Here is a 72,089-nt window from a genome sequence, read left to right on the forward strand (position 1 = left end):
ACGCCTGCAGTGTGTACTGCATCCACCTTTTCTTAGTGGAGACTAGCACGTCCTGGATCCTATGACCACTATAGAAGACAGGCTGCACCCCAACACATGAACAGGGAGGATGGACTCAGGCTTGTCCCACGTTGGCTGCCAGCAATCAGAGCCTAACAGAGCGCACTGTCAACGCGAGGCACGAGCACTAGCGGCGAGTAACTGCCGCCGCGCGGCCGACGTCCAGCAGTTGGTAAACAGCAGCAAACTTCTCATTCTACGGTGACCACCAGCCATGGTACATAACACAAGAGCCAATAGACAACAGAGGTGACGTTCTCCCTCCACCGCAATAACCTATTAAAATAAAGTTCCCTCTCCTTCTTCCTTAAGTGACCAATGAAACTAACTACCTTTCTAAAATTATGCCGGCCGGAGTGGCCGAGCGGTTAAAGGCGCTACAGTCTGAAACCGCACGACCGCTACGGTCGGCGGTTCGTATCCTGCCTCGGGCATGGATGTGTGTGATGTCCTTAGGTTAGTTAGGTTTAAGTAGTTCTAAGTTCTAGGGGACTTATGACCACAGCAGTTGAGTCCCATAGTGCTCAGAGCCATTTGAACCATTTTTTAAAATTATGACGTAATGGCATGCGCAATGAACAGCAACAACAAAATATAAAGGATACTGCGTAGCTATAAGGCACCATTAGACCCAGAAGATGGCCGCTGCAACAGTGGCCGAAACGTTGGTTTTTCTCCAGAAGCAGTAGTTTCTTACATTATGACGCGGTACCATACCCAGAAAACTTTTATGTCGAAGTCATTGGAAGTCTCTTGCAGAAATATTGAGCCATGCTGCCTCTATAACTGCCAAGGCTTGCGGGTGTAGGATTTTGTGCACGAACTAATCTCTCGATTATGTCCCATAAATGTCGGGTGACCTGGGTGGCCAAACAAATGGCTGCAATTGTCCAAAATTTTCTTCAAACCAGTCGCGAAAACTTGTGAACCAGTGACATAGCTCATTGTCTCATCCACAAAAAAATTCCACCGTTGTTTCGGAATGTGAAGTCCATAAATGGCTGCGAAAGGTCTCCAAGTAGCTGAACATAATCATCACCAGTCAAAGTCCCAGGCCATTCCACGTAAAACAGCCCACACCATTTTGGAGTCACCACCAGCTTGAACAGTACCTTATTGACAACCCTGATCCGTGGCTTCGTGGCGCGTGCGCCACTCTCTGACACTACAGTCACCTCTTACGAACTGAAATCGGGACTCATCTGACCAAGCCACGGTTTTCCGGTCGTCCAGAGTCCAACCAGTATCGTCACGAGGCCCGGAGAGGCGCTGGAGGCGATGTCATGCTGTCGGCAAAGACGCTCTCGTCGGTCTTCCGCTGCCACAGCCCATTAACGCCGCAGTGTCCTAACGGAAACGTTCGTCGTACGTCTCACATTAAATTCTGCGGTTATTTCACACAGTTTTGCTTGTCTGTTAGCACTGACAATTCTACGTAAGCGCAGGTGCGCTCGGGCGTTAACTGATGGCCGTCGGCCACTGCGTTGGCCCTGGTGAGAGATACTGCTTAAAATTTGGAATTGAAACTTCCTGGCAGTTTAGAACTGTGTGCCGGACCGAGACTCGAGCTCTGGACCTTTACCTTTCGCGAGGAAAACGTCCCGAGTTCGAGTCTCGGTCGTGCACAAAGTTTTAATCTGCCAGGAAGTTTCATACCGGCACACACTCCGCTACAGAGTGATAATCTCATTCTGGAAATTTGGAATTCTCGGCACACTCTTGACAATGTGGATCTCGGAATACTGAATTCCATAACTATTTCCGAAATGGAATGCCCCATGCGTTCAGAGTTCCAGTTGTTCCACCCGGTACTCCATTTCTAGCTTCCACAGCTCAAAATGACAATATGTAAACCCAAATACCGACAGTGAACTACAAATAAAAAATAATAATCGATAAGCAAGCCCATAGCAACCGGAATAGCAACATGCAAGACAAAAACGCTACTAACTTTGCACCAACCTGATAAGTCAACAGCACATCGTGTAGCCGGCGTGCTGCAAAATGTGCGTCATTTACCGCATAAAACGTTGCGTTGTTTAACGTGTAGTATAGCAAGATGTCTGCGGAATTTCCGTGAGATTATTGCGTTAAAAAACAACCGTGTAGATTTAGCCTAAGATTGGTTAATAGAGTGTCTAGACAGCGAGTGTAGACGCTAAGGCCGCGAGGATGTACGAGCGGGCGTGCCACAACAGCAGCGTCGCAGGGGATGGCTCGGCGCGGCAGACAGATAACCGCAGCCGATGCCGCTGCCGCCCCCGCCTGCAGCCGCACGGCCCGCCAAGCTGGAGGCCGCTGCCACCCGCCCCCGCCGCCTCCGCCCGCCCCCGCTTGCACCACTGTCGTGAGTGACGTTCGCTTCCGCCGGAGCCGAGGCCGGGCTGTCAGCGCGAGGATCAGCCGGCTTCCAGCTTCCAGCTTCCAGCCTCCAGCCTCCAGCTTGCAGTCCCCAGACACCGCTTGCTCCCCCTAAGCTCCCGGGGGCGACGTTCGCCGGTAAACCCAAGCACCGGAAGCGACCGAGTAATTGAGCGTTTTGTCTCTGTGCGTACCCTCGTTAGCAGACGCCGACTTTAAGCAGCGAGTCCTCGGCGTAAACACCGCTGTTTTCGCTAAGGTTTCAACATCCGCTCCGTGGAAGAAAACATCAGAGGTGGTGCAGCAGGGCAGAGGCCAGATAGAAATCCACCAAGAAAACTGACAACACAGCGCGGTGCACAGCACCACTATGATCTTCCCGTCTTTCCCATTTTGTGAAAAATGTGCGGAAAATATAAGAGATGTATTTTCTCCCAGATGAATTAACTGATAAAACAATGACTAGCAAGTTATCGAGAATTCTTAAACCAGAGAGATAAAAATAACTTTTGTTTTAAAATACAACGATGTGGTTTCTTAGCGATCAAAGAGCAGATCCTGAACATAAAACGTCAACAAAGCTTCTGTAGCTCATCCTGTGTGGCGGAATTTCCTCAGAAGAAAGGTAACGTCGCAACTTCTCACGCAAACATGTGGGTTGGCTCATGCTGTCATTATATAATGCGGATTACACAGTCGTTACTTCTGGGAAAATAGAAAACCTTTCTTTACGTATCACGAATCAGCGGAACTTAGTGGCATTATCATAACATATTTTTATTTGTTTAGTACTATAATTTGGCTACTTTTCCCACCCACTGACAATACATATCTCTGTTTTACTCTTTCCGACTTTCTTTAAAACAAAATAAAAGAAAAAAAGCCCTCTCATTAAAGCCCGGCATCTATGCTTCGAATTGACCCTGTATTCTGTTCGAAATTATTTGACTATTAATAACTGCGAAGAAAGTAGTGAGGCGTACAAATAAGGCACGACACGCATTCAGCTTTTGCCACGAGATCTGTAGCTGCAGATACGTACCTCCGGCAGTTGCCACACCTGCACTCCGACCACTTAAACACTTGCTGCTAGACTTGAGAAGACATATGCTAGTGCTGAATAGGTTGCTAGAATGACCTGCTCACTTCTCATACAAAATTGGTTTTATTGTTTAAACAAGTGACCACTTCATTCTAGCCACCCATTCAGCATTGGCATAAGCCTCCGTACGTCATTTTCAAAGGCCTCTTGCCCGAGCTTATGTCGCACCTTAAGCTACTTGTCGCCACTTCTATGCTTCAGGCAGTTTGCTGTACTGTAGGATAGTTGGTTGTAGTCGCAGTTAGGGGTGTCATTTGACGCGGTCGACCTCCAGCTGATGTTTGCCTAGTAGTTGTTTAGGCATGTGCAAGACATCCTACTACTGCTAGATTTCAGATATACCTGATGATGGGGCTAAGGCCCCGAAACCGGGGCAGTGTACAGCGACTTCTGTCGTGCTAGACTTCGCTCAATAAATGTATTTTACGATTGTGGCGGATTTGTTTACCATTAACATGTTCCAGAACAGTTGTGGATGTCCCACAAATAAAACTTTATGTTCTTGCTGAGGCATCAAATCAAATAAAACGCATCCTGCGTGGCTGCTATCAATAGTAACCCGGGATGGTTATTTTTTTTACGCCATTATGTTGCCTTACTCACTGTTGCCAACAATTTTGTGATAATCAATTGAACTAAAATCGTAGTTAATTAAAGTATATTTAGCAGTAACTCTTGGCTTTTCCACATGTTTTTGAGACTTGAGGCACCACCTGTACAGAATATATTGTGACTGTTACCTTGTAATCAAACAGTAATGAGTCTTTGTGCGTAATTATTTGCAATACATTTATTTGTTTATTCTTTAGGTCATCTGCCACTCTCTGAACAGACCATCATTCTTCTTTAGCCATGTATGCATGATGTTGTCGTATTCAGTTCGAAGGCTGGTTTCAAGTTAGTCTACCCTGCAGAAGTCTCTTCACATCTGCCTAACTACCGCAGCTTACATTCGTCTGAACGTGTCTGTTGTATTGAAACCTTTGCCTCCCTCTATAATGTTTATCCTCCACACTTCCATCCATTATAAAACTGACGACTCCTTGATGGCTCAGGATATGTCCTCTGAACCTGAGGGTAGGCAATATACACCGTCCGTACTGCTTCCTTGTCACACGCAATCGGCCATGACCACAGAGTACGTTTTCGCACGCTGAAAGTAACATGTTTGCACGTGAATCAGCCGGTTCCTTAATACGTGTGCATGCACTGGACAGTGATCGCAAATTACATGCATGGTTGACTGCCCAATTGTTGTGATTCTTTGTGAAAGTAACTTCTGTTATACAAAAATTAATCGAAGAACACACATTTTATGACCTTATTTGATAACTAGCTTGCCGATATGTTTACATGTTTCGTGTAGAGGTCAGCGAGGAAGGCAAACAAACACCTGATCCTTAAGTAATGAAGTAAATAATATTTTGACGAAAATACTTAAAATTTATCCAAGTTTCAATTTTAGGGAGGAAGGTTCAAATGGTTCAAATGGCTCTGAGCACTATGGGACTTAACATCTGTGGTCATCAGTCCCCTCGAACTTAGAACTACTTAAACCTAACTAACCTAAGGACATCACACATATCCATGCCCGTGGCAGGATTCGAACCTGCGACCGTAGCAGTCGCGCGGTTCCGGACTGCGCGCCTAGAACCGCTAGACCACCGCGGCCGGCTAGGAAGGAAGGAAGGAAGATTACGTTTAACGCCTCGTCGACATAGAGGTCATCAGAGACGAAGCACAAGCTCGGATGCTGTCAGGGATGGGGAAGGAAATCGGCCGTGCCCTTTCAAAGGAACCATCCCGGCATTTGCCTGGAGCGTTTTAGAAAAATCGCGGAAGACCTAAATTTGGATTGCCGGAAGCGGGATGGTTTCAGTTTTAGACTGCTACTAATATTTCATTTACTGGGCAACGCTATTTCCATTTGTTTTGTTGCTTGAGTGAATGAGAGGATATTGCAGCAAGTATGTGATGTATGGAATCATTGAAATTGTAGATAACTGAGTGTGAGTGAACATGGGAATTAGACTGTGCAGCCTTGATGTGAGTGTGAGGTGAGTCACACACATGGAGAGAAATGGTGATTTTAAAGAAACAAATTTTCGGTATTTTAGTATGTGAAACATATTTCAATGCTTCAGACGATTAAAGATGGTGTTAATTTGTTTTAATTTGCTTCTTGGGATCGTTATTTTGTAACTTCCTGTAAATTGATTTCGGAACGGGATTGGTCCAAAGAGGGAGAGTAACAATCTGAATGAATTGAAACATGAGGCTGATTATCTGCTGTATTATTTGGCCAATCAGAGAAAAGATATTTCGCGTGCTTTGGTACTGGGAGGAATTTTGCGCGCCTCGGGAGGGGTCCTTGCTCAGTCCCGTTTTCGAGGCTTATCCGTTAAGAATGAGTTATAGTGTCTCTTGGAGAATTATTGATAATAGTTTATAATCATTCTTGGATGACGTCTATGACAATTTCGGATTCCCTAGTATGAACTGCAGCTTTCTTTCACTGGTCACTAATTCCGCGTGGAGTGCCGGGCAATCATAACATCAAAGTTTCAATGTCCAGAAGAGATAACCTGCATAGCATTTAGGCGATCATTCGGAATCATTAAGGTCCGTGTGCCATTACAAATCATTTATTAACTGATGAAAAGTGCAGTTCCTTCGGTATTAGATCTGAGTTAAAACTTTAACGTGGCTTGTGTCTGCTGTAGATGTGAAATGATCAGCAAAATCTGTAGGTGTTTTCGTTCATTCATTTCTGAGATCGTATTCTAGGACGCACTTCATAGCAAATTTGTGCATAAAATGTGAAAATACAGATGTTTTAATGCACGGATTAGTCTTCGTTTAGTAGTTACAGCCAGACCTGGTAAAATTAACTAACAGTATAATACAGTTGAATTCACCTGTGCATCCTCTTGACATGTGTAGTGCTGCTAATCTTTCACAGTTTTTCTCGGCTTACGAAGATTGTATGTTAAGGCCTCCACACACGCTACTGCATGCTTGACAATCAAGCTTGCGCAGGCGTGCACAAGTTCCTCGCGTCATCACACGACTCAGGCATGCACGTACAAGCATCAGTTTGTTTACATTGGAAAATGTCGAGCACAGACGACGATGCTCTTACTGTTGCAGCCTTTTTGCTTGTTTTACGGAAAAAACAAAAGAAGAAACGCGATATGTGGAGTAAAGAGTGGCTTAAAAAAAGAAAATCGCATTCTCATACAAATTTACTGAGTGAATTGAAGATATATCCTCGTGATTGGCATAGTTACCTCAGGTTGAAGGAGGAAACGTATTTGAGTCTTTTGTCCCTCGTGACGCCTTTGATTAAGAAGCAGGATACAGTCATGAGCGAAGCTATAGCACCACACGAAAGGCTAACGATTTATCGCGACAGGAAGGAGTTATGAAGACCTCAAATACACGTCTGTAATTTCACCACAGGCACTAAGTGTCATAGTGCCTGAAACCTGCCACGCTATCTATGAGGTGCTCAAAAGTAATTTCTTAAAAGTAAGTGAAACACTGTTTTCTCATTATGAAGTTTTTCTCTAGCCGCTGAATGTATTTTTGGTTTATGTACTTTAACTTCTTGGAGGTAGTACCTTATTGAGCCCATAGCATTTACAGTCCCTAATCTATAAGTATTGTAATACTTATTCACCCCAAATTACTGCACATTTCTTGGACTTGAAATGAAAACATTTCATATGCTGGCAAACTATTTTTTATCAGTACATTCATGGCAACATTTTATCAGTCAGCTATCTTTGTACCTCTTGCTTTTGTTTCAAGTGCTTTTTGCCGGACCATACAGCATAGTTTTATTTAATGGGAATTCGATGACAGCTGTCTCTGTACCTCTTGCTTTAGATTGAAATGGTTGTTGTAGTATCCAACAGCATTACTTTATTTGGTAGGCCTTTGATGACAGTGAATTCAAATGGAAAGTTGCAGGTCATTCACTGCAAATACCTCGACATTTCAAAGCGAATCTTGAATACTGAAATAATACTGTATGTCATTACTTATTATTAACACTCGTTTTTCTTTTGGCACTGCCTGCAGTCACCCAAATCATTACATATAGGAAAAATAATGTTTTAAGACTGAAGAACAATGCAACTTTCTAAAATTGTTAAAATTTAAATTTGACTCTAAAAGCTCGAATGAACTTTTATTCAATGAAAAATAGCATTTTATTTTAATTTTTTTATTACAAAATGAATAACTTCACATATTAATTGTCACTGGTATTACTGATAAATGATGCAAGTGACTCTGAACTGCTTCTCTCCACTGTTGCACAATAATTGCTGTACAGCAGAAAGTGGAGTCTGCACTCAAATCGCAAATTGTGTCGGTGGGCCCCAATTGGCCCATTTCAGCCATGAATATCGTATCATTTATAATTTTTTCTGCCACCAGTCTTTTTTATGGTCCAGTATGTTTCTCATTTTAGTAGCAACCGATTTCCCAAAAACTTCATGGTGGTCCTCATCTTTCTTTTCTTTTTGTCTTTGGAAATGTTCGATAATAACACCCAGAACAGAGTCCATTTCAGTACCCTTTCTTTTACTATTTGATCTACTTTGTTTACTTTTTGAAAGAAAAACTTCTGATGACCCTCCATCGCTAGTAGATGAGACAGTGGAAATTTCATATTGCTGTGAATGAGGCAGAGGCTCTACTTCCTCCTCCAACTCTTCCTCCATATGCTGTGATATGGGCAGCGCTACTGTGGTAATTTCATTCTACAAATAATATTGACCACTAATGAAAATTGTACATTGAAAATGCAAAGAAGTAGTTATATTACACAAAATAATCCTTTTTATAAAGCAGTAAAGAACAGTGCATGCAGTGTTGGAAAACAAACGAGATTACAATTATAATGCAAATATAGTAATAGAGGCAAATATTGCCTTCATATAGATAAACATGTTTCATGCGGGGGAGGGTGGGGGTGGAGGGAGAGGTCACATAAATGTGTTTAAGGTCCCAAAAAAATTTAATAGATTTAAGAATACTATACAGTACTTTTGATAATAATGTAATTTTAGGCTAACATGTTTAAAACTGGGGTTTTTCATTTTTCAGGTTAATGAAACAGTGAATGACTAGGCCAGCATTGCAAAGTATTTTGAAAGGAGGTGGAATTTTCCACACTGTCTGGGAAGTATAGATGGAAAGCATGTAGAGATTGTACATCCAGCTCGAAGAGGATCATTTCATTTAAGTTATAAATATATACACAGTATGGTCCTACTTGCAACAGCTGTTGCAAATTACAGACTTAATCTGTTCGATTTTGGCTCAAATGGCAGAATATCTTAAGGAGGTGTTCTTTGGAATACTGAATTTTTTAGGAGACTACAAAGTAACAACCTCAACATCCCAAAAGAGAAAAAAAGTAGCAAACAGTTCACGGAAACTACCATATGTATTTATAGGGGATGATGGATTTCGTTTGAGGACTGATATGCTGAAACCATTCCGTCAGTGACTTGCACTACTGGGAAAAGAAAGTTTACAACTACGCATTATGCAGAGCTCGGCGCATTGTAGAGAATTTTTTTTTGGAATTTGGCAGCAGGCTTTAGGATTTTCCACACAGCTATTAATTTAGAAGTCGGTCGTATCGATAAGGTGGTAAGAGCAACAGTTGCTTTACATAATTATTTAATAACTACTGTGAATCAAACTTATGCCCCACGTGATTCTCTTGATTTGGAGGACATAGACCATGGCTTGTTCCATAATGGCTTAACAACAAAGGATTCTAATATGCTACCATTGCAAAGGTCTACCGCAGGAAACATTTCACTTGATGCCAAACATGTGAGAGAGGAATTTATGAACCACTTTCTGAATGAAGGACACAAGTTCCATGGCAACATAATTTTGTATATTAGCAGTAAAGAAAAATGTAAAAGAAAGCAGTGTGTATTGCAGTATAGTATAAACAAATAAAAGCATAGGCATATATCTCAACTGTAACAGAGCTACTCTAACTAAATACCACTACCAACCTATCTCACTTACCTGTATTCCTTATAAATTACTCGAAGAGCATCTTGGTGTCTCCTGTTCGTTTAAAAAGCTGAAAAGATCAAAGTACCATAGAACAGGTCTGTAAACTTGGTCTGCTGCAGCCCCTGATTTGTAAGTGCTGCCACGTTTCCTTTTCTCTCGTCTGTAATGCGTTCGTAATGTTTTAATTATTTAGTAACAGTATCTTCAGTTGCTGATGGCTCTATTTCTTTGTACTTAGTGAGAAGCACCTCACAAGCCGCGTCTCTTTTCAATTTGTCGTGGTATTCTTTACTTTTAATATTCCATAAACATGGATGTCTTTCGTAGCACCTAATAAATTCCTCCAACACTTCCCGATCCGACATCAGAATGAAGAAGGAAACGACACAAAATCTAAATAAACGCGCCCTGTCCACAGTCTGTGTCAGAATGACAGATGTGCGCTTGTTCGAGCCTCCCTCCTCTAGGCACACACGAGCAAGCATGGACACGCTCGGAGGCTTGCACAAGCACGCATAATCGAAATTCGGTCAAGCGTCAAGCTGCTTGTGCAAGTCTGATGCTTGCGCTAATTTACCCCGCACACGCCCAAGCAAGCTTGCACAAGCACTCTTGCGCAAGCGCGACTGTCAAGCATGCAGTAACGTGTGTGGGGGCCTTTACTAGAGGGCAGGCCGTTTCTCAAATCACTAAGGTAAGTACAGGGCTATTACAAATGATTGAAGCGATTTCATAAATTCACTGTAGCTCCATTCATTGACATATGGTCATGACACACTACAGATACGTAGAAAAACTCATAAAGTTTTGTTCGGCTGAAGCCGCACTTCAGGTTTCTGCCGCCAGAGCGCTCGAGAGCGCAGTGAGACAAAATGGCGACAGGAGCCGAGAAAGCGTATGTCGTGCTTGAAATGCACTCACATCAGTCAGTCATAACAGTGCAACGACACTTCAGGACGAAGTTCAACAAAGATCCACCAACTGCTAACTCCATTCGGCGATGGTATGCGCAGTTTAAAGCTTCTGGATGCCTCTGTAAGGGGAAATCAACGGGTCGGCTTGCAGTGAGCGAAGAAACGGTTGAACGCGTGCGGGCAAGTTTCACGCGTAGCCCGCGGAAGTCGACGAATAAAGCAAGCAGGGAGCTAATTTCATCTTTCAACAGGATGGTGCTCCACCGCACTTCCATCATGATGTTCGGTATTTCTTAAACAGGAGATTGGAAAACCGATGGATCGGTCGTGGTGGAGATCATGATCAGCAATTCATGTCATGGCCTCCACGCTCTCCCGACTTAACCCCATGCGATTTCTTTCTGTGGGGCTATGTGAAAGATTCAGTGTTTAAACCTCCTCTACCAAGAAACGTGCCAGAACTGCGAGCTCGCATCAATGATGCTATCGAACTCATTGATGGGGACATGCTGCGCCGAGTGTGGGAGGAACTTGATTATCGGCTTGATGTCTGCCGAATCACTAAAGGGGCACATATCGAACATTTGTGAATGCCTAAAAAAACTTTTTGAGTTTTTGTATGTGTGTGCAAAGCATTGTGAAAATATCTCAAATAATAAAGTTATTGTAGAGCTGTGAAATCGCTTCAATCATTTGTAATAATCCTGTACTTTCTATATTAATTGGAAGGAATAAGAAAACCGCGCCGCTGCGAACTGATCGCTACTTTTAGTCAATTACCATAAATTTCTTTTTTCCCACATTCGAGTCAGTGCTTCCACATTAGCTATTCGGTCAACCCATCTTCTATGGCATCGCATTTCAAAAGGTAGCATTCTTTTCATGTGTGAACTGTCTCGCAGTCTACGTCACACCTCCCTATAAGGCTACACTCCACAAAAATACCTTCGTAGAGATGATTTAGCTCTTAAATTGATACGGAATTGATTCGCAGATTGCGAAATCAGCTCGGTGTCAACTGTACAATTTATTAGCCACAAATGAAAATTTCTGTTGGATTGGAACTCAACCCCGACTAATGGCGAGCGGCCGCCTCAATCACCCCGCCTCACCATGGACCCCTTCCAGACCCATCGAAACATCCCCATGCCGCACTGCCCGTATCTACTAATGCTCGCACATTATGTGGCTGCTGCAACAGGAATGTTATCATAATCGTTGTGGCACGTCTAGGCATGTAATACAGCTTGTACCGTTACAGCGAGGAAGCACTGTGAGAAATATATCTGAAAAGGCCGCACACACAGTCGCGGTTCGGGGGTCTTGGTTCTCGGTTCCCATTTGAGCTGGGAAAATGAGGTAAAAAGTTATTGGTTTTGCTCGGACCAGCGGCCATTTGCATAAAAATTTGAAGATCTGTCTTGCCATAGCCACGTTACAGTATTTCAAGCAAGGTTTGAACGACGAACCGGAGCTGTTGCCCAGGCAAATTCTGGAAATCGATTAATTCATTTTACAAAATTTTTTAATTGGGCTGAAATTAACGCTCAGCTTATGGTACCATTTTTATGAACCCAGAGGTAAAATCTGTCACATCCATGAGTGATGGTGCAGCCAATCAATTTAAGCAGCGTTTCCTGTTTGCCAACTTGACATATTTCAGAGAACGCTATGGAATAAATATTTCATGGGACTTCTTAGTCACATCACACAGCAAATGTTTCACGGATAGGATTGGTGGAACTGTAAAGCGTGTAGTCTGCAATATCTGCAAAGCTGGAAAAGAAATACTATCTGGTTCTGAGGACTTTGTAAAAATTGCATGTGAAAGATGTTGTGGCATAAACATTTTATATATCTCTGCCTTGCAAACGGAAGAGAATAAGGATGAATTAGATCAAATGTGGATGGGAATAGTTCCAACAGACCAGAACAAAACCATCAATGCTGTTACACCTATCGCTCCAAATGTTATTGAGTACAAGCATTACTCACTATGCCCCCAGAGGCTTGTGCACAATTTCAAAAGCGATCTTCAGCCAAAGAAAATTCACAGGAAATCACATCATACAGCCTTGCATCAAGGGGATTTTGCTCTGGTTTCGTATGCTGGAAGAAACAGATCAAGATTTTTTGTAGGGCAGATGATTTATGTGTCAACGGCCTTGCCGCAGTGGTAACACCGGTTCCCGTCAGATTACCGTAGTTAAGCGCTGTCGGGCTTGGATGGGTGACCATCCGGTCTGCCGAGCGCCGTTGGCAAGCGGGGTGCACTCAGCCCTAGTGAGGCAAACTGAGGAGCTACTTGATCGAGAAGCAGCGGCTCCGGTCTCTGACATACGGCCGGGAGAGCGGTGTGCTGACCACATGCCGCTCCATACCGATCCAGTGACGCTTATGGGCTGAGGATGACACGGCGGCCTGTCGGTACCGTTGGGCTTTCATGGGAAGAGCTTGGTCTAGTTTAGATGATTTATGTTGAACATGGTAAGAAAATTTCATTTCTTAGAAAGAATGATGGAAATGGAAAGATATTTACTTTTCCCTCAAAGGAAGATAAATGTTGGGTAAAAAAGTACTAAATTGTAGAGGAACCAGCTGCACCTACTAAAGATCAGAGGAATAAGTACATTTGCCCTATCCAATCAGCAGTGCAGAGTAAAACGCAATTTTCAAGTGAAACTGTCATTCCGTTACTATTAAGTGTCATTCCATTACCAGAACCTTTTTTTAATTTTGTTAGTAAAATATTAGTTTAATGCATGTATCTTGTATGCCATTTTGTTTCCCATTTATTTCTCTTCACAATATAATTTTTTTGTATTTTTGTAGGAAATGGGTGAGCTGAATTATTGTTGCATTATAAATGAGAACAATATGCATGTCTGAACTATGTCATTCCGTTACCAGAAAGTTTTTTTACGTAACTCTCACTATATGAATGAAACTTTAACTATTAAATTAAATAAATTGCGTTTCTTTGCTTATGTAGAAAATACAGTGTTAAATTTTTTGTCTCTTATCATGATTCTTGATCTTTTCTATGCTTAAAGTGCAAAAAACAATCACTTAGAGTCATTCTGTTACTCATGGAACTACCCAGTTACTGACAGGCACGCAGTGAGTCTTATTTACAGAGAAGTCTAACAATGGCGCATTTCAATTTGCCTGGGAAAACACTCTCAGATGAGAGACCATGGTCACCTACTTAACTTCAGATGGGGATGTGAGATTTTTATCTCACCAAATGGCCTCTGTGTTGCTTTTTTGGTGTACTGTTTTGATTCCTCTTCTGAACTATTTACACCAATTTATCATATATTTTTGAAAAGCATTTATCAAAAATATCTGCTATATCTGCTATGTAATGGTAAGACAGAGATTTAGGAACCAGGTTTTAAATTGTAAGACATTTCCAGGGGCAGATGTGGATTCTGACCACAATCTATTGGTTGTGAACTGCAGATTGAAACTGAAGAAACTGCAGAAAGGTGGGAATTTAAGGAGATGGGACCTGGATAAATTGAAAGAACCAGAGGTTGTAGAGAGTTTCAGGGAGAGCATAAGGGAACAATTGACAGGAATGGGGGAAAGAAATACAGTAGAAGAAGAATGGGTAGCTCTGAGGGATGAAGTAGTGAAGGCAGCAGACGATCAAGTAGGTAAAAAGACGAGGGCTAATAGAAATCCTTGGGTAACAGAAGAAATATTGAATTTAATTGATGAAAGGAGAAAATATAAAAATGCAGTAAATGAACCAGGCAAAAAGGAATACAAACGTCTCAAAAATGAAATCGACAGAAAGTGCAAAATGGCTAAGCAGGGATGGCTAGAGGACAAATGTAAGGATGTAGAGACTTGTCTCACTAGGGGTAAGATAGATACTGCCTACAGGAAAATTAAAGAGACCTTTGGAGAGAAGAGAACCACTTGTATGAATATCAAGAACTCAGATGGAAACCCAGTTCTAAGCAAAGAAGGGAAGGCACAAAGGTGGAAGGAGTATATAGAGGGTTTATACAAGGGCGATGTACTTGAGGACAATATTATGGAAATGGAAGAGGATGTAGATGAAGATGAAATGGGAGATAAGATACTGCGTGAAGATTTTGACAGAGCACTGAAACACCTCAGTCGAAACAAGGCCTCGGGAGTAGACAACATTCCATTAGAACTACTCACGGCCTTGGGAGAGCCAGTCCTGACAAAACTCTACCATCTGGTGAGCAAGATGTATAAGACAGGCGAAATACCCACAGACTTCAAGAAGAATATAATAATTCCAATCCCAAAGAAAGCAGGTGTTGACAGATGTGAAAATTACCGAACTATCAGTTTAATAAGTCACAGCTGCAAAATACTAACACGAATTCTTTACAGACGAATGGAAAAACTGGTAGAAGCGGACCTCGGGGAAGATCAGTTTGGATTCCGTAGAAACACTGGAACACGTTAGGCAATACTAACCTTACGACTTATCTTAGAAGAAAGATTAAGAAAAGGCAAACCTACGTTTCTAGCATTTGTAGACTTAGAGAAAGCTTTTGACAACGTTAACTGGAATACTATCTTTCAAATTCTGAAGGTGGCAGGGGTAAAATACAGGGAGCGAAAGGCTATTTACAATTTGTACAGAAACCAGATGGCAGTTATAAGAGTCGAGGGGCATGAAAGGGAAGCAGTGGTTGGGAATGGAGTGAGACAGGGTTGTAGCCTCTCCCCGATGTTATTCAAACTGTATATTGAGCAAGCAGTAAAGGAAACAAATGAAAAATTCGGAGTAGGTATTAAAATTCATGGAGAAGAAGTAAAAACTTTGATGTTCGCCGATGACATTGTAATTCTGTCAGAGACAGCAAAGGACTTGGAAGAGCAGTTGAACGGAATGGACAGTGTCTTGAAAGGAGGATATAAGATGAACATACACGAAAGCAAAACGAGGATAATGGAACGTAGTCAAATTAAATCGGGTGATGCTGAGGGGATTAGATTAGGAAATGAGACACTTAAAGTAGTAAAGGAGTTTTGCTATTTAGGGAGTAAAATAACTGATGATGGTCGAAGTAGAGAGGATATAAAACGTAGACTGGCAATGGCAAGGAAATCGTTTCTGAAGAAGAGAAATTTGTTAACATCGAGTAGAGATTTAAGTGTCAGGAAGTCGTTCCTGAAAGTATTTGTATGGAGTGTAGCCATGTATGGAAGTGAAACATGGACGATAACCAGTTTGGACAAGATGGGAATAGAAGCTTTCGAAATGTGGTGCTACAGAAGAATGCTGAAGATAAGGTGGGTAGATCACGTAACTAATGAGGAGGTATTGAATAGGATTGGAGAGAAGAGATGTTTGTGGCACAACTTGACTAGAAGAAGGGATCGGTTGGTAGGACATGTTTTGAGGCATCAAGGGATCACAAATTTAGCATTGGAGGGCAGCGTGGAGGGTAAAAATCGTAGAGGGAGACCAAGAGATCAATAGACTAAGCAGATTCAGAAGGATGTAGGTTGCAGTAGGTACTGGGAGATGAAGAAGCTTGCACAGGATAGAGTAGCATGGAGAACTGCATCAAACCAGTCTCAGGACTGAAGACCACAACAACAACAACAACATCTGCTATACATGAACTGTCTTTCACAGTGCTCTCACTCCCTTTAACAGAAGAAATGTCATTTTCTATGACTTTTTCCCTGTCCCTCTTTTAACAATATTCCACGCTGATTTGATCTTATTGTCTGAGCTGCCAATTTGAGGCAAGATGTGCATACCCCTGGATGTTTGACTTTTCTTAACTGGTTGCTGTACTGTTTATAATATAAAAGTGCTTCTAGCGGCTATTTGATATATGTCCATTTTTTGTTGTGGAGAGGCTCTGATTCAATGATTTCCATTTATTACACTCAACTATCTTTTTAGGATAACTTCTTTCAAAAATGGATATAAACTCATTAAGAGGTATTTTAATTTTGGAGCTGGCATTAGGCTCACTGTAAACTTCACTCCAGTCAGTATTTTTTAAGCTTTCTGTAAAATATTTAGTTTTGTCGTTAATCAGTCTCGCTAACTTTATTGTGTGTTTCTGTGCACGGGGCTAAGTTATGTAAAGCAGCTAAGTGCATTATTGCCTGACAATTTATTTACCACAGGATAGGCATATGTTTCTTTAATTTCCGCATGTCAATTAATACATTCTCTATCAGGGTACTAATATCTTGAGCAACTTGTGTAGGGAAATTTATGAGACAGTAAATTATAAGTGGCTGATAACATCTAGATCACTCTTTTTGTCACGGATTTTACGTGCAAGAACATTCAAAAGACATGTTTTTCTGGGAGGCTTTTAAAAGACATCACCTCTGTACTTTAAACCTGTACGAATCATTTCAGACATTGCACGAAGATAGATAAATGGATAAAGTCAAAACAATTTTTTTCCAATAATCTTTATCCGTTGTCGCGATATGAGAGTTTAAAGTCGAGCAAAATGCGGCATGTAAAATTGCTTCTCATGTGAAATGAATATGCGGGAAAGGTTTAAAGTGAATCAAATAAATAAAAACGGAATCTTATGATAAAATTGAAAACTCGCTTTGAAAAATTTAGCTTCATTCGGATTTTACGTTAAAAATATGCGATTTCCTGTTTTTAAATGCCATTTCTTCCTCCAAACTTGTGCGAATCGGTTCAGATTTTGTAAGAAGATAGACAAATACATGTAATTAATGGTCGTCCTGTTTTGTGAAAGCTTCATCCGTTGCCATGATATAAGCAATATGGTTCGAATGACAAAAAATTCTATGCCGCATCAGTTGTCGTCCGAGTCAATAAAAATCTACTTTGTTTGCTAAGCTGTGGCGGTCTAACGTCAAAATTATGGTGAACTAAAAGTTGGGAGCCAGAATGAGAAATGCTCCCATCATAGCATAAGAAGGTGAATATGTACTGGGCAGAGTCAGGTATTTAAAAGAAGGGAAATTGCTTCTCGACTATTGTGGCAGCTTTAAAGCCATTTTAATCCAAGTATCTTGACACATTAGCGCCCACAATGCATCATGCAATTTAGAGGCTAAAGTCCCTGATCCTGTGCCCAAAATCCAGAAGATTCATCAACCATGGTGAACATGACATGATCGCATGTGTCATGTTTTACTAGTTGATATCATGTGTCATGTTACTTTACTTGACACGATGAATTATGTTACATGACTTAGGTACTAATACCAACAAGTAGAAAACGTGAGTGTGCCAAGATATTTTGATTTAAATGTCTTTGAAGCTGCCAGATAAGTCGAAAAGCTAGTTCTTTTCTTACACATATTACCATTTTTTGATCTGTGATAGGGGCATTTTTCAATATGGTTTTACAATGTCTGTGTTCCACATTGTCTGTAAGTTATTGCAGGCATGCATATATGCATTTCTGAAAACGCTGTAAAACAGAAACTTAAATTTATATTCGATGTTCTCTTTTGCTGATTTACATGGTGAGTCACTAACTATTGCCACCTAGAATAACTCCGAAAGTATGATAGTAGCTGGAAAGTTTTTGGGACAAACGTAGCATAGGACAACCAGGGCCATAAGATGACGTTGGTTTTTAGTTGCTAGGTGGGGTCGCGTCAGAGATATGAAGGTCAACTTTGTTTTTTTAAATGGGATGCTATAGTTTTCTGATAGCGACTATCGAGTCGAATCCAATGATGTATAACAGTAAGGTCTTTGGAGGTCAACGAAGGTCAATAAGGTGGCATGAAAGTCCACTTACAGAAGGTGTTCGAAGTGGTGACCATTGGTATCAGTGCAGTACTGTTATCTTTTTATCGTGGATTGAGGGGTATGCCTTATCATTTCCGCACTTATCGAAGCCCATGCTCTGACAAATCTCTCTCGTTTATCGTGCAAATAGTAAATATTCGCGGAATACGGCATAGCCATCTAACGTGCCATTGACATGCAAATAGCATTCGAAAGTTTCGCAATACGACACTAATAAGAATATATATATGAAGATGGACATGTCCGAAAGAACAGATACAATCGGTTACCATGCAGCTCGTTAGAATGAAATTACAATGAAATAAATACCCTCAGCTGCATACAGACGTTGATATAAGTCAACGGGGGCAGTTGAAAATGTGTGCCCGACCGGAGCTCGACCCTGGGATCTCCTGCTACGTGGCAGACGCTCTACCCATCTGAGCCATCGAGGACACAGAGGACAGTGCGACTGCAGGAACTTACCTCAGGCACGCCTCCAGTAAGACCCACATTCACAGCTTATTGTCCCGCACTATATTCATAGTGCCCCCGCCCATTATACTCATTACTCACGGCTTCACTGCCGATTCCCGTAAGAGTTCGGACACTGTTTCTGCATCCGCACAGAAGAAGATGGTCAAATGGCCGGTGAGCCTTAGTTATATATACAGGGTATTCCGTTGACAGTGACTGGGCCAAATATATCACAAAATAAGCATCAAACGAAAAAATTACAAAGAACGAAACTCGTCTAGCTTGAAGGGGGAAACCAGATGGCGCTATGGTTGGCCCGCTAGATGGGGCTGACATAGGTCAAACGGATATCAACTGCGTTTTTTTTTAAGTAGAAACCCCCATTTTTATTACATATTCGTATAGTACATAAACAAATATGAATGTTTTAGTTGGACCACTTTTTTCGCTTTGTGACAGGTGGCGCTGTAATAGTCACAAACGTATAAGTACGTGGTATCACGTAACATTCTACAGTCTGGAACCGCGCGATCGATGTTACTACAAGATGTTTCACTGCATGACAGAATGGCGATGTACTTCCAACATGATGGATGTCCGGCACATAGCATCTTCATATACACTCCTGGAAATTGAAATAAGAACACCGTGAATTCATTGTCCCAGGAAGGGGAAACTTTATTGACACATTCCTGGGGTCAGATACATCGCATGATCACACTGACAGAACCACAGGCACATAGACACAGGCAACAGAGCATGCACAATGTCGGCACTAGTACAGTGTATATCCACCTTTCGCAGCAATGCGGGCTGCTATTCTCCCATGGAGACGATCGTAGAGATGCTGGATGTAGTCCTGTGGAACGGCTTGCCATGCCATTTCCACCTGGCGCCTCAGCTGGACCAGCGTTCGTGCTGGACGTGCAGACCGCGTGAGACGACGCTTCATCCAGTCCCAAACATGCTCAATGGGGGACAGATCCGGAGATCTTGCTGGCCACGGTAGTTGACTTACACCTTCTAGAGCACGTTGGGTGGCACGGGATACATGCGGACGTGCATTGTCCTGTTGGAACAGCAAGTTCCCTTGCCGGTCTAGGAATGGTAGAACGATGGGTTCGATGACGGTTTGGATGTACCGTGCACTATTCAGTGTCCCCTCGACGATCACCAGTGGTGTACGGCCAGTGTAGGAGATCGCTCCCCACACCATGATGCCGGGTGTTGGCCCTGTGTGCCTCGGTCGTATGCAGTCCTGATTGTGGCGCTCACCTGCACGGCGCCAAACACGCATACGACCATCATTGGCACCAAGGCAGAAGCGACTCTCATCGCTGTAGACGACACGTCTCCATTCGTCCCTCCATTCACGCCTGTCGCGACACCACTGGAGGCGGGCTGCACGATGTTGGGGCGTGAGCGGAAGACGCCCTAACGGTGTGCGGGACCGTAGCCCAGCTTCATGGAGACGGTTGCGAAAGGTCCTCGCCGATACCCCAGGAGCAACAGTGTCCCTAATTTGCTGGGAAGTGGCGGTGCGGTCCCCTACGGCACTGCGTAGGATCCTACGGTCTTGGCGTGCATCCGTGCGTCGCTGCGGTCCGGTCCCAGGTCGACGGGCACGTGCACCTTCCGCCTACCACTGGTGACAACATCGATGTACTGTGGAGACCTCACGCCCCACGTGTTGAGCAATTCGGCGGTACGTCCACCCGGCCTCCCGCATGCTCACTATACGCCCTCGCTCAAAGTCCGTCAACTGCACATACGGTTCACGTCCACGCTGTCGCGGCATGCTACCAGTGTTAAAGACTGTGATGGAGCTCCGTATGCCACAGCAAACTGGCTGACACTGACGGCGGCGGTGCACAAATGCTGCGCAGCTAGCGCCATTCGACGGCCAACACCGCGGTTCCTGGTGTATCCGCTGTGCCGTGCGTGTGATCATTGCTTGTACAGCCCTCTCGCAGTGTCCGGAGCAAGTATGGTGGGTCTGACACACTGGTGTCAATGTGTTCTTTTTTCCATTTCCAGGAGTGTATAATTAAGCCTCACCGGCCATTTGACCATCTTGTTCTGTGCGGATGTTGTTGTAGAATGTTAATAAGTGGAGGTGTATGAGATAAAGGGCGAGTTGTGGCGCCCTGAAAATATTCTAGATTCGGAGTTGGCATGGCCTCTCGTCAGCGAACGTGTGGTGCCGTACTTTAGCCGGAGCAAGAGGGGCAGCCCCAGTGCGTGGTCCATGCCGACCACGTGGCTGGGAATTCCATGCTAACGCTGTGTCGCGGAATGGGCTTTGTGTGGATGAAGGAGATTTGTATGCCGTGGAGTGCCAAAGATGGCGGACTTCGTGAAACCATGATGGCAGACGTTACACAGCTCATGTAGAAATTAGTAATAGCCAGAGGAATCATGATCCTTAACAAGAAACAAGTACATTACCATTATTTGCACGGTGATTCCGATGGTGTAATCATATTTTCAATACCTTTATTAGTTTAAAGTTTAGTATCTGACTGTAAATTATACAAGTAACACCCAGCAACGAATTTCTAAAAACTAAACGGTTCGTCCGATTTTGTCGATCGACGTGTCTTTAGAAAGCTATTAGTGTAAACCTATATTGGTATAAATTACAGGCATGTAACTAGAATAGTACATGAGTTATTGGAGGTCAAAGTGGCCGATTACTATCGATCGCGTCAGGCCATAAGTACTCAACAGTTACGCGAAAAAACCGGTAGCAGCATGCATATAAATGTATATATTCGACTATGTCTTTGTTTATATCCAATGTATACTACTCATGAAGAAATTGGTTAAATATTTACTGTGTTTTAGAAAGCACTGAGACATTAGTCTACTGGCCTATCTTTTGTGATGACGTATGGCTGCGAGACATGGACACTGAACTCATTTCCAAAAGGGAAACTTAGGACAGCACAGAGAGCCACGGAGAGATCAATGCTGGGCTATACAAGAAAGGATAGGAACAAGGGCAGATGACGTCCGGTCTGTGACGAAGGTTAATGACATCTTAGAGACAGTAGGTTCCTTGAAATGGCAGTGGGCTGGCCACGTCGCAAGAAGAAAAGACAACAGATGGACGAAGCTAGTACTGGAGTGGAGTCCGAGGGAGCACCGGAGGCCTAGAGGAAGACCACCAGAGAGATGGGACAAAGACATCAAGAAGATCGCTGGTAACACCTGGCAGAGAACTGCCCAAGACCGTCCCACTTGGAGAAGCCTCCTGAAAGCCGACCTAAATCCACGACTCGAAGAGGCCACATCATTTAATGATTGAATTGGCTCATGATGATGATGATGATCTTGCGAGCTATGTTGTTGTTCATAACTAATTACGTGAAGTAGGATTCTATTGTTTCCCTGTTATTCAACTTATATTTTATGTAATTGCTGGACCATCGACACCAATAAGTGTTTTGCAGTAATAAACAGCATTGTTAAAGATACTTCTGCTATTGTACTCGTCATTTAAAGTCGTTAAAAATAGTACCTGCAGGTTGTATTTTATTGCACTTTTTCATTAATAAATTTCTATGTCACATTCAAAATTCGCAATTTCCGAGTGATAGGAACCTTCGACCATTCGATTCATGTGTATATTGATATTGTACACTGTAGACTCAGCAGTGTTTGGATTGTAATGCGGCAACTACGTATCCCAGCTCCTAGACAGAGAAACCAGCCGAAACTTTCAATATTTCAACTCTGAGTCAGAGTGTGCGTAGTTGAGGCCACCCACACCACAACACCACATCATTTTATTTGAAAGCCCGCAATAGGCAGACATTGTCCAGACCATCACACGGGAATTCCAAACTGCATCAGGATCCACTGTAAGTACTTTGACAGTTAGGTGGAGGTGAGAAAACTTGGATTTTATGATCGAGTGGCTGCTCAGAAACCACACATCACGCCGGTAAATGGCAAACGACGCCTCGTTTGGTGTAAGGAGTGTAAACACTGGACGATTGAACAGTGGAAAAACGTTGTGTGGAGTAACGGTACACAATGTGGCGATCCGATGGCAGGGTGTGGGTATGGTGAATGCCCGGTGAATGTCATCTTATAGCGAGTGTAATGCCAACAATAAAATTCGGAGGCGGCGGTGTTATGGTGTGGTCGTGTTTTTCATGGAGGGGCTTGTATCCCTTGCTATTTTGCTTGGCAGTATCACAGCACAGGACTACACTGATGTTTTAAGCGCCTTCTTGCTTCCCACTGTTGACGAGCAATTCGGGGATGGCGATTGCACCTTTCAGCACGATCGAGGGCCTCCTCATGATTCAAGGCCTGTAGCGGAGTGGTTAAAGGGAAATAACATCCCTGTAATGGACTGGCCTGCACAGAGTCCTGACCTGAATCCTACAGAACATCTTTGAGATATTTTGGAATGCCGACTTGGTGCCAGCTCTCACCGACCGACATCCATATCTCTCCTCAGTGCAGCACTCAGTGCAGAATGGGCTGCCATTCCCCAAGAAACCTTCCAGAAGCTCATTGAAGGTTTGCTTGCGAGAGTGGAAGCTGTCATCAACGCTAAGAGTGGGCCAATACCACACTGAATTCCAGTATTACCGATGGAGGGCGCTAAGAATTTGTAAGTCATTTTTAGCCAGATGTCCGGATATGTGTCCGGATACTTTTGATCACATAGTGTACATGTTTAAGCGGTTCTAACGCATATGTTCCGTGAATCGTCAAAATGCACCTCAATAAACAAAAAGATTTTTTTAAATCAAAAATCATCAACTAGATGCCACTAGTAGGCGGGGAACTTGCGAGAAACTGAAAGCTGTCTGTTTCGCGCCGTTTTTCATTCAGTCGTTAGTTACATAGCCGCTACATAGTGACAGTTATGTTATACACTGAAGAGCCAAAAAAACTGGTACACCTGCCTAATGTCGTGTAGGGGCCCCGCGAGCACGTACAAGTGCCGCAACACGAGGGGGTGGAGACCTCTTCTGAACAGCACGTTGCAAGTCATCCCAGATATGCTCAATAATGTTCATGCTCGGGCAGTTTGGCGGCCAGCGAAAGTGCTTAAGCTCAGAAGAGTGTTCCTGGAGCCACTCTCTAGCAATTCTGGACGTGTGGGGTATCGCATTGTCCTGCTGGAATTGCGCAAGTACATCGCAACGGACAATGGACATCAATGGATGCAGGTGAGAAGACAGGATGCTTGCGTACGTGTAACCTTTGGGAGTCGTATCTAGACGTATCAGGGGTCACATATCACTCCATCTGCACATACCCCCACCATTACAGAGTCTTCACCAGCATGAACAGTCGCCTACTGACGTGCAGGTTTCATGGATTCAGGAGGTTGTCTCCATACCTGTACACGTCCATATACTCGATACAATTTGAAACGAGACTTATCCGACCAGGCAACATGTTTCCAGTCATTAACAGCCCAATGTCGATGTTGACGCGCGTGCAGTCATCTACAGTACACGAATGGATCTTCGGCTCCGAAAGTCCATATCGATGATGATTCGTTGAATGGTTCACACGCCGACACTTGTTGATAGCCCAGCACTGAAATCGGCAGCAATTTGCGTAAGGGTTGCACTTCTATCACGTTGAACAATTCACTTCAGTCGTTGATGGTCCCGTTCTTGCAGGATCTTCTTCCGGCCGCAGCGAGGTCGGAGATTTGATGTTTTACCGGATACCTGATATTCACGGTTGTTGTTGTTGTTGTTGTGGACTTCAGTTCTGAGACTGGTTTGATGCAGCTCTCCATGCTACTATATCCTGTGCAAGCTTCTTCATCTCCCAGTACCTACTGCAACCTACATCCTTCTGAATATGCTTAGTGCATTCATCTCTTGGTCTCCCCCTACGATTTTTACCCTCCACGCTGCCCTCCAATACTAAATTGGTGATCCCTTGATGCCTCAGAACATGTCCTACCAACCGATCCCTTCTTCTGGTCCAGTTGTGCCACAAACTTCTCTTCTCCCCAATCCTATTCAATACTTCCTCATTAGTTATGTGATCTACCCATCTAATCTTCAGCATTCTTCTGTAGCACCACATTTCGAAAGCTTCTATTCTCTTCTTGCCCAAACTATTTACCGTCCATGTTTCACTTCCATACATGGCTACACTCCATACAAATACTTTCAGAAATGACTCACGGTACACTCGTGAAATAGTCTTATTGGAAAATCTTCATCGCTACCTCGGAGATGCTGTGTCCCATCGCTCGTGCAACGTAATCTGCCTGCTTTTGAATACGGATGCATATACCACTTTCCTTAGCGCTTCATTGTAGTATTCTAGTACATTTTGGCGAAACATGGCTTTTTTTTGCAATGGATAGAACTGTCAATGCTAAAGACAGAAGAGCATCTATAGCGTTATCAAAAGATTAATATTAAATATCGATCAAGGACATCGACTCCCCGTCGCCGTAAGCAGCGTAAACTGAAAATTATGTGGCTGGTGCGTTAGTTCCATTTGTTGAGCCGTCTAGAGTCTACAATTGCTGTCCTCCGTAGAAGGCACACCCTGAGCCCCTGATACATGGAGATAACCGGCGTATGAAGACGCAGCAGTAAAGCTTATTAAAAAGATGGCGCACACCCAGGAAGATCGTGGTGCAGTCACCCCTCCCCCGCTACCCCCACCCCCCTTCCACTAGCCCACAGGGATAGGAAAAACATAGTCAGGCATTTTTGTTTCAAGGAGTGATATAAAAGTGGCATTAAGCACGTTTCTAACAAGGTTCTAACAGGAACTTTTTATGGTTACTTACAAATCGCCATTCGTCTTCTAAAATATTAAAAATACTCTGTAGCCCCAGATCTAGCATTCCCCACCTCTGCAAAGTACCCTACGGGCGCCCTTGCTAGCTTCTACGTCTTTGAAAAATGCTCATAACACTCAATACAAACAGTTCTAAATACGTTGACTGTTATTATTGAAATCCGCCCATGAAACATTGGACCTATTAGTTTAAATTCTGTAAAGTATTACTGCTCTATCTTTTGGGGCGGCTCCAGCTCAGAGCGTTTAACTAATAGACGCGCCTACTTCAGAATCTGTGCTGGTCGGTGCACAGTAGACTGTACTGCACACTTTTTTACGAAAAGTGTCAGCCGTATTGAAGTGTGGGTGTAAAACTGCTAGACAGCTGCCAGCAGTCGCGGCATATCGAGCGGCTGCCGGTCGACTGCGGACGCACGATAATTCTGAATAAAGCGCGGCCGGCGACAATGCGAGCGTGCGGTGTCGGCGGTCGCGCCGCGCACACCTACCTGTTCCAGCCCGGCCCGCGGAGCTGCAACAGGTCCCCAGGTCCGACCCGACTCGCCGCGGCCTGGCGGTGCCATCTCGCGGGTCAGGCCGCAACTCGCCGGTAGTGCTATAGAAACCATCAGGACACAGCCGGCCGCTTCCCTCTACATCTAACACTACTATCTCCCTCTACAGTGAGACGACAGAAGTCATGGGACAGCGATATGCACATAGATGGCCGCAGTATCGCGTACACAAGGTATAAAAGGGCAGCGCACTGGCAGAGCTGTGTCCGGCTCCTGGATTTCTCCCTTACTGTCTGCGCACGTCCTGTCCGCCCCACCCCCACCCTCACCTACCTTGGCCTCACCATTGACCGTCACCTCACCTGGATCCCTCATCTCCGCTCCATCCATTCCAAAGCCCACAACCGCCTCCGACTCTTCAAACTCCTCTCTGGCTGGACGTGGGGGTTGCACCCCTCTACCATCCTCCACACCTACAAATCCTTAATCCGTCCCGTCCTCTGTTATGCCAGTCCTGCCTGGATATCTGCCCCCCCCCCCCCAAATTCTATAAGTCCCTCCAGATCCTTGAGCATCATGCACTCCGTCTCGCCTTCCGTATACGCCTCCCGTCCCCCACGCGGATCCTCTATGATCTCATTCCTTTCCCCCATCTGCTCCTATTCCTCGAACATATCCGCATCCTCTACACCTCCCGCCGTCTTGAAACCCCTCACCCCCTGGTTGCTCCTCTCCTCTCCCATCCCCGCCCCCTGCAACGTCTTCACCGTTGTGTCCCCCCTACCCTCCATCTCTACACCCTACATCTCCTTTCCCAAGGTGGCTTCCATCAACTCCCCCTCCCGGACGATGCCCTCTCTCCCTCCATTTATCCATCCTATCAACTCTGATCCTCACTCCCCCTCCTTTCCTCTGTCCTTTCCCTGGGTTCCCTCTTCCCCCCTTCCATCCTGTTTTCTCCCCACTGAACCTCTCCCTACCTCCCTTCTCCCCCCCCCCCCAAGTCCTTTTGTATTCCCCTCCTCTGCCTACCCCACTCCCTGTCGTGTCTGCCCCCCACCCCTCTTATGGGTCCTCATCCTCTATCAGTTCCTTTCCCGGTTCCCCCCTTCGCTTTTACTCTCCTTTCCCCCCTTGTTTGTTTTCCCATCATCTGCCCAGTTTCCCCCCACCTGCTCTCAGCTGTGGTATGTCACATTTGCCAACTTTTTAGTGCAGTGTTCCAGTGACTATTCAGTGTTGTTCGTCTTTCTCGTGTTGCGAACAGAAACCATGCTGTCGCTAGGTGTGAATTTTATGTCCTTTGCGAACAGAATCCAGACTGTCGCCGCGTTTTTTAATTGTCTGTCTATTGTTTTACCTGTCTGCTTCGTATGTATTTTATTAGCATCATCATCCCTCTGTTCTTTGTTTTAAGTTCCACGATTTCTTTTCGCCATGTTACTCCTTAAGTCTCCGATTTTATCGCCTGTTTTTATTATTTATTCTCTTCATCTTTCTAACAAAGTCTGTAGGCTGAAGAGCGGCAAACTAAGCTGCTGCCATCCCACCCCCTTCGGGGGGAATTGAAATTCAATAAAGGAAAAAAAAAGAGAAAGCAGAGCTGTGATTTGTACTCAGTCGATTCACTTGAAAAGGTTTCCGGCGCAATTATGGGAATTAACAGACTTTAAACGAAGAATGGTAGCTGGAGCTAGACGCATGGGATGTTCCGTTCTGGAGATGGCTAGTGATCCACAGTGTCAAGAGAGTGCTGGGAATACCAGATCAGGCACTGCGTATCACCGTGGTCAACGCACTGGCCAACGGCCTTCCCTTAACGACCGAGAGCAGCAGCGTTTGCGCAGAGTTTCCAGTGCTAAAAGACAGGCAGCACTACGTGAAATAAGTGCAGAAATCAATGTTGGACGTACGAACAACTTGCCCGTTAGGCGCTAATGGGCTGCGGCAGCAGACGAACTACGCGAATGTCTTTGCTGACAGCGTGACATCGCTACAGTGTCTCTCCTGGGCTCGTGACCATTTCGGTTGGACCCCAGACGACTGTAAAACGGTGGTCTGGTCCCGATTCCAGTTGATAAGACCTGATGGTAGGGTTCGACTGTGACACAGACCTCACCAAAGCATGGACCCAAGTTGTCATCAAGGCATTGTGCAAGTTGGTTGTGGTTCAATAAAGGTGTGGGCTGTCTCTGATCTAAACCGATCATTGACTAGAAATGGTTATTATGTTCTGCTGCCTGGATACCATTCATATTCTCAAACAACGATGCAACTGTTACCACGCCACAATTGTTGGCAACTGGTTTGAAGAGCATTCTCGACAGTTCGAGCGAATGATTTGTGCACCCAGACTGCCCATCATGAATCCCATCCAAAATTTATCGTACGTAATCGACAGACAGTTCGTGCACAAAATTCCGCAGCGGCAACACTTTGGCAATTATGGACGGCTATAGAGGCAGCATGACTCAATATTTCTGCAGGGGACTTCCAGCTACTTGTTGAGTCCATGCCACGTCGAGTTGCTGCAATGCCGACTTCGGATAGTGTCGCCCATTTGAAACTGATAGCTACGTCAAGAATGATTGCTTTTTAGCTACGAGAAACTATCCGAAGATGGATGAATCTTTCGTTCGGTTTCAAATAATAAAAACGGCACTCAACGACTGGAAATGACCATCTTATTTTAGAAACGTCCGTTCTTAGAATTTTAACAGTCAACCTCTATTGTAGCTTCCGCCACTGAAAATGGATGAGCATTTCTGCCAAACATGGTCTGCAAGAGACTAAAGATCTCATATTGATTACATTATAGTAAATGAAAATCTAGCTTCAAGGACGATAGACGCACAACTAGACAGTGAGGTACCCCTACCGAGGTCGTTTTATACAACCCGCAATGTTAAAACTGGCCCTCAAAAACCAGACGCAAAGTTTTCATATTCTCTCCCTCGCCACCAGAAAACTATTTGCCCTACAGAGAAAAAAAACAGGTCCTCTATGTACGAAATATAATGTAGTTACATTTTGTACTGAGACCAGTTTTCGCTGGAGGCAACGGTTTTCGAGTAATTCAAATAAAATCGTACAGAAGTGACCAAACGCTCATCCACCCCCACTCTCATGCCTCACTTATCAGGATTTCTAGTAAGTTGTTCGTGGCACACCCACTTACCGCTGTACGAAAAATTTTTGAGTACACGAATTATTCCCTTTGTTTGGCTTTTTCCTTTCTGTACTGATTGAGCTATTACGCCACCAGCGTAGTCGTCTGTTACTAATATAAAGTTGCGAATGAGAACAATGAAAGAAAAATTACTTTCGTAAATGTTAAAGTAAAACAAAGTAAGTTGTCAGTTCGATCCAAGCGTAACCCGTAAAAGCACTGTAGTTTCATAATCAATAGGCCTGACTACTACAAAGATGTAATTGTTTATTTTACGTCGTTGTTGTTGTGGTCTTCAGTCCAGAGGCTGGTTTGATGCAGCTCGTCAAAAAAAATGGTTCAAATGGCTCTGAGCACTATGGGACTTAACATCTATGTTCATCAGTCCCCTAGAACTTAGAACTACTTAAACCTAACTAACCTAAGGACATCACACAACACCCAGTGATACAGCTCTCCATGCTACTCTATCCTGTGCAAGCCTCTTCATTTACTAGTACCTACTGCAACCTACATCCGTCGGAATCTGCTTAGTGTATTCATCTCTTAGTCTCCCTCAACGATTTTTATCCTCCACGCTGCCCTCCAGTACTAAATTGGTGATGCCTTGATGCCTCAGAGCATGTCCTATCAACCGATCCCTTCTTATAGTCAAGTTGTGCCACAAATTTCTCTTCTCCCTAATTCTGTTCAGTACCTCCCCATTAGTTATATGATCTAGCCATCTAACCTTCAGCATTCTTCTGTAGCACCACATTTCGAAAGGTTATATTCTCTTCTTGTCTAAACTATTATTTTACGTATGCTTTTAAAATTAACAAAATCGTTAGGTAATATTTATACAAACGACAGTTTTACCATTTGTAAGGGCTCACGTACCGGTAATATTTAAATGATGGCCAAAAGAAAGGTCGAATGTGGTAATTAATTCGTGCAGTCGCATATTTTTGCACAGAGGCAGGTGGCAGCACCTTCTACAACAAACTAGAAATCCTGATCGATGGGGACTGAGTGTGTGGGCTGGGGGTCATTTTTTTCGTGAATAACTCGAAAACTAAGGTTTCTAGCGAATGCATATCCCAGTACAGAACTGAACTATATTAAATTTCCTACAAAAACGTCCTGTATAATGTCGATTTTTAAATCACTTCTTGAAAGGAAAATGGCAACTAGGTTTTTCCTTTGAGTTATTGGGGGGGGGGGGGGGGTGAGGAGGGAGGGAGGAGGAATCGTGCCTCCCCGTTGTCCTTGGGTATGGGCGACCTTGTTATTCCTTACTGCTGTAGGTTCATACGCCGGTTATCTCCATGTATCAGCGGTTTACGGCGTGGCTTTTACGGAGGGCAGCATTTGTAGACTCTGTGGGACTAATACTTCGCGCGTAGCGAACGATGAAATATGAAAGCTTCGCACATGGTTTTCAAAGGCCAGATATAACATTGCGGGCTGCATGAAGCGACACCGGCAGAGGCTGCCGGATCACACTCTACAGGTGGAGAAGTGTGAGTGCGGAAAGAAAGAACGAGAAGCAAAACGAGATAAATGCAAACAAAACTATTAGGAGAGGAGAATTTAAGGAATCTATTTTATTGTGGGTTAACTATCCTCGCTACTCTAACAACTGGCATCAAGTGAAGGTCTAACAGAAGAAATGGCAGACATTACAACTATCACAACACAGCTCGCTAAAGAGGTGCCGGGTGAAAAACTTACATCGAATCTGAAAACTATACGGGGAACGTAAAATTAGAAACGATGATAAGGAAGAAGCCCTAAAAAATAAAAATAACGTATATACGGAGTTATTGCTGAAACAAACTGAGGAAACTAAAAAAAATATAAGGCAACCAGGAATCGGACCACGGAACTAGCAAGGCACATAGATCTTCGTGGGATACATTTACAAGCAGTGTTGATCATGGCATTCAAATAGACAGCAACTGGCATATAAACTGTTCAGACAACGAAAAAGAATAGACGAAGACTCTGCCGATGTAAACATCAGTCCTTCAGAAAACTGGATAAATCACTACAAGAAATTAGGGTGTAATCCGGATGCAGAAAAGCCAACGGAAGGAAAAGGAGAGGAAGGAGCAGATCTAATAGATTTGACAGAATTAAAACAGGCTTTGAAGAAAAACAAGAAACAGAAAATCTTCAGGATTAGACGGAATCAACTCAGAACTGGTAAGCTATAGTGGAACATTCCCAGAATTGAGCATGCACCATCTTTACAACGCGTGTGGCGTACATGTGAAAATCCAGAAGAATGGAGATGCGCCAAATTTATTTCACTGTTGAGGAAAGGAAACAGAAGTAACGCAACTAATTACAGAGGAATGAGATATCTGAATATTGCTTATATAATCTACAGAAAACTAATTAATGGATGACTTTGAAACGTCTCTGCTTCAATTTCAGTAGAATAGCAAGCCGGTCTCCGTTAAAGAAGACCCTGTCCGACGATGTTTTCAATCAAATTATACAAAGACGAGAATTCGGTTTGGAAACACACATATCATTTCTTGACTATCAAAAAGCATTTGAGCACATTCATAGATAAAAATATCTGGTGAGTGATGGAGAAAAGAGGTTTCTCCAAGCATCTGATAAAAGTATGCCAAGATTTTTGTATACACACTGAAATAATGAAAAATACTGGCAAAGAGTGACACCAGAAATAAACCATGGAGTTATACAAGGCTATGGTATGTCACCAACACCGTTCAACATCTACATCAACAATCCAATCAGGGAGTGCATGAAGAAATGTATTCCTCCAGTTATAAGGATTGGGACAGATAAGTTTCGAAATACATCGCATTTTGCCGACGACCAGGTAATCGTAAAGGACAGTGAAGACAAATTAGAAATAGGAATACAAAGTTTAAACAGTGTTATCCTAAATTATCAGCTTAAAATATCAACAACAAAAGAAAAACAATATTTGTTTTAGGAAAATACACCAAAAGAACTAAGATGATTATCAGTAACACGACAATAGGACAGTTGTCCCACTTTCTGTGCCTAGGGTGTGACACTACTTTTGAAGAAGCATAAATAAGGAAACAAACATCGTTCAACTAAGGGAAGAACTGGGATACATCCATTACCTGAAAAAGTAATCCAACGACAGCAGGTTTAGAAACAGTATGCGTCACCTCGGAGAATCCTAGGAGAAGCGACAGAACACAATCCTGTCGGAAGAAGTAGTGTCGAAAGTTCGCAGAAGAGATGGTGAGAGCGGAAAGACTACAAAGCCTAATCCTGGAGTGGCAGAAGATCACCTCCGGCACACCACAACATTTACCAAACGAATCTGTGACGAAACACGCTGCTCCTACTGTAATACTGTCCATTTCCTCTGTCTATCCTATGTGACAAGGATCCTATAGTTAAGAGCAATGCTTTTGCCGAGTTTGTAAGCCACCTCCTTTGTGGGTGCCCTACTTTCGGATGTTTCCAGTGTGTGGTATCTGCTCTTTCCCAAAATTAGTTTCATTCGGTCGTTCCACTTTAAATAGCTCTGTACGCATACGCTGATATTCAATGTATGTAACTTTCTCTAGCGTTTCAACATGTTGTTCGCCAATCCTGTAACCACACAATAACCGGTCTTTGCGCCTATTTCTACAGAATACGCAACATTTGTTTGTGTTGACGATCACTTCCCAATATCAGCATGAAGAGTAGACCCCCTGTATGTCGTCCTTCACTGCGTTACTACCTCGTAGCTTCGCAACCTCTTTATACAATAGCATCATTCATGAACAGCCTCATAGACGTTATGCACTGACTAGGTCATTCATGTACAGGGTGTCTCACCTAGAAGTCATGGGGCTCATTTTCTCTGGTGTTTCGGCAGATACCTGAATCTTCGTTTTTGCAGTGTGTAAATGGAGTCGGCCGAAGCAAATACTGCTCGTCACATGTTTCATGCGACGGAAAGCTTCAGTAAGTTTCCTTTTACAAATAAAATGATTTTTAAACTGGAATTTTACGTGACCATTCGATACATCGGTCCCAGACTAGACTAGTGCGATATTTGTTTTGTCGATATGTATTAACAGTAAACCACGAAGAATAAAAAGCAATCCAGCAGCAACTCAATAGTGCTGCATGCTTTTCGCTAGCAGCCGCTGATGGGGTGTCGGTTGTTCTTCGTGTTTTACTGTCCCTGTTAGTACATGTCAGTAAAACAAATATCGCACTAGACCAATACGGGACCTCTGTATCGAATGGGCACATAAAGTTCGCTTTAAAAACCGTTTTGTTTGCAACGGGAAGCAAACCGAAGCTTTCCGTTGACCCTAGGCGTCACGTGAAACACGTCACGAGCAACATTTCATTACGATGACTCCAGCTACACAAAGAAGAAACGAAATTGAAAATACACTACTGACCATTAAAATTGCTACACCAAGAAGAAATGCAGAAGATAAACGGGTATTCATTCAACAAATATATTATACTAGAACTGACATCTGATTACATTTTCACGCAATTTGGGTGCATAGATCCTGAGAAATCAGTACCCAGAATAACCACCTCCGGCCGTAATAACGGCCAAGATACGCCTGGGCATTTAGTCAAACAGAGCTTCGATGGCGGGTACAGGTATAGCTGCCCATGCAGCTTCAACACGATACCACACTTCATCAAGAGTAGTGACTGGCGTATTGTGACGAGCCAGCTGCTCGGCCACCACTGACCAGACGTTTTCAATTGGTGAGAGATCTGGATAATGTACTGGCCAGGGCAGCAGTCGAACATTTTCTGTATCCAGAAAGGCCCGTACAGGAGCTACAACATGCGGTCGTGCATTATCCTGCTGAAATGTAGGGTTTCGCAGGGATCGAATGAAGGGTAGAGCCACAGCTCGTAACACATCTGAAACGTAACGTCCACTGTTCAAAATGCCGTCAATGCGCACAAGAGGTGACCGAGACGTGTAACCCATGGCACCCCATACCATCACGCTGGGTGATACGCCAGTATGGCGATGACAAATACACGCTTCCAATGTGCGTTCACCGCGATGTCTCCAAACACGGATGCGACCATCATGATGCTGTAGACAGAACCTGGATTCATCCGACAAAATGATGTTTTCCCATTCATGCATCCAGGTTCGTCGTTGAGTACACCATCGCAGGCGCTCCTGTCTGTAATGCACCGAAAGGGTAACCGCAACCATGGTCTCCGAGCTGATAGTCCATGCTGCTGTAAACGTCGTCGAACTGTTCGTGCAGATGGTTGTTGTCTTGTAAACGTCCCCATCTGTTGACTCAGGGATCGAGACGTGGCTGCTCGATCCGTTACAGCCATGCCGATAAGATCCCTGTCATCTCCACTGCTAGTGATGCGAGGCCGTTGGGATCCAGCACGGCGTTCCGTATTACCCTCCTGAAACACCGATTCCATATTCTGCAAACAGTCATTGGCTCTCGACCAACGCGAGCAGCAATGTCGCGATACGATAAACCGCAATCGCGATAGGCTACAATCCGACCTTTATCAAAGTCGGAAACGTGATGGTACGCATTTCTCCTCCTTACACGAGGCATCACAACAACGTTTCAGCAGGCAACGCCGGTCAACTGCTGTTTGTGTATGAGAAATCGGTTGGAAACTTTCCTCATGTCAGCACGTTGTAGGTGTCGCCACCAGCGCCAACCTTGTGTGAAAGCGCTGAAAAGCTAATCATTTGCATATCAAAGCATCTTCTTCCTGTTGGTTAAATTTCGAGTCCGATTCACGTCATCTTCGTGGTGTAGCTATTTTAATAGCCAGTAGTGTATAATGCGGATTACACAGTCGCTACTTTTGGAAAAGTAGAAAACTTTTCTTTACGTAACACGAATCAGTGGAACTTAGTGGCATTATCATAACACATTTTTATTTGTTTAGAACTATAAAGTGGCTACGTTTTCCACCCACTGACAATACGTATCTCAGTTTTACTCTTTCCTCCTTTCTTTAAAACAAAATAAAAGAAAAAGTCCTCGTAGGAGACGTGTCCTGTGTGTAGTGAACGATGAAGAACTTGTGTGAATGCCGACTACACCGGTGCACACTAATGATGAAAAATACTCGGATTTCCATCTGAGAGTCAGTGTTGAGAAGCTGCGGTGTTTCTATTGGTGTCGAACTTACCATCTGCTCCAGTGTACGACAGAGAAACAGTGTTCGCTTGATCTAATTTTGGGGGTTGCGTTGGCCACAAATTGTTGCAATCGCTGTTTCGCTGTTTCTGCATCAATTAAATGCGGCAGAGGACTAAAGCGCAATGCGGCAGCAGCTGTGCTCCCGACGACCACATAATCAAAAGCGTCCGAATTCGGAGTCGCAAAAGTCCATCGCCAAGCCGCTTAGCAAATTCCATGAAATCCTACGTGTCACAAGTACTTACTTGGAAGCATACTTGCATACACCACTCTGTGAATTAGCTGTGCTGTTATTCTAAACGCGTCGGCAGATTTGATACTAGGCTATACAGCCAACCAGTACTAACCCGTGCTAGTTTTTCATTTTCCTGTTTGGTTTCCATCTACTATACTGCCTGCTATCATAGGTTGGTAGTGCACGGACAGCAATATGTCCGCAGAGTCATGCCGACAGCTATTTTAGAAGGACAAAGGCTCTCGCCTCTAATAACGGTATCGCACGTCGCTTTATGTGCTTTGCGGGGTAATAACTTCGCGCCAACTGAACAGTTCCCTTGTTTACATTTCAAACACGTTGTGCGTTGAAACATCCAACACTTTGCCTGGAACTGTTTTTCTCCAGTGTTACAATGTGTGTGACACTCTCACTGCATTTCTGTCATCCGACATCTGAGTTTTTGCGTTAAAACTATTTTGAGGATTTTTCACTAGTTTATGGTTGACCAGTGCCACAGTATGTAAACAAGTGACCAAGTATGTTTCCTGTAGAATATACATGACCTGTTAGGATCGATATCTGTTTCAAGAGAGTCGGAACATGTAATGCGTATTGGCTCACAGCAAGTCCACACAGTATCATATTTCGTGAAATGGCAGAACTATTTCGGCGTTCGCCGCTATGCTCCTTGCAACACAAAAAATCTCATAGCTCGCGTTTCAAACACCTTTCAGTAACGTATTCTATTCAATTCGTGATGTTCATTTTCCCTTTTTCACGAAATGAAGAAAGCGCAACAGTTGTTGAACCAGTAGTTTTCTCTTTTTTTTTTTTTGTTTACGGAATAACATTTTTTTTCGGAACAATGTAATTCCATTTTCTGGCATACAAAAATGAGTAACCGAACTAATGTAGTCTTCCACCATAAGTTGTTTGAGGAAAAAAGGTGCCGAGTCCCACTTTATGCAATAGGGGAAATAGGATCTTGACTGTAACTACCGTCTTACTGACCCGGCCGTGCTAACAGGGAAACCGTAAACAGCTGAGCGGAGAACTAGTGGACAGCCAGAGCCACAACCTGCTAAAAATCTGAAAACAGAAAGTATTCGCATGTATCTGAAAGTTACCTGGCTGACGACAAAATTATATTCTCTCAGTTAAGGATGAGGGTTGCCCAGACAGTAATGCACCGCATTTTTTTCTCTCAGCCGAAAACAATGCTACGAATGCGAAACGTTACGCATGTATTACTTGAAGCCTCCTGAGTGTGCGCGCCAAGTTTCCGTCACTTCCGACAGATAGCGCAGCTGCAGGACAGTTTCAAAATGGCGTCTGTAGATGATGTACGTTACAAGCAAAGTGCCATCATTGAATTCCTCACTGCAGAGAAAAAAACTGTGGGGAATATTCACAAAAGTTTATGCAAAGTGTATGGAGCACCTGCTGTGGACAGAAGTACAGTTAGTCGCTGGGCACGAAGGGCGAGGTCATCAGAAGGCGGTTCGGCGGAGCGCCACGATTTGCAGGGTTCAAGGAAACCATCCACGGCTGTTAAACCTGACCTAGTCCTCTTTGACTTACGCTTGTTGGGGCCATTAAAGGATGCCATTCGTGGAAGACATTTTGAGGACGACGAGGAGGTGATTCACACAGTGAAGGTCTGATTCCACCACCAGGACAAGGATTGATACCGACAGGGCAAACATGGCCTTGTTTCGAGCTGGAGGAACGCCACATAACGGGAAGGAGATTACGTAGAAAAATAGGATGTGTAGATAAAACACCATTCTTTCGTGTGTGTAATTCTCATTATGTTCAGTAAAGAATTATTGAAGAAAAAAAAAGTGGTGCATTACTTTTTGGCCAACCCTCATAGATCGCAGGTACACTATCTGAGCAAAACTATCTGGACACCTATTAGTAAGCATTAATAAGTGATGTGTTCACCCTTTGCTTTCACGATGGCTTGAACTCTACTGGGTAGGCTTTGAGTGGGATGCCTAAATGTCTGTAGAGGAATGGGAGCCAATTATTCCTCAACAGTCAAAGCCGTAGAAGGTAGCGATGTCGGAGGCTGAGGTCTAGAGCGACGTCGACGTTCCGTCTCATTCCAAATGTGTCTCATTGTGTTTAAGGTCGGCACTCTACAAAGACCAGTCTGTTGCAGGAATGCTATCGTCCACAAACCACTGCCTCAGAGATGCAGACGGTCCACTGTCATGCCGACACAATCATCGCCTCCAAGCTGTTCTTCTCTGTACGCTGTGCACGGTGCTGTAAAAAAATGTTCATACACTTCCGCATTTAGGGAACCAACAACACGATCAGGAAATACTCTCCTTACCGTAACACCACCTCCTACGTGCTTCGCTGTTGGTACTACGCATGAAGGTCAGGTAATGTTTCCAGGCATTCGCCAAACACAATCCCTTTCATCAGAATGTCACAGGATACAGCGTGGTTCATCAGTCCAAATCCCTCGTTTCCAGCCTTGTGTAGCTTACGAGAAGCTGCTCGCCCACTGTACCCCGTTCTTTTTTATATTTCTACACGCAGTCATGGTGCTATGTGGACTGTTGGTATTACCTTGGCACTCAAGACTGATTTCTTCCGCAGACGCTGCGCGGGATAGCCGCGCGGTCTAGGGCGCCCTGCCACGGTTCGTGCGGCTGCCCCTGTCGGAGATTCGAGTCCTCCCTCGGGCATGGGTGTGTGTGTGTTGTCCTTAGCGTAAGTTAGTTTAAGTTAGATTAAGTAGTGTGTAAGCCTAGGGACCGATGACCTCAGCAGTTTGGTCCCATAGGAACTTAACACGAATTTCCAAAAATTTCTTCCGCAGACCTCACGCGATTTTTCACAATCACCGACCGCGGTACTCGGCAGTCCCTGTTCGTCAGCACCTGCCATCTACGTAGTCTTAAGTTCAGCTGTGGTTGTTCCTTCACTTTTCCACTTCACAAGCATACGATGTCCAGTCACATTAATGCGACCACCTGCCAGAAGCCTTTTGTTTCCTTTACTGCTTGCTCAATACACAGATTGCATAACATCGGGGCTGGCTACAACTCTAACTCTCTTCTCAACCACTGATTCCGTTTTGTGATCCTCAACTCTTGTAACAGCCATCTGGTTTCTGTAAAAATTGTAAATACCCTTTCCTCCCTTGTATTTTACCCCTGCCACCTTCATAATTTCAAAGAGACTTTTCCAGGCATCATTCTCAAAAGCTTTCTCTAAGTATACAAATGCTATAAACGTAAATTTGCCTTTCCTTAACCAATCTTCTATGAGAAGTAAGGCCAGTATTGACCCTCGTGTTCCTACATTTCTCCTGAATCCAAACTGATCTTCCACCGAGGTAGGCTTCTACCAGTTTTTCCATTCTTTTGTAAATAATTTGTGTTAGTATTTTGCAGCCGTGACTTATTAAACTGATAGTAATTTTCACACCTATCAGCACTTGCTTTCTTTGGAATTGTAATTATTATATTCTTCTTGAGGTCTGAGAGTATTTCGCCTGTCTCATTAATCTTGCTCACCAGATGGAAAAGCTTTGTCATGGCTGGCTCTCCCAAAGCTATCAGTAGTTCTGACGGAATATCGTCTACTCCTGGATCCTTGTATCGACATAAGTCTTTCAGTGCTCCGTCAAATTCTTCACTCAGTATTATATCTCCCTTCTCGTCTTCATCTACGTCCTCTTCCATTTCCAAAATATTGCCCTCAAGTACATCTCCCTTGTATAGACCCTCTATATACTCCTACCACCTTTCCGTTTTCCCTTCTTTGCTTAGTACTGGTTTTCCATGTGAGCTCTCGATACTCAGATAGGTGTTCTCTTTTCTCCAAAGGTCTCTAAGGCAGCATCTATCTTACCCCCACTGACACATGCTTTTACATCCTTATGTCTGTCCACTAGCCATCCCTGCTTAGCCGTTTTACACTTCCTGTCGATCTCATTTTTGAGGCGTTTGTATTTCTTTTTGCCTGCTTCATTTACTGCATTTTCATATTTTCTCCTTTCATCAATTAAATTCAATATCTCTTCTGTTGCCCAAGAATTATTAGCCCTCGTCTTCTTACCTACTTGATCCTCTGCTGTCTTCACTATTTCATCCCTCAAAGCTACTCATTCTTCTTCTACTGTATTTCTTTCCCCCATTCTTGTCAATCGTTCCCTAATGCTCTCCCGGAAACTCTCTACAACCTCTGCTCCTTTCAGTTTATATAGGTCCTATCTCCTCAAATTTGCACCTTTTTGCAGTTTCTTCAGTTTTAATCTACAGTTCATAACCAATAGATTGTGGTCAAAGTCTACATCTGCCCCTGGAAATGTCTTACAATTTAAAACCTGGATCCTGAATCTCTGTCTTACCATTATATAATCTATCTGATACCTTCTAGTATCTCCAGGCTTCTTCCATGTATACAACCTTCTTTCATGATTCCAAGTGTTAGTTATGATTAAGTTATGCTCTGTGCAAAATTCTACCAGACGGCTTCCTCCCTACTCCCATTCCATATTCACCTACTATGTTACCTTCTCTTCCTTTTTTCTACTATCGAATTCCAGTCACCCATGACTATTAAATTTTCGTCTCCCTTCACTATCTGAATAATTTCTTTTATCTCACCATACATTTCATTAATCTCTTCGTCAACTGCGGAGCTAGTCGGCATATAAACTTGTACTCCTGTGGTAGGTGTGGGCTTCGTATCTATCTTGGCCACAATAATATGTTCACTATGCTGTTTGTAGTAGCCTACCCGCATTCCTATTTTCCTATTCATTATTAAACCTACTCCTGCATTACCCCTATTTGACTTTGCATTTATAACCCTGTAGTCACATGACCAAAAGTCTTGTTCCTCCTGCCACCGAACTTCACTAAGTCCCACTACATCCAACTTTAACGTTTTCATTTCCTTTTTTAAATTTTGTAACGTACCTGCCTTCCTTTCTCCTGATAAAGACGTACTCCTGAGTAGTCCCCACCCGCAGATCCTAATGGGGGATTATTTTACCTCCGGAGTATTTTACCCAAGAGAATGCCTTCATCATTTAACCGTACAGTAATGCTGCAAATCCTCGGGAAAAATTATGGTTGTAGTTTCTCAGCCGTTCGCAGTACCAGCAAAGCAAGGCTGTTTTGGTTGATTTACAAGGCCAGATCGGTCAATCATCCAGACTTTTACCCCTGCAACCACTGAAAAGACTGATGCCCTCTTCAGGAACCACACTTTTGTCTGGCCTCTTAACAGGTACCCCTTCATTGTGGTTGCACTTGTGGTAGGACTATCTGTATCGTTGAGGAACGCAAGTCTAGAAACTTAACGATTTCTAAACGTTAATAAAATGGACGACTAAAAGGAGAATTTATTTATTGTCTTGCCTTAATGGAATGAAAGTCTGTCTGGATAGTGAAGTCCGTAATTTGTAGTTTTACAAGTGCAATTTGTTATGAAATCTCGTATTCAGAACACTTATTTGTATATTTTTATCGGTATATGTTTCAGTCACGTTTATCAACACTTCACTGTGTGAAACGCATTCAGGAGTGAAAAACAATATTCAGCTTAGTCTACGATAGTCGTAATGGACTAGGTTGCTAATAGTACACGGTATTACTGTCGACGTTCTTCATTCGTATGTGACTCGGAAATCAAAGGTGAACCTAATGATTCGCCATTTCAGACTTCTTTAGCATTCAATGAATTTTTTCCTTATGTAAGTAAAATAATGCTAGTATTACTTGTTGGGTTTCGTGCTGCCTCCGTGCTGCTGTCACTAAATAAGGAACACAACTACATGTGCGCGCAGAATGTTCTAAGGCCACCGTGGTACCTGGTGGACTCATATCACAGGGAGCGGAGCGCATGTCAACAGCTTCCTCCTGTAAACGCTACCCGCGGGCTGGCGCTGTTTGTTTCTGCAGCTGCAGCCGCAACTACGTCACGTGATAAGGAATCGGAGCCAGTCTTTGTAGCCCCTCACCCTACACTAGATCTCCCCAGCTAGTCTGTGTTCCAGATCACTGTAACCGCCAGCTAGTTCCACAACCAAGCTCACTTTGACTTCGACCGTTTAATGCAGTTATTCCGTGTTTGAAATTTCAGCGTATTCATCGATCCTCCTGAAGCAAATAATTGGCCGCAGTCTGTGCTTCAATATGCACTATTAATAAAGCAGGGTCACAGCACGATTACACGAATTCGTAGTGATAGTTCCTCAGGCCAACTGATTCAGAAAGCCATATACTGTGGCCGAACTGGCAGTGTCTGCTCGTAAAAAATTCCGAAGTCTTGATAATTCTGGATAACAATGTGAGCGTCAGCTGTTGCATAACTGTACCACTTTCATCATAAATTTATACAACAAGGCTCTTAATTTAAGCTTCCCCCTCACTCTTCAAAGGTTATTGCTTTTTTTCCATAAATGTCTGCTAAAAACCGCTTCACTGAATAGAATGGTGTGTATCGGGTACTCCGAAAGCCACGCCTTGATATCCCAGTTTCTTTTTTGTGTGTCACCTGCATGTCGTAAATGATAAATAGTTCGTCCTAGGGTGATGCTCAGCCTTCTGAACCTAGACGATTTTTTCTAGGTACGCCAGTCATAAAAAGCTTTGTCGGCTAGATTTACCATGCATTGTGACCAGAAACGTCGGATTCGTGTCCTAGCGTATTCATCGTGGCACCCCGTAGTAGCAGTGCTCTGCATGTAGTCATGGAACGTGCCATTTTTATGATCGGTAACAATCGTTCAGCCACATTGGTCAGCCCGTAGCCCAATCAGCCCATTCCAGCTGCTTCACTTGAAACTTAGGAAGACAAAATTCCAATGACTTCTACAATCCCGAGTCTTCTAGACCCACCAAATCGGAGTAAGATTCCAGGACGAAAAGCGTGTTGATGCATGGAAGCGTGCTGCCGACGTTCCTCCCCTGTTCTCTGTCTCTACACTGCTAACATGCGCCAGCTACCTGCCCTTATCACCTGCACCAATGTGCAGACAACACCGCCTTCCTTTTCCTTTACAAAACCTTTCAAGCGTATCCCTTCGAATTCACATCAAGAACTACACCTCCTGGAGTTTCCTCTGTTAACTCAATGCTATCAAAACCCGTACAATAATCATTTGACGAAATGGTCGTCGTTTCGGTCCCTCTGCCTTCGAACTCACCATCCATACACATACCATCAGCGTTTACGAACAAACCAGACTATACTGGAGTACCACTTAACCACAAGCTATACTGGTAGTCCTAGCTACTTACTACCCATTCAAAAAAAAGCCCACAGAGCACTAAATGTATTATTAACAAGCCGTTTTCTAGAATTACATCCTTCGATTACCCTCTAAACCTACAAAATCCTCCTTCGACACATCTCTTTATCCCCCAACTTGGCTCTGGCAGCTTAATTTCCAAGAATGCTGGTAAGTCCTACAGTGCAGTCCCACATACCCTTAGGCACCTTCTCTCTCTCATATGTCTCCTCTACCGACGCATTATATTTTTGCTTCTCCTCAAATATCTTCGCAAATCCTAAACGGCCGGCCGGAGTGGCCGTGCGGTTCTAGGCGCTACAGTCTGGAACCGAGCGACCGCTACGGTCGCAGGTTCGAATCCTGCCTCGGGCATGGATGTATGTGATGTCCTTAGGTTAGTTAGGTTTAATTAGTTCTAAGTTCTAGGCGACTGATGACCTCAGAAGTTAAGTCGCATAGTGCTCAGAGCCATTTGAGCCAAATCCTAAACATCCCATAAACTTTAAGATCAAAACTTCGTTGTCTCTCTAATCTTCTAGAACCCTACCCCCTCTCCCCACCCGTCTCATCCACGTCCACATTCACCCTCCATATCCAGCGAAAATTCGACAGGATCCAGCTTCCTAACACGGAAGCTCGTCTTGTCATTTACTTATGGTACCAGCTACAACTATAGTCCGCACATCCTCTCCTCGTGTCAATACTCCAATAGCCCTACCAGCCTCTTGACCACTATAAACCCTTCAGTGCCCCATCTATTCCATCTCCCACTTATCGACAAAACAGTTCCAGGACCGACCCCCCCCCCCTCTTCCCTTGATAATGATGGTCTATTTGTATTGCCCCTCATCCCTCCAACCTCTTACCTTCATGGCACTTACCAGGGTTGACCTCCATGAAATTTCTAAAAGCAATGTCTTCATCTATACCAAACCACAAGTCACATTCTATAAATATGTGTTTTATAACCATACTGTTAAAATATAACATTCATCATACTCATTCATCATACTTTAATCCTGTCATTTTATTCGTGTTAACTGCTTTAAATGGAAAGAAATGGGAGAGACAAATCTGTTGGTTACTTTCTGAAGGAACCACAGCTGAGTTTGGCGTAGGTGAACCTGTTCCTTCCGAGTGCCACAATCGCTACTATGCCATCGGAATTATACTGCACTTAAGGACCCCAAAGAAGAAAATTGCTACACTGAACGAATTTCATGAATTCGATTCGACTCTCAAATGTCGTTAAGTGTAGTTACCTCCATGTTCCGTAGATTATATTCAAGGTAAACGATATGACGTGGAACGTGTCAGCTGAACAAAAGATTTCAGAAGCGTTTATTACATACATTATTTTCATGGCTACATACTGGCCTATTCCAGGTTTGCAGTTGACTATTTCTATTCAAGAACTTCCTCTGGTATGCAAGAAATAGTTACAAAGAAAAAAATTAATTTACATTTGAAAACACTCCTTCTCTCTGTCAGATATTTTACTTCAGTGGACAGGTTATCGAAGAGGTTCGATTTGGGTAGTCTGCAGCTCGTGGTCTAGTGGCTAGCGTTGCTGCCTCTGGATCACGGGGTCCTGGGTTCAATGCTTGCCAGGTTGGGAATTTTCTCTGCCCGGGGACTGGGTATTTGTGTTGTCCTCATCATTTCACTATCATCGTCATTCGTCAAACTGGCTGAATTGGATTGTGTAAAGATTGGGACTTTGTTCAGGTGATGGTGACCGTGCAGTTGAGCACTCCACAAACCAAACAGCATCACCGTCGATGTCTGTATTGCACCCTTTTGTGTGCCAAAGTTAGATTCACTGGATGGAAATGCAGAATACTTTTTCTTCTAATATTGTACTGGTGAGAGGCCATGGTGGTCTAGCGAATAGAGAACTGGACTCTGGTTCGGGATGTCCCCGTTCAATCCCGGGTGTAGGGATTTTTCCTCGTTCCAGTCTCTCCAAGGCGGCCTCTGGTCCCCTGTGCCCGTTGTCTAAGTGAATACTCTTGAGGGATTAGCCACCCTCCCCATCCAACTAACTGCGCACTTTCCTGCATTAGTTTAATACTCCGGCCCTGGGCTTACGTCACAGCCTTACAACTGTACTGGTGAATATATTTCTTAGTCTCCAACTGCAGTAGATTTTTGGCAACATACGTAATGAATGAATAAAAGTGCTGCAAGGGTGTGGCTAACGCTCCCAGCTGTTTAAATAGATGCCTGTAAGATGTCCATGTATGAATTCCATATATAATTCTAATTTCTTTCTCTTATATGGTGAGTACCTTTTGCCTCAGTGAAGAATTATCCAGAATATTATCCCAATTGGACATCAGCTAATGAAAAAATGCAAAATATGTTAAATATTTATTTCTATGACCGCAAAGTAGATATTTTCTTACAGCAAAAGTACCTGAACCTAAACATTTTTTTCAGGCCTACCACATCGTTTTCCCTCTATAACTTTTTATCAGTAACCACAAACAAGAAATTAGAACTATCTACCCTATTCATCACTTCGCATTAGTAAGCTACATTCATAGTAGTTCGGGTATTTGACAGCACAGAATTGGGGGAGCTTTCCTTCCAATTTTGAAAACTAGTCAGTTTGTATAAAATCAGTTAATAACTTCAATAAAAACATGCCTCCTGCTTAAAATAAAACAGTAGATTATTAATACAGAGCAATAGCAGTAGTGTACCCATACCGAACCCTGTGGAACACCCATTGTGATTTCTCCCCACTCAGACGATATGGCGTCCCTGTATACGTTACTGAGACACCCCAATGTAACGTCGTGCATTCTGTTTCATAAACAGGATCTAAATAATGCATGAGCTGGACTATGCATCCCAAAAAACTTAATTTCTCTAATAGAATATTATGACTGATGCATTCAAATGCCCTTGATATGCCACAGAAGCTCCCAGCTTGTGACATGTTATCATTTAAAATATATATTATGAACTGGTGTAGGTATAAAAAGCTTCCTCAGTGGAGAAACCCTTTTCAAACCCAAACTGTGATTGATTGACCAAGTTATGCATTGCTACTCAGGTCGGTGACAACCCTTGAGTACTTCACCTCCTCTAAAATTCTGGAAACTGGTGTAAGAAGTGAGACAGCCCAGTAGTTGTTTCCAGGGCTCTCGGGTGTCCAGCCGGATGCGATCGCTCGCATCCGGCTGGACAATCCAGAGCCCTGGAAACAACATATACGCCGGGAAAGCCTCCGATCACAGCCCAATAGTTACTGACTTCTAATGCAAAGACCTAAAAATGGCATATTTTATTCTGTTTGGTAAAATATCCTGAACCAATAATGTATTATACACGTGACTGAGATTATAACAAGGTATAACGACACAACATTTGAGTGGGTTATCGGAGGTTTTATCAACGCCATACAAACTTTTAGTTTTGAGGGTCATATTGATCTTGTCCGTTTTGATTCTTCAGTTTACTGGTTTTCTTTCACTTATGAACTTCTTCAACTGATTTTCTCATCTACTATTAAAACTAAATTGTTAAAAGTAACTGTTACATTTAAATTTTCTTTCGTAATGGTTCCATTCTCTTTTTTCTAATGTTACATATTGATTGATTTTACTGTCTGATCTGCAAACTTTTGGCAAGGTGTGTACACTCCTACAGGTCTTCACAACTTTTTTTAAAAATACGTTACAGTACTGCAATACAGTTTTCAATATAAACTGTACGAGAAGTGCCACAAACTCATTTGTGGCAATCTTTCCCCTTATCAGCCGACAAAATGTATGTATCACGGATTTTAAGAAGGTTCATTATGTTTTGCAGATTCAGAAGGATGTAGGTTGCAGTAGGTACTGGTAGATGAAGAAGCTTGCACAGGATAGAGTAGCATGGAGAGCTGCATCAAACCAGTTTCAGGACTGAAGACCACCACAACAACAACAACATTATGTTTTAATGTAGACGTATGTTTCTTTGTCAAAAAAATTGTCTCTGTTAATGATGTAGGCCAAAGCAGTGAATTAAAATGTGTACCGGTATGGGATTCGAACCTGTGTCTCCCGCATTTTAGGCAAACGTGCTATCCGTTATGCTGTACTGGCATTACAGACTCCCCAGCTGCGCAGACCACCTTAATACGCCTCCCTCACCGGTTCAAATTCCGACTCATATCTCAGCCCATTGCTAATCCCCTTCTAAACTCTCACCAGTATTGCCAAGGCTCTCCGGTATTGGAATAGCACCACACATTGATATGTGTGAAATGGATTAGTCTTACCCGTACTTCAGGCACCCATATGTGATATATTAATCACATACAGTTGGTATTCCTGAGACACAGTGCGTCTCACTAGGCAGTAAGCAGGACACCTCGGTTTGAGTCCTGGTACTGGTAGAAATTTTAATTCATGACTTTCGCCCACATCATTAGGAGAAGTAAAGGTGAGATTGAATATGTCTCAGGAATACCATGATTAATATATCACATATGATTAATGTATCACAAAAACTGTGTCCTGTTTATTTTTTTTGTAACTGCTGATCATCAGGACAATACATGAGGCTTCAGAAATCCGAACAGTGCTGGGTACCTGGCGACTAGCCGAAAATTGGTCGAACCATCGCTGCTGAGAGAAGAGTGCAGATATTGTCCTGGGACATTCCATTCGGTATTGTACCGGAAGATCTATTATATTTTCTCTAATGTTGATGTGACATACATTTCATTGTTCCGTGATATATACAGTTTGTTCAGTTATGGACGTGAGGTTGTTGAGTCAAAGTACGAATAAAAGTTTGTATTTTAGCCTGCTTGAAAGTTAGAGGCAGGGGCACGGAAAATTTTTATTGAATTCAACTTAATTTTAATCACATTTTTACGTATTTGAGTTAATTGACGGCAGCATATTTGGAAGAAATCAATCACTGTCGTCGCCCCTGTTCTCCTCCTACCAGCTAGTTTCACTCGTGTTGATAAACGAACCTGCAACAATATTTTGAAATTAATTCCCAGATCAGAGAAGCAAGCTTGGATAGAAGTAGAGAGAGAGTACAATTATAACATAATTACCGACATTCCTTGACGGCCGGAATGATTCTACCAAATTATGCAATAAATTACAGAGTTGGAATATTGGTTTTATTTATTACTTGATGATAAGTTCCTAGCCTAAGGTCATTACTAAAGCCTCCATGATTTTTATGTGGATTACAAAACACGATCAACCAGAAATTAAAATAATTAAATAAAATGTAACAGCATAGAATGTATTTGTTCTGTATTTTATAGAGTTGCTTGTTTCGTTGTGAAGGTATTTTAATATGTGTAGTGAAATAAGTTTTCTTTGAAGGTTTAGTATTGTATTTATTTTCTTTTAAACTTCTTTCAGAAACTATTACAAACTTATTAAGAAATATGTTGAATTTAGAGTTGGAATTAGGCTCTTCGTAAGTTTTATCAAGGTCAACACTTTTAAACTTTCCATAAAACCTTTCCTTCTTATAGACTTATCACCTTAACTGTTTTTGTTTAGTGTTCCTGTAGTGTACATCTAGCAAAGTTATGTAGTGGACTATCGATGCGTCATTATACGACATTACATTTAGTGAAGAGTAGGTATTTGTTTCACTTCTCTTTGTTTTGCATATATACATTATCTATCAGTATACTACTCTCTTGAGAAAGCAAGAAATTTATAACATGCACTAGAACTTACATCGCTAATCATAGCAGCAGATCGCTTTTACTGTCAGATTCCTTTCAGACATTTACATTTCTGTTATTGCAAATCAATAGTCCCCTCCTCTTGTCCGACAGATAGTACAGTAAGCCATCAGAATTATTCCTAAAAATTTTCCAATCACTCTGCGGACACTTGTATATTACATCAGTAACAAATATTATGTTGCCCAATAGTAAATAGCTCACAACCACATGATTCTTTGTCCTGGTCTATATCAAATTAGCTTGTTCCTATATTTTTCAGCCGGCCGCTGTGGCCGAGCCGTTAAAGGTGCTTCAGCCCGGAACAGCGCTACTGCTATGGTCGCAGGTTCGAATCCTGCCTAGGGCATGGATGTGTGTGATGTCCTTACGTTAGTTAGGTTTAAGTAGTCCTAAGTCTAAAGAACTGATGACTTCAGATGTTAAGTCCCATAGTGCTTAGAGCCATTTGAACCATTCTATTTTTCAATTTATATTGATTTTTTCATGAAATTAACATATTCTCCTTGGAGTCTGACGGTTTGTTGTTCCATTGCTTGGTGCCCACACCGAAACATTATTTCTGAGCATATGACAGCTAACCACGAGAACTAAAACACCAGTACTTCGCGCAAAAAAGTTTACCTGGTGTTATGATTTTCGTCCTCTGAATATACATACCTACAACTGCAAACCTGCACTAATGTCATTTGAAATGCGTGAGATTAGGTACACTATTTATTCCTTATTGAACTAAACCCCACTGACTCTCACAATGTATTTTCCATGTAGTTCGAAACACCACTAACTCAGCGTTATAATTTATCGGTCATATTTTCTCACACGAGAACTAAAACACCAGATTAAAACTGAAGAAACTGCAAAAAGGTGGGAATTTAAGGAGATGGGACCTGGATAAACTAAAAGAACCAGAGGTTGTACAGAGATTCAGGGAGAGCATAAGGGAGCAATTGACAGGAATGGGGGAAATAAATACAGTAGAAGAAGAATGGGTAGCTTTGAGGGATGAAGTAGTGAAGGCAGCAGAGGATCAAGTAGGTAAAAAGACGAGGGCTAGTAGAAATCCTTGGGTAACAGAAGAAATAGTGAATTTAATTGATGAAAGGAGAAAATATAAAAATGCAGTAAGTGAAACAGGCAAAAAGGAATACAAACGTCTCAAAAATGAGATCGACAGGAAGTGCAAAATGGCTAAGCAGGGATGGCTAGAGGACAAATGTAAGGATGTAGAGGCCTATCTCACTAGGGGTAAGATAGATACCGCCTACAGGAAAATTAAAGAGACCTTTGGAGATAAGAGAACGACATGTATGAATATCAAGAGCTCAGATGGAAACCCAGTGCTAAGCAAAGAAGGGAAAGCAGAAAGGTGGAAGGAGTATATAGAGGGTCTATACAAGGGCGATGTACTTGAGGACAATATTATGGAAATGGAAGAGGATGTAGATGAAGATGAAATGGGAGATACGATACTGCGTGAAGAGTTTGACAGAGCACTGAAAGACCTGAGTCGAAACAAGGCCCCCGGAGTAGACAACATTCCATTGGAACTACTGACGGCCGTGGGAGAGCCAGTCCTGACAAAACTCTACCATCTGGTGAGCAAGATGTATGAAACAGGCGAAATACCCTCAGACTTCAAGAAGAATATAATAATTCCCATTCCAAAGAAAGCAGGTGTTGACAGATGTGAAAATTACCGAACTATCAGCTTAATAAGTCACAGCTGCAAAATACTAACACGAATTCTTTACAGACGAATGGAAAAACTAGTAGAAGCCAACCTCGGGGAAGATCAGTTTGGATTCCGTAGAAACACTGGAACACGTGAGGCAATACTGACCTTACGACTTATCTTAGAAGGAAGATTAAGGAAAGGCAAACCTACGTTTCTAGCATTTGTAGACTTAGAGAAAGCTTTTGACAATGTTGACTGGAATACCATCTTTCAAATTCTAAAGGTGGCAGGGGTAAAATACAGGGAGCGAAAGGCTATTTACAATTTGTACAGAAACCAGATGGCAGTTATAAGAGTCGAGGGACATGAAAGGGAAGCAGTGGTTGGGAAGGGAGTAAGACAGGGTTGTAGCCTCTCCCCGATGTTGTTCAATCTGTATATTGAGCAAGCAGTAAAGGAAACAAAAGAAAAATTCGGAGTAGGTATTAAAATTCATGGAGAAGAAATAAAAACTTTGAGGTTCGCCGATGACATTGTAATTCTGTCAGAGACAGCAAAGGACTTGGAAGAGCAGTTGAATGGAATGGACAGTGTCTTGAAAGGAGGATATAAGATGAACATCAACAAAAGCAAAACAAGGATAATGGAATGTAGTCTAATTAAGTCGGGTGATGCTGAGGGAATTAGATTAGGAAATGAGGCACTTAAAGTAGTAAAGGAGTTTTGCTATTTGGGGAGCAAAATAACTGATGATGGTCGAAGTAGAGAGGATATAAAATGTAGACTGGCAATGGCAAGGAAAGCGTTTCTGAAGAAGAGAAATTTGTTAACATCCAGTATTGATTTAAGTGTCAGGAAGTCATTTCTGAAAGTATTCGTATGGAGTGTAGCCATGTATGGAAGTGAAACATGGACGATAAATAGTTTAGACAAGAAGAGAATAGAAGCTTTCGAAATGTGGTGCTACAGAAGAATGCTGAAGATTAGATGGGTAGATCATGTAACTAATGAGGAAGTATTGAATAGGATTGGGGAGAAGAGAAGTTTGTGGCACAACTTGACCAGAAGAAGGGATCGGTTGGTAGGGCATGTTCTGAGGCATCAAGGGATCACCAATTTAGTATTGGAGGGCAGCGTGGAGGGTAAAAATCGTAGAGGGAGACCACGAGATGAATACACTAAGCAGATTCAGAAGGATGTAGGTTGCAGTAGGTACTGGGAGATGAAAAAGCTTGCACAGGATAGAGTAGCATGGAGAGCTGCATCAAACCAGTCTCAGGACTGAAGACCACAACAACAACATTTTCTCACAGAAATTCCTTATTACTTGCCTGTATTCTGTCACTTATCACTGGCAGCCCTGATCAGAGAAATAAATTAAAGATGTTTCGAAAGAATATGAGGTTAGTCTTAACACTCAATCTGCTAAGAAACGAAGGATTTACTTTCAAAATTAAGACAAATTTTCTGTAATACTCGTATTCTGCTTACAGTTGCTTGACATATAAGTAAGAGTATGTTGTGAGAAACTCGAAGTTGCAAGTCTTATCTGTGATTCTTTGCTCAGGAAAACTTCCTACTCGGAGTATACCAGAATGCCAAACAATAACATTCCCTTAAAGCTCTTTGAAGAAGGTACTTGTCTTTTCTAATATGACAGACATTCTTTAAAATTAAGAAAGCTAATTCTGACAGAAAGTAGGTAGGAACATGTTTAAAATACATTTTCCTGTAGAATATGATAAGTATCAGCAGCCACCTCAAGAGTTATTAGCATTTGGAAAGATGTTTTTATTCTTAGGATTATTAACATTATAACTGTTACACCATTTAAGATGTATGGCGCACCACAGCTCTTATGTAATTCACAAATCACGAATGAGATAATTTATAACTGACACAGTAAATGCTAATCTGTCTTCCACTTTTTCCCACAGTAGCTCCGAATCTCTAATACCGGCAAGAATCACTGTGAAGGCACAAAAGATGAAGAGGCAACGTACTGGAGACACGTGTTGTCATGAAAGTGGAAAATTTAACCTCTGCTTGTTGTGAAAGGTTCCGATCTTACCATCGCGTAATAACCTTCTTTTGAAAGCCGAACCAAAGCCATCAAACACATCGATCCGGTAATCCAACAGGCTCATATTCCGTGCACGCAGAATGTAGGTTACTCAGTGAAAAATGAAATTTTCTTTTGTAACGAAAATAATTTGCAACGTTCAACCAATGGGATCGAAATGTAGTTTTACTCTGTAGAGCATTACCGAGAATAATTGCTATTGCGCTTAATGAAGTGCGCCTCTTACATTTCCTGTTCAGCAGTTTCCAACAACAAATGCTGCCAACATAAACTTAAGAGGTCGACCCCGCATGGAAGATTTTTCTTATTGTGTTTTAGGAATTGTCCCATCCCCCCCCCCCCCTCCCCCTAGGACGTTCCACCTATTCCAGTTTCTCGCACAACAGGTTAAGAAACGTATTGCTTGGAAATCTTTGTTCATGATAAAAGGTCGCTGTTGTAATTCAGCGAAACTACTTTTGAGCCGCCCCGTGTAGCCGTGCGGTCTGAGGCGTCTTGTCACGGTTCGTGAGGCTCCCTCCGTCGGAGGTTCGAGTCCTCCCTCAGGCATGTGCCTGTTGTCCTAAGCGTAAGTTAGATTAAGTTAGTTTAATTAGTGTGTGAGCCTAGGAAGCGATGACGTCAAGACCCATAATCCTTACCACAAATATCCATTTTTTCCTTTTAAAAACGAGTCAACAGGTATTTTACTTCCTCCACAATAATCTCATGCTATGAGTGTCAAAGCAAAATCAGAGAACTGAAGGATGTACGCCACCCACGGATGTAACGAGAAGTGAGATAAAATTACACTGCCACACTGCGTACCCTCAGCGACACACTTTCTCAAAACTGACATGGTTTTCAGTGTCTATTTTACCGTAAATTAGCTGACAAAGCTACTTATCGATGCAAGAAAAGGAAGCAACAGAAAATGGAGGACATCACTAGAGAACATGTAAAATACAATTCGAAGATCACCTTGTCACAAAGTAACATCGCAAGCAGACAGATCTCAGTAAGGGACGATGTGTACACCGGTTCTTGCCAAAACTGCAGGAAAGGCAAGCAGAATCCACACCCAGAAGATCTGCCCTGACGTGGTCCTATGATATCTTATCCTCCTTTCGGCCAAATTGGAAACAATTTGACACTGACATTGCGTACGAATACTTATCAAGGTAGAGAACTTATAGGCCACGACACAGTCCCTGAACTGCTGTTGTGAGCAAGAGGGAACCCGAGAAGCACTGAACGACATAGACGAGTTATTTGGGCTCACACCGCTGACAGCATCCACCACATAGAGCGAGATCAGTGCTACAGGAAATTTCTGCCATTGGGGCGAAAATATGCCGAAACTATTAACACAACACCTCCTTCAGTGACGTGTCATTTCAACGCACTAACCCAACCTTGCGGCGAATAAAGGCCGTTTCAATAGAGTATAAATAATATAATATTACAAAACATGAACGCTTAATGAGTACGATGCGTGATTTCAGACGGATATACCAGGTGGCTATAATTCAGCTGCAGCTACTAACAGAGGTCCAGTGCGGGCTGTAATTATCGTGAGGCAGTGAACATTGATACACTACTGGCCGTTAAAATTGCTTCACCAAGTGGAAATGCAGATGATAAACGGAGATGATAAACGGGTATTCATTGGACAAATATATTATACTAGAACCGACATGTGATTACATTTTCACGCAATTTGGGTGCGTAGATCCTGAGAAATCAGTACCCGGAACAACCACCTCTGGCCGTTATAACGGCCTTGATACGCCTGGGCATTGAGTCAAACAGAGCTTGGATGGCGTGTACAGGTACAGCTGGCCATGCAGCTTCAACACGACACCACAGTTCATCAAGAGTAGTGACTGGCGTATTGTGACGAGCCAGTTGCTCGGCCGCCATTGACCAGACGTTTTCAATTGGTGAGAGATCTGGAGAACGTGCTGGCCAGGTCAGCAGTCAAACATTTTCTGTATCCAGAAAGTCGCGTACAGGACCTGCAACATGCGGTCGTGCATTATCCTACTGAAATGTAGGGTTTCGCAGGGATCGAATGAAAGGTAGAGCCACGGGTAGTAACACATCTGAAATGTAACATCCACTGTTCAAAGTGCCGTCAATGCAAACAAGAGGTGACCGAGACGTGTAACCAATGGCACCCCATACCATCACGCCGGCTGATACACCAGTATGGCGATGACGAATACACGCTTCCAATGTGCGTTCACCGCGATGTCGCCAAACACCGATGAGACCATCATTATGCTGTAAACAGAACCTGGATTGATCCGAAAAAATGACGTTCTGCCATTCGTGCACCCAGGTTTGTCGCTGAGTACACCACCGCAGGCGCTCCTGTCTGTGATGCAGCGTCAAGGGTAACTGCAGCCATGGTATCCGAGCCGATAGTTCATGTTGCTACAAACGTCGTCGAACTGTTCGTGCAGATGGTTGTTGTCTTGCAAACGTCCCTATCTTTTGACTCAGGGATCGAGACGTGGCTGCACGTCCGTTACAGCCATGCGGATAAGATGCCTGTCATCTTGACTGCTAGTGATACGAGGCCGTTGGGTCCCAGCACGGCGATTCGTATTAACCCTCCTAAACTCACCGATTCCATAATCTGCTAACAGTCATTCGATCTCGACCAACGCGAGCAGCAATGTCGCGATACGATAAACCGCAATCGCGATAGGCTACAATCCGACCTTTATCAATGTCGGAAACGTGTGGTACACATTTCTTCTCCTTACACGAAGCATCACAACAACGTTTCACCAGGCAACGCCGGTCAACTGCTGTTTGTGTACGGGAAATTAGTTGGAAACTTGCTCATGTCAGCACGTTGTAGGTGTCGCCACCGGCGCCAACCTTGCGTGAATGCTCTGAAAAGCTAATCATTTGCATATCACAGTATCTTCTTCCTGTCGGCTAAATTTCGCGTCTGTAGCACGTCATCGTCGTGGTGTAGCAATTTTAATGGCCAGTAGTGTAGATATTCTAATGCGCTAATGCGGAACAGATTCACGGCGAAAATAAAATAGTTTCAGTTTCGGCCACTATGTGCAAATCTGGCGCTGCGAATTGAGTGTAATGGATTAGGAGCGGGCCTGGGCATAAAAGGTCAAACAAGTGAGAAAGGCATAATGTTGATTTTATTACTAACCGCCGCTTACATAGTTTGTTCAGTATAGCACCGGAGACATTGAAGAGATGCTGCATCCGTAAAACCAAGTGATCGCCAGTAGGTCGCAGAAGTTCCGCTGAAATCTGAGAAACTTGCTCCTGTATCCTGGCCTTCGTTCCTGGTAAAGACACAATGTGTCCTTGGAAAATACGTTCTTTTCGATGTCCTCAAAGCCAAGAGTCATGAATTCAGAACAGGTGTCATCGCAGGCCACCATGCATCTGGGAAGCCTCTGGAGATAACATGAACATTGCATTAGACGGATCTTTCACTGGGCGAGCGACATGAGATGTTGCCCTATATTAAATAAAAACATTGGCTTCCATAAAACTGCGCTTTTCCAAAGCGGGAATCACTTGCTGTACGAGCAGGTATCGATAACATGCAGACGTCACGGTACACATCTGGGTGGATTCTGTTCAAAGAAGAACGGAACGAGAATAGAGGTGTTTGTGAATCCACACCACACAGCCACATACGGCGATTGCAGTGGCTCTTCGTGTACAACACGTGGGTTAAGAGTACCCCAAGTTCGGCAATTCTGTCCATTCACTGCACCCAGTAGTAAGTATAAAATGTGTCTCGTCACTGTATAGAACAACGCACGGCCACATAAACTTTTATCAAAAACTGAGGAGCAAATTCAGAACGTTGCAGCGGCTCATAAGGTTTCAGTTGCTGCACCGTCTGGATCTTGTAGGGGTACCTGTGTAAAATAGACTGAAAAACGTTCCATACCGTTGACCATGAAATGGACAATCCTCGTAACACGGCCAGAGCACCAGCTCCATCCGAGGCACGTGCTGCGTGGACAGTTACACGAGGGTTGTCCTCGATGGTGAGTGTTCACCGGAGGTGAGAGTATCATGTGGAGTGCCCCAGGGAAGTGTGGTAGGTCCGCTGTTGGGATCCGTACCAGATAGGGTTGATAGAAGAGATAGAGAAGATCCAACGGAGAGCAGCGCGCTTCGTTACAGGATCATTTAGTAATCGCGAAAGCGTTACGGAGATGATAGATAAACTCCAGTGGAAGACTCTGCGGGAGAGACGCTCAGTAGCTCGGTACGGGCTTTTGTTAAAGTTTCGAGAACATACCTTCACCGAAGAGTCAAGAAGTATATTGCTCCCTCCTACGTATATCTCGCGAAGAGACCATGAGGATAAAATCAGAGATTAGAGCAAACACAGAATCGTACCGACAATCCTTCTTTCCACGACCGATACGAGACTGGAGTAGAAGGGAGGACCCATAGAGGTACTCAGGGTACCCTCCGCCACACACCGTCAGGAGGCTTGGATGTAGATGTGGATGTAGAAGTACCCAGTTCGTTTTCCTCGATGGTGAGTGTTCATCGGAGGTGAGGGTATCATCTGGAGTGCCCCAGGGAAGTCTGGTAGGTCCGCTGTTGTTTTCTATCTACATAAATGATCTTTTGGATAGGGTGGATAGCAGTGTGCGGCTGTTTGCTGATGATGCTGAGGTATACGGGACGGTGTCGCCGTTAAGTGACTGTAGGAGGATACGAGATGACTTGGACAGGATTTGTGATTTGTGTAAAGAATGGCAGCTAACTCTAAATCTAGATATATGTAAATTAATGCAGATGAATAGGAAAAAAGAGTCCCGTAATGTTTGAATACTCCATTAGTAGTGTAGCGCTTGACACAGTCACGTCGATTAAATATTTGGGCGTAACACTGCAGAGCGATATGAAGTGGGACAAGAATGTAATGGCAGTTGTGGGGAAGGCGGATAGTCGTCTTCGGTTCATTGGTAGAATTTTGGGAAGATGTGGTTCATCTGTAAAGGAGTCCGCCCCCGGTAGCTAAGTGGTCAGCGCGACGGACTGTCAATCCTAAGGACCCGGGTTCGATTTCTCCGCTCTGGGACTGGATGTTGTGTCGTCCTAATCATCATCATTTCATCCCCATCGACTCGCAAGTCGCCGAAGTGGCGTCAACTCGAAAGACTTGCACCAGGCGAGTGGTCTACCCGACGGGAGGCCCTCGTCACACGACATTATAATCTGTAAAGGAGACCGCTTATAAAACGCTAATATGAGTATTGCTCGAGCGTTTGGGATCGCTATCAGGTCGGATTGAGGGAGGACATAGAAGCAATTCAGAGGCTGGCTGCTAGATTTGTTATTGATAGGTTTGATCATCGCACGAGTGTTACGGAAATGCTTCAGGAACTCGGGTGGGAGTCTCTGGAGGAAAGGAGGCGTTCTTTTCGTGAATCGCTACTGAGGAAATTTAGAGAACCAGCATTTGAGGCTGACTGCAGTACAACTTTACTGCCGCCAACTTATATTTCGCGGAAAGACCACAAAGATAAGATAAGAGAGATTACGCCTCGTACAGAGGCATATGGACAGTCATTTTTCCCTCGTTCTGTTTGGGAGTGGAACAGGGAGAGAAGATGCTAGTTGTGGTACGAAGTACCTTCCGCCACGCACTGTATGCTGGATTGCGGAGTATGTATGTAGATGTAGATGAAAATAAGTTCCGATCGGTCGCGAAATGGAAACTACAGTGAAAACTAGAAACGTTTTATTTCCACCTTTTTCTCTACATAGTCGCCGCTCCAACTTCGAGTTTTATTGTGGTGTTGCATCAACGTTCCAATATCCTCAAAGAAAACAGCCACCTGTGCAGTTATCTGCACTGGTCTGCAGTTTGTTGTCAGGTGAAAAATTTTGTCTTCTCAGCCAGCGGTTCTTGTGAGCAGAGATAAGACTCGGGGGGAGCCAATTACGGACTGTATTGTGGGTGATCAAACACTTCTCATCGGAAACGCTGCAGAAGCGTCTTCATTGCCCCTGCAGTGTGCGACCGAGAATTGGCATAAAGAGGGAACTGCTCGAATTTGTGTTACGTGGGCTGCGTGACACAGCCGAAATCTCTGACCGGGCTCTCAGACTTGGCGGGAGACGCTGTTCTCTACGCATCTTTACGTGTTCACTGTTCACTCAAAACTGAAAGGAGCGACGCTACACTATCGACGGGTATACTAGAGACACTGCCCAATACATCTGTGCAAAGCTTTACCGGATTTTCCCTGTGGTTTCCATTTCGCGACCGATCGGTGCTTACTTTCTGGACAACCCTCGTTGTAAAATCAGTCTCGTCAATAACTTCCACCGGGACAGACCGGCTTTTCCTTCCAGTTGTCACCCGTGTTTTCGAATTTCATTATCACCTCCACAAGCTCCGACATGGTCGCGAATGGAAAAGTGATCGAGAAAGTGTAGAACACATTTCTTTATTCACGTCTATGATCAAAATTAGGCTATCAGACTACCAGTTTCGGTCAGCGCCAGCTGATTTTGTGTTTCTCATTTGACGATGCCCGTAAGGCTCCATTATATTACATCTTTTTAAAATGGATCTGAAGGTGGTCACTGCTGACCGAAACCGGTAGGACATAACAGGTTTGTGATCACAGACGTGAAATAAAGAAGTTTATTCTCGTTGCCATCTTCTTTAATCCATTTAATGACATCGGGCCTCTCCTCAGATATTTCAGTTGTTGATACTCTCTCAATGTAGCACTGTAACAGCGCACTGTCTCTCCTGTCGATAGCCATATAGTTCACTCACGCCTATGGCTTGTCTAATGACAGCGTGGATGTCACATCGTGATACAAACTGTCTACAGCGCCATATTTGCACTTTGTGGCCACAAATGGAACTAATTTTGTTCCACATTAACGCGCTAGTATACCCACCAAGTATCGTTTCCATACGATAATTATGGTCCATATTGGACATCCCTGAATAACTGCACTTTAGTTATAAACACCCTCTAAATGTTCCATTTAAGTATAGTGCAACTGTTGTTCGAAAAATTAGCATCGACCAAGTCACTAAATTCGTATTTATGTTTTTAAAAGAAATGTCGTGCTAAACACAAATAAAACAATTATTTCAACCACCAACACACCTCCTGTACGGACTAAGCGTTTACTTTAGGACATAACGACTAATTTACCGGAACGTACATGTCATGTTTAAAAATGTGACACCAGACAAGAACTTCGCGTCACTAAGCTGGTGAGACGTGGGAGACATATAAACCGTGCTGGTGATTAGCTTGTGAACATCGCAACGCTTATTGGACGCGACAGATGACAGGTGTGTGACTCACTCAGAATGCTGCATCCGTTGGGCTTTGTTACGTACACCGCTGGTCGCACAGGGCTGTCCATTACGGGCGAACTGATTGTGTAGTATCAATTGATGCGGACATCCCTGCCATTGAGGTGAATGTAAGTAAATAACTGCACCCGCTGCAGACCTCAGGTTGCGTCAGCTGGCAACTACATGACTCAACGCGAATATTGTGAAAAATATCTATTAATACGCGCAGCTTGCGGTGAAATCTGTGCTCAGATAAGGAAAACACGTCATCCTCGCAAAACTTTTTATGTTCACAAAGGGGCAGATTTATCAGAAAATCAGTAACAGACGTAACGGTGTTGTTGCGTTTCGAACAATCTACCGCTCTCATTTTAGGGCAATTCATTCCGCCACAAACGATATATGCGGCTTGGCAAATACTTTTTACAACTCCTACACCTAATTGAGCCACACGAAAAAGAAACAATACAAGTCATCAAAGCGTTAATTACCTGTAAAATGAATCACACACACACACACACACACACACACATTAACAATACGTTTCCCATTATATCGGCCAGTTCTCCACACATAAAATCTGAAGAGCTTACGAAACAGGTATACTGTTGACATTAGCAGATGTACAAATTACGTAATACGAATAGAAACTGTAGTCCATTATAGTAGTACGCCGTTACTAAAATGGCTCTGAGCACTATGGGACTTAACATCTATGGTCATCAGTCCCCTAGAACTTAGAACTACTTAAACCTAACTAACCTAAGGACATCACACAACACCCAGCCATCACGAGGCAGAGAAAATCCCTGACCCCGCCGTACGCCGTTACTGCTACACATCCAACGTACAGCAGCTTTGGGCTTCAGGTGATTGATTATCATATAAAAAAAAGCGATTATTAGATTAGATGGTTTACAGAATTAAACATTTCCCAGCACAGCATGTTTTGAACAATCTTCCTCATGGATAATGTCGGCAGCTCTGTGAACTTACTGGCGTATGACGCAGTTGTTCGCTGGAGGGTTTCATCTCGTATAACATCTACATCTACATCTACATCTATACTCCGCGAGCCACCTTACGGTGTGTGGCGGAGGGTACTTATTGTACCACTATCTGATCCCCCCTTCCCTGTTCCATTCACGAATTGTGCGTGGAAAGAACGACTGCTTGTAAGTCTCCGTATTTGCTCTAATTTCTCGGATCTTTTCGTTGTGATCATTACGCGAGATATATGTGGGCGGTAGTAATATGTTGCCCATCTCTTCCCGGAATGTGCTCTCTCGTAATTTCGATAATAAACCTCTCCGTATTGCGTAACGCCTTTCTTGAAGTGTCCGCCACTGGAGCTTGTTCAGCATCTCCGTAACGCTCTCGCGCTGACTAAATGTCCCCATGACGAATCGCGCTGCTTTTCGCTGGATCATGTCTATCTCTTCTATTAATCCAACCTGGTAAGGGTCCCATACTGATGAGCAATACTCAAGAATCGGACGAACAAGCGTTTTGTAAGCTACTTCTTTCGTCGATGAGTCACATTTTCTTAGAATTCTTCCTATGAATCTCAACCTGGCGCCTGCTTTTCCCACTATTTGTTTTATGTGATCATTCCACTTCAGATCGCTCCGGATAGTAACTCCTAAGTATTTTACGGTCGTTACCGCTTCCAATGATTTACCACCTATGGCATAATCGTACTGGAATGGATTTCTGCCCCTATGTATGCGCATTATATTACATTTATCTACGTTTAGGGAAAGCTGCCAGCTGTCGCACCATGCATTAATCCTCTGCAGGTCCTCCTGGAGTACGTACGAGTCTTCTGATGTTGCTACTTTCTTGTAGACAACCGTGTCATCTGCAAATAGCCTCACGGAGCTACCGATGTTGTCAACTAAGTCATTTATGTATATTGTAAACAATAAAGGTCCTATCACGCTTCCCTGCGGTACTCCCGAAATTACCTCTACATCTGCAGATTTTGAACCGTTAAGAATGACATGTTGTGTTCTTTCTTCTAGAAAATCCTGAATCCAATCACAAACCTGGTCCGATATTCCGTAAGCTCGTATTTTTTTCACTAAACGTAAGTGCGGAACCGTATCAAATGCCTTCCTGAAGTCCAGGAATACGGCATCAATCTGCTCGCCAGTGTCTACGGCACTGTGAATTTCTTGGGCAAATAGGGCGAGCTGAGTTTCACATGATCTCTGTTTGCGGAATCCATGTTGGTTATGATGAAGGAGATTTGTATTATCTAAGAACGTCATAATACGAGAACACAAAACATGTTCCATTATTCTACAACAGATTGACGTAAGCGAAATAGGCCTATAATTATTCGCATCTGATTTATGACCCTTCTTGAAAATGGGAACGACCTGCGCTTTCTTCCAGTCGCTAGGTACTTTACGTTCTTCCAGCGATCTACGATAAATTGCTGATAGAAAGGGGGCAAGTTCTTTAGCATAATCACTGTAGAATCTTAAGGGTATCTCATCTGGTCCGGATGCTTTTCCGCTACTAAGTGATAGCAGTTGTTTTTCAATTCCGATATCGTTTATTTCAATATTTTCCATTTTGGCGTCCGTGCGACGGCTGAAGTCAGGGACCGTGTTACGATTTTCCGCAGTGAAACAGTTTCGGAACACTGAATTCAGTATTTCTGCCTTTCTTCGGTCGTCCTCTGTTTCGGTTCCATCGTGGTCAACGAGTGACTGAATAGGGGATTTAGATCCGCTTACCGATTTTACATATGACCAAAACTTTTTAGGGTTCTTGTTTAGATTGTTTGCCAATGTTTTATGTTCGAATTCGTTGAATGCTTCTCTCATTGCTCTCTTTACGCTCTTTTTCGCTTCGTTCAGCTTTTCCTTATCAGCTATGATTCGACTACTCTTAAACCTATGATGAAGCTTTCTTTGTTTCCGTAGTACCTTTCGTACATGATTGTTATACCACGGTGGATCTTTCCCCTCGCTTTGGACCTTAGTCGGTACGAACTTATCTAAGGCGTACTGGACGATGTTTCTGAATTTTTTCCATTTTTGTTCCACATCCTCTTCCTCAGAAATGAACGTTTGATGGTGGTCACTCAGATATTCTGCGATTTGTACCCTATCACTCTTGTTAAGCAAATATATTTTCCTTCCTTTCTTGGCATTTCTTATTACACTTGTAGTCATTGATGCAACCACTGACTTATGATCACTGATACCCTCTTCTACATTCACGGAGTCGAAAAGTTCCGGTCTATTTGTTGCTATGAGGTCTAAAACGTTAGCTTCACGAGTTGGTTCTCTAACTATCTGCTCGAAGTAATTCTCGGACAAGGCAGTCAGGATAATGTCACAAGAGTCTCTGTCCCTGGCTCCAGTTCTGATTGTGTGACTATCCCATTCTATACCTGGTAGATTGAAGTCTCCCCCTATTACAATAGTATGATCACGAAACTTCTTCACGACGTTCTGCAGGTTCTCTCTGAGGCGCTCAACTACTACGGTTGCTGATGCAGGTGGTCTATAGAAGCATCCGACTATCATATCTGACCCACCTTTGATACTTAACTTAACCCAGATTATTTCACATTCGCATTCGCTAATAACTTCACTGGATATTATTGAATTCTTTACTGCTATAAATACTCCTCCACCATTGGCGTTTATCCTATCCTTGCGGTATATATTCCATTCTGTGTCTAGGATTTCGTTACTGTTCACTTCCGGTTTTAACCAACTTTCCGTTCCTAATACTATATGCGCACTATTTCCTTCAATAAGAGATACTAATTCAGGAACCTTGCCCTGGATACTCCTGCAGTTTACCAATATTACGTTAACTTTTCCTGTTTTTGGTCTCTGAGGACGGACGTTCTTTATCAACGATGATAATGTCCTCTCTGGTAAGCCGTCAGGTATTTTATCGTTTCGCCCAAGGGGGGGTCCCTCTAACCTAAAAAACCCCCGTGTGCACGCCACACGTACTCTGCTACCCTAGTAGCTGCTTCCGGTGTGTAGTGCACGCCTGACCTGTCTAGGGGGGCCCTACAGTTCTCCACCCAATAACGGAGGTCGATGAATTTGCAACCATTATAGTCGCAGAGTCGTCTGAGCCTCTGGTTTAGACCCTCCACACGGCTCCAAACCAGAGGACCGCGATCGACTCTGGGCACTATGCTGCAGATATTAAGCTCAGCTTGCACTCCGCGTGCGATGCTGGTTGTCTTCACCAAATCAGCCAGCCGCCGGAAGGAACCAAGGATGGCCTCAGAACCCAAGCGGCAGGCGTCATTCGTTCCGACATGTGCTACTATCTGCAGCCGGTCACACCCAGTGCGTTCAATAGCTGCCGGAAGGGCCTCCTCCACATTGTTGCAAAATGCAAAGGGACCTGCAGGTGACCACGGCTATTTGCAGAGACTGCAGATGACGCTCGACACAATTAGATGTGATACGGCTTATGCAAACATAGCAAAAAACCGAAATCACATGGTTGTATCACAGCAGACCAACCACTGAAGACAGCCAGAATGGTCGACAGTCATCAGCTGGGGCGATTTACTGTATGTATTAGGTACGGGGATAGCGATTCTAGACAGATTTGCTCGAAGAATGTTAGCCAAGATTAATTCAGTCATGTGCTAAGTGACACACAAAACTCTTGTTCGATCATTTCCGAAGTGTCGTTCGGCAATGCTGTTTTTCTTATGGACTGGGACGACGATTACTTATTTCTGCAACTTAACTTTCTTTTCCTTTTTGTCCTAATTGTTTAGGGTATATTCAGTGGTCTAAAAACGACTTATTGTTGTAACAATCTTTTTTGTAACTGTAAATATTTTACTTTGTGGTATTTTATCCACGTTGGTTCTCATGACCTCCGCGGCCATTGAGAACTATTGGTGATCAACGCAACCGACTACAAATTTTATTTTACTCATGGATGTAATTTTCAGTGACTGTAGTGTACATTTTTCAGAACATTTTTGCAGCTGAAAACTGAATTTTATTCTGAAAAACGGCTGCCAATGCTTGTAAAAGTGCTTTTATTTCAGTTCCATAACCGGTTTCGGTCTACCACACCCACGTTCCGACTGCACTGATGTTTTCTTCATCGGTATCTCGTCCTCTCCTGTACTGCACCACTCCATACGATGCTTTTCTATTTAAATCATGCTAATGTGCATGCATTTGATTACGTGCAAGTCGAAACGGTTTTATACAATTGAAAATGTTCCACTTGCTCCACTGCACGGCACTTTGTGCCGATATGCTCCCTATGTTTCTTCAGAACAATGTATAAACTGTAGCAGTGCAAACATCACACACTTTCTAAATAAATCACTGTGGCACACAAACACTCCACAATATTCTTCCTGTCAATTTCAGTCTCAGACACGAGTTTTACATTCGATTTTTTTGTTTGCATCCATTTTCTGTTGAGCACTAGATCTAAACTAAGAAAAGAAAATATGTAGGAAGTGAAATATCTTAATAAAAAACAGCGTTTACCCTGCGAATGAACTTACTTTTTAAGCTCTGCAGCACAAATTGTTTTCAGGATAAATTTTTTTCTGAACAACTAGCAGCGCAAATTATAACAAATGGGTGATCATTGCACTATATAAGGTAACTGAGGGTAATACAAAATTAAAAAGTTGGAGGGTGGAGAGGGTAACACATTTGCTCAGTAGTAAGAGTTTAGATTTAAGAGTTTAGATTCAGTTAACTGTATACTGAAACCATAAGCAGGTCATCTCCAAACACAGATACACAAGCTATAAATACTATGTGTTTTGTGAAATGTTAAAAATTTACAACATTTGTTGGTACGCTACTCTTAGGTCTATGTTGTGTGTTGATTTTGTTCTCTGTTCCTTTCCTCCTACTCTAGTTGTCAGGATGTTATTTGGTGCATGTGTTTTTGCACTGCAGTGAGGATATTACTGTTCAGATTTCCGACTATTGGGAGCCCATGTTGTGTTCATTCTGTGTGAACATCCAAGAGATTTGTGTAGAAATTGTTTCTTAGCTTGCTCTAGTTGCTCACTTAGATTGTGTCTGGGTGAACTTAGGGTGTGAATTTGTATTTCTAGTTCTTCTAGGAGGCCCTGTTTCTTGCCTTTGTTAGTGGTACGCAATGCCTGTAAGTTGCCTTTAATTTTGTAGATAACGTGTCTACGATGATACGTATTTATGACCACAGCTGATTTACTTAAATTCTTTAGTCTGCAGGCACCCATGTGTTAACATCATCTTATGCTAAAGCTTCTACCAGTCTGGCCAAGATAAAAGCTGGGGCGTTTCTCACGAACAGTCTTGCATATTCGTGATTTTTTGAGACCTCGGAATGTAGATTATGTAGATTGAGTACCTACTAACCGCCTAAGCATTAAACGAAACATATTTGCTTTAAAAAATGAAATTCATATGCAATATATCTTCAAGATAAACACTGAACTGGCAACTCAGGAACCATGTCTGCATATAATAATATCATTCGCTAGTATGTGACCCTTATCAAGTTGGAACAACGGAATAGGAGAAATTTCAGAGATCCATACGATTCGTCAACTGTTGCAAGAGCGTCGTGGAAATACCCAAAAAATTCCTTTGGTAAAGGTTACAACGAAGACGACATGCGTCGCGAAGACTCAATCTCAAATTCCTAGAATGTACATCCAAACACAAATAAAGGAAGATTTTACTTCCTCCCACAAGAACACGTCATCCACGACAGTAAAATCAGAGACAGAGTGATACCGACTGTAACTATTAGCGCACACAGTTGGCGCATAGAATATGAAGGGATTAAAACGTTGCTGATACACCACATTCGGCGAGGCATTTCAAGTCATCCAAATGTTTATAGAACGATTAGACATATCTAGGTCCAGTTTTCGCTAAGTTATGGCGGGAGTGTGGCGAATTTTGTGACGTGCGCAAGTAATTTTAACGTTTATAGCTGTCAAATGACGATACAACTTTTTTAAATGCACTGGAAAGAGCCTTATAAGAAGACTAGCTGTTTCTGCTGCTTCGCTCGCATATCCGTAGTTTTGTTATGACGAACTGTGGTGAGTAATAAAGCTACTAATTTGGCGAGATGTCTGTGTATATATTTGTATAGAGACGTATGTATAAAAATGCATGCAATGCAGGTATGTAGGTATGAATGAATGTTTTTTTATTATTGTGCTGAATGTCGAATTAGAAAGCATGTATACATTTTCTAATTTTTTTTTAAAGCGTTGATTCATTACATTCATGCAGAAGTAGAGTTTTTAGGGGTTTCTCTGGCTCACCTAGTGCTGGATGTGACATTTTTCCACCACAGAAAAACATACCAACCATTTTTCCCGTCCTTGTTAATGATTTATGATGCCTATATTTTTGATCCAACCCTCTGTGGTGATTGATTTATTATTAACATAGTTAACAGATAATAATCAAATGCAGCCTCACCGCGAAGCGTGGCGCCTTATATCGCTCCTGTCTGGAGCCTGTGTATCGGGAGAATGACTCATGCATGCACAGTGACAGATGGTCAGTCGAGTACGTAGTTCTAATTTTCATCCACCAGAGTTCAGTAGTGCAGAGAGACATTCAAGAAACAAGTCAAGAGAAAGTTTTTGTGAATTGTTCTGTTTATTTCTTGAAGGCTTTTTTTGTTTCTTTATGTTTGTACCGTTTTGCATATGTTTTTAATAGTGTGAATGATGCGTGAATGAGGTCTAAAGTAAATATGTAGATCATTGTTCTACTGACGAACGTTGTACGACGGGGAATTTTGTATCATAATATGTTAAGTAAATGTATGGCAAAAGGAAAGCTAATTCGAGTGGAAATGAAAATAATTCATAACGTTAAGTATCAACAAAATATCAGAATGTTAAATATTTATTTCGAGAAGAATTACTGTTCGAAAGTGTGTTATTTGTTGACTGGTGAGTCATGAAAAGCGCGGACTAACTTCTGTTGGCCTTAAAGAAAACTGACCAACCAGAACGTAGTATTCTTCGCGCGTCTTTTATCTTGGAGATACAGAAAGCTTACAGGAGTCTGAAGTAGTCGGTACGGTCGTGTGTAGCGTGAGCTCCGGAGGAAGTTATGGTTTGCCGGTTTTAGGTGTACTACATGCCTCAAAAGAATTTTTAAACTGAAGGAATATTTATTTCGGTGTGTTTTTTTATAAAGTACAGGTTCTTTAAGTAATATTGTGTATGAGAAAAGACAGTAATTCCGTGTGGCATATTGAGCAGATCGGTGACTAAAAACTTGAGTGCATTAGACACCTATAATGGCGAGCATTTTCAATTGAGAACAATCCGTGCTTAATAGCTGTTTAGAGTTCGGAAAATACGTTCCCATAAACTTGCTAACGTGAATGAAAGGGTTTCTGCGTGACTTTTTTAGGATTAGCAGGGCTTGGCAGTGGACGTGTGCATTTACAAGATTCAGAATATACCGAAGTTTTGCCAGTATTGCCACCTTTCATTCAAAACTAAGGCCTCTTCCCTATTCTTGGAATAGTTACATTGTATGCAGCCTGGTGCGAGTTGCAGTACGGTAGGTTTCTGGTCGGCTTTCCTAGCGGCGATCTGCTGCAACGACTTCACAGGCAGGTGCTGGTAATGGACGAAAGGAACCGCGCCGCCGAAACCGAAAGCCTCCCACATACCGTTTCTAAAGGTACGACTCTCTGTATGTCGCACAGCCCTTAAATGACGCTGTCGGTGTGATTTTTAAAGCATCTTGCAAGTTATAAGAGATGCGTGACACTCACCATCTAAAATGCGATGGGCTTTCGAGTGTTCTAGTGTCTCTGTAGCTCTTACGTCCGCCTGACTTTCTGCATCCAAGTTCCGGCAGACAGGAGATCGCTCAAAGGTTTGTTGGATTCGAGTCACTTCCGCAGCTTGAGCTCTCTTAGCACCATGCGCAAAATCAGACTTACGTTTCCGAGGCTTATAGTATTAAATATGGTACTTGGGTGGGCTTACCACCATCAGAACTGTGCAGCCATGCCAGGTGGTGTAGGAACTCAATAGCGTAACCCACACGCACAATAACATTGCATCTCCCCTGTCGCTGAATAATCTATAGACACTAAGAGTTGCCAACCGTCTCGCCGGCGTCGTCTGCATGCCGCTCACGAGCACCATACTTAAAAATGTTAATAATACTCAAAAAGAAACAATTTTCTAAAGAACCCTATGGTCTATCCTCAAGGGTCCAACTGCCTCCATAACAAATACCATTAGAATCGGTTCAGTGCTAGAGTCGTGAAAACGTGAATTACTTTCGCAATTAATAATACTGGTATTAGTATGGCGTATTAGATTAAACACGCTGAGAATTGAATAAGCATTGTATTGATTACATTGGATCACATTACGTACAACATATCACCCAATAAAAACATTTTCACAAACATGATAAAGTTCAAAGGTAAATGAGTATATAGCTTTTTCAAAGAGTAATTATTGTCATGTATTTCATGTTATATTCTTCAAACTAATAAATATGTTGTACTACGCAGTTGCTATAGTAACCAATGTTCTTTCTCAGCGTTCAAGCTATCTCGATACCAAATTTTATCATAAATCGGCTCAGCGATTTGATTGTGAAAGCGTAACAGAGATACTTTCGCATTTATAATATTAATATGGATTTCAGCGAAATAAGGTGTGTGGCACTTGATCAAATAATAATGAGATGAGAATGCAGCAAACCACTGTCCCGCCGACACGAGAAGAGGCGACATTAACTCCTGCCCTACTGTAACAAAGGAAGCAAAAACGTGAGATAGGGTTCGTGTATTAATGTATGCCCTCGAAGACCATCTGTCTGTGCCCTACTGTTGTAGCGAACAGACGACTTGCTCGTCAAGCCGTTGCCTCTTTGACGTTGTGTAGGGCAGTCGAAAAAGCGGAAACGATGTTCATTTGTGGTGAATGTCGCCAAACTGTTAAGAGCGGCAGTGTAGTTATACGCTAAAAGTTATTGTGATAATGCCAAGATACTTGGATGGAGCTTGAATGAGGGAGTGATGGCAGTAAAAGCAGTTTTCTATACGAATACTACATTCCAACTCATTTCATCTTTTCAACATTTCGCTACATCAACAGCTTTAAGGCTATTCTTAAAAATTTGATTAAAGTTATCCGAATGGTGACTACAGATACTGAAAAGCAATGTGGCGTTTATATACAAGTATTGGCGTGCAGATAAAGAATCGTTCACCAACATTGGGAAAATCAATCTTGGCAATATGCACTTTTGGTCAGTTGAGAAATCCACGTTGGATGAGTGTAGTGGACAAACAAGTACTGTGATCTGTCAACGTGTGGTGCGTGATTTTCAAGATTTGCATAACAGATCCCAGTTTTATTGATAGTACTCTGAGTAGCCATAAATTGGGTTGGGTTGTTTGAGGAAGGAGACCAGACAGCGAGGTCATCGGTCTCATCGGATTAGGGAGGGACGGGGAAGGAAGTCGGCAGTGAAGGACGGGGAAGAAAGTCGGCCGTGCCCTTTCAAAGGAACCATCCCGGCATTTGCTTGGAGCGATTTAGGGAAATCACGGAAAACCTTAATCAGGATGGCCGGTCGCGGGAGTGAACCGTCGTCCTCCCGAATGCGAGTAGCCATAAGTACCTACAGTTACTAACATATGTGCTACCACATTTAGAGGATGACAGCCCACTGGATATAATTTAATCCATGTGGTAACAACATGATGGTAGTCCATACCAGTAACTATGGACCTTCCTGGCAGCTTGTGTGTTGGACTGGGACTCGGATCTTTGCCTCTGCTGGCAATTGCTGTACCGACTGAGCCATCCATGCAAACCTCCTGATCCGTCCTCTTATACTCACCTCGGGCGGTACCTCATCTCCTACCTTCCAAATTTCACAGACGTTCTCCTACATAACTTTAGGGACTAGCGCTCATGAGATAAAGGATATTACAGAGACATGGTTTAGCCGCTGGCTGGAAGGTTGTTTCCAGAATGATTTTTCATTCTACAGCAGAGTGTGTGCTGCTCTCGGTCCGGTACACAGTTATAAGCTGCCAGGAAGTTTCACATCAGCGCAGGTTCCAATGCAGAGTGAATAAGTCACTTGGGAAAAAAAATCCTCCAGGCTGTCGCCAAGCCTCGTCTTCGAAACATCGTTTCTTCCAGGAGTACTAGCTAGCCCCACAGGTTTTGCTGCAAAAATTCTGTGAAATTTTGAAGGTAGGAGATGCGGTGCTGGCCGAAGTGAAACTGAGGAAGGATGGTTAGGCGTGCTCGCGTAACGCAGTCGCTAGGTTGCCCAAGAAAGGCCAAGGTCCCAGGTGAGATTCAAGATCCGGCAGATAATTTTAATCAGCACACGCTTCGCCGCATAATGTACATTCATTCCGGATACAAACCATAACAGAACATCTGGAGATAGGTGGACCGGTCTTTCTCGGGCATCAAAATTACCTGCATCCTCACTGGATTTGATACCTCTGGACTTTTATCTGCGGGGAAAATTAAAACAGCTAGTCTACAAGAAAACACCAACAGCTCACGACATGAAACAACTTATAAAAAGACCTACCCCACGATAAATCCACATGAAATTCAATGCATCATATTCTCGGTCCAGAATCGCTTGCAGCGTGTATCAGCGTACAATGTCAATACTTTGAGCAGCTGACACGACATACTAATTAATACACGAACCGTACCTCAGTTACGTGTTCGCTTACACCTGGTGCACTAAAGGATACGATCGGGGGGCCTCTTCTACTGTCGACCGGACAGTGGTTTGCGGCGCTTTTGTCTTGATGCTATTCGCATTTTATATGGTACAGTTATTAGTTCAGTTAAAAAATAAAGTGTCGGCGTCATAATTCGGCAACCGTTGTAGTCTTAAGCTGTAAATATTATATTGGACAGCATACATCAGAAACTGTGCCTCATTGTTCGCTATAACTTAATTACAAGAGCACCTCCGAATACTATATATGGCCAAAAGCATTGGGGCAACTGTTAGCTGAATTCAATATAGGATGTGTCCAACCTTCGCCTTTATGGAGGGTTGAACTTTGCTCGGGACACTTTCAATGAAGTGTCTCGATGTCCGCATGAAAGGCAGCACATTCTTCTTCAAGAGTCGAAACCAGAGAGGGGAGTGATGTTGGACGCTGGGATCTAGAGCGAAGTCGACATTCTGACGAATCCCAAAGCTGTCGCTTTGGGTTGAAGTCGTTGCGCTCTGGGAGGGACAGTCCACTTCAGAGATATTTCTGTCCACAAACCATTGCTTCAGAGATGCTGCTTTATGAGAGGGTGCATTGTCATTCCGATACAAACTCTCATCGTCTCCGAACTGTTCTTCTCCTGTAGACGACACACAGGTCTGTAAAATGTGTCCATATTCTTCTTG

Source organism: Schistocerca serialis, chromosome 7 (genome assembly GCF_023864345.2).
Source record: "Schistocerca serialis cubense isolate TAMUIC-IGC-003099 chromosome 7, iqSchSeri2.2, whole genome shotgun sequence".
Taxonomy (NCBI): Eukaryota; Metazoa; Arthropoda; class Insecta; order Orthoptera; family Acrididae; genus Schistocerca; species Schistocerca serialis.